This window comes from Apteryx rowi, unplaced genomic scaffold (assembly GCF_003343035.1).
Source record: "Apteryx rowi isolate R43461 unplaced genomic scaffold, aptRow1 scaffold_258, whole genome shotgun sequence".
In the NCBI taxonomy this organism is placed as follows: domain Eukaryota; kingdom Metazoa; phylum Chordata; class Aves; order Apterygiformes; family Apterygidae; genus Apteryx; species Apteryx rowi.
In genome coordinates this window covers 132,888-204,976 of record NW_020448952.1, presented here as the reverse complement: position 1 = coordinate 204,976, position 72,089 = coordinate 132,888, and the positions used below count along the sequence as shown (strand labels likewise).

General features: G+C 37.2%; 3 protein-coding genes across 3 annotated transcripts in view; 2 read left to right on the top strand and 1 right to left on the bottom strand.

Annotated features, from left to right (window-relative positions):
• The window catches only part of GPR88 (G protein-coupled receptor 88), a 6,490-nt gene extending 5,456 nt beyond the window's left edge, over positions 1–1,034 (top strand). The window contains exon 2 of the mRNA XM_026067340.1: positions 980–1,034. Coding sequence (XP_025923125.1) covers positions 980–1,034 — 55 coding nt within the window. The remainder of the gene's footprint in view (positions 1–979) is intronic.
• Positions 1,035–31,559: 30,525 nt separating this feature from the next.
• Positions 31,560–39,418, top strand: VCAM1 (vascular cell adhesion molecule 1). The gene is made up of 8 exons (XM_026067339.1): positions 31,560–31,611; positions 32,310–32,585; positions 33,306–33,623; positions 34,392–34,664; positions 35,265–35,531; positions 36,062–36,328; positions 38,251–38,521; positions 39,250–39,418. The coding sequence occupies exons 1-8, from the start codon at positions 31,560–31,562 to the stop codon at positions 39,416–39,418; spliced, it is 1,893 nt and encodes a 630-aa protein (XP_025923124.1).
• A 23,255-nt stretch (positions 39,419–62,673) lies between these two features.
• On the bottom strand, positions 62,674–71,627 carry RTCA (RNA 3'-terminal phosphate cyclase). The gene is made up of 9 exons (XM_026067337.1): positions 71,195–71,627; positions 69,551–69,674; positions 68,914–68,972; positions 67,397–67,538; positions 66,033–66,157; positions 65,326–65,384; positions 64,609–64,703; positions 63,415–63,519; positions 62,674–63,006 (listed from the first exon to the last, which is right to left on the bottom strand). Exons 1-9 carry the CDS (start codon positions 71,311–71,313, stop codon positions 62,908–62,910), a joined length of 927 nt encoding a protein of 308 aa, XP_025923122.1. The 5' UTR covers positions 71,314–71,627; the 3' UTR covers positions 62,674–62,907.
• Positions 71,628–72,089: the final 462 nt, after the last annotated feature.

The following is a 72,089-nucleotide window of genomic DNA, read 5'->3' as shown; positions in this document are numbered from 1 at the left end:
CCAAAGCAAAGGCACAGTAAAAATGTACTAGCAGCAAAATGAGGCTGGGAATGTGTGACGAGAGGAGACAAAGGTGTCGGGACAGGGGCACTAACCGTGGTGCTGAGAAGCAGCACAGAGAAAGAAGTCTGAAAGCCACAAGTCACCTGGGATAATGATGAAATAAACCATCTCAAGTTATTTGACTCCATCTATGTGCTAGGAAGCAGGATTCTGTGCTTTTCTTAATAAGTAAGGCTACATAACTTTATTCTCAATTTCTTTTAACAAAGCATTCCACACACCAGCAACTTTTTATTAACCTCTTGAGTCAAAAAGGCTAACGGTGTGAATTGCATCAGCATACTTATGGAGACTACATTCAGCAGCATTACTGGCATTACAAGCTGGAATAAGATCTTAGTTAACCTCCAGATTCAGTCAGCCATAAGCACATTGTGAACCTTTTTTTCTAACCACCAAATTGATGCTATTTTTAAAAAACCCACATACAGATTATTTTCAAATGAAGACATTTAAGTGTAGCATTTCATTAAAGAAAAAGTGACAACATATACTTTACCCTTCTATTTCATCTTAAATCACATAACTAGATTATTGCAGTATTCTTTAAATTCAGAAGTCCCTTTTCTAAATGGGAGCAAAAATAGCTTTTCTCGTGACTCTAACTTCTAAGAAAGCTACTTTTTTTTTGGTCTCTTATGCCAATCCTTCCCATGCACTGTCATCATTTTACCAGAGTAATAGTTTCTTTGCTCTCTTTCTTTTTCCCTAACTTCAGTATTTACTGTAACCCCCTTCACTGAGGGACAAATGCTTGATCCTGCTGATCAGGGAATGACTCCTTGAGCAGTGTGAGTTTTGGGAGACAAATGTAAACTAAAACTAAAGAGTTGAGGGATGGATCCCAGATACTTAGATGTCTATCTAAGACTGAGTAGGAGTTAAAGGTGTTTTTTTTTTTTTTTTTTCTGTGTAGAGCAGTGGTGAGACTTATTGCAAATATTCTCTGTATTGCTGATATTCCCATCTGATTAAGGCTGTTGAGAAACTGGAGGTAATGTAGAAAAAAGCCACTCATAGTTTGTCAACTGGAGATAAAACACTTTGTAGTTAAAGAGCTCATTATGATTAACTTATAAAAAGTGACCTCACCTTTATGCAAGTATTCAAACCAATATGTTTGGTCTTTTCTGGCTTTTCTGGCATGAACTTGGAGGAAAATAACTCTGCTTTATGGGTGTGGACCACCTCTCTTATATATCAGCTATGAGTTCACTGTGGAAGATTTCCTGTGCAGTTTCTGCCCTATACCTAGTCCAGACAAGTATTCAGCTTATTCATGAAATTTAAGAGCTAGAAACAAAATAACCCTGAAAAAAAACACTTGTGGCTGCTTTCTGGCCTGAAGTTTTGAGTTTCTGAAGAAAAATAGTAACTGCTCCAGGAAGATTAACTGTTTGGCATTTAGGGCAAGCTATAGGATATCTAACCTGCAACCCCACATAAAGCTTACCGTAAGTATAGAGCCAAGCTTTTGAGACTCGTTCTGCGGGAGAGCAAACTGCCTGTCAGAAGGGGAGCTCAGCCCCAGCAAGGGAGCTGTGCAGCACCGCAGGCCTCACCATGCTGAGCTGTGCCTCTGTGCGACAGTGGATTGAAATAACGAATAACAAAAATGTTTCTGCCAAAACTTACAGCATTCTTTAAATGACTTTTTTTTTCCCCTGTACTTCTGAGATCAACCTCTGCTTCAAAGCTTTTCCTGCTGCTTTAGAAGTGACAGCAGATGAAACCCATGTTAATTAAAAAGGAAACACCATGGCAGAAAGAAATCCCCTTCCCACAGGACAGTACCAGCTCCTATGATTCAAGGACCAAGGTGCAAAGAACAAAGGCAGGAGCTGTTACTATTGGAAAGGTTCGGGCAAGAGCAAGGTTGCCTTGGTTCAGGAGCAGGCCTACAGTGAGCCATCTTGGAGCCCTACTGCAGGCGGTTGTGGCGTTTGCCTTCTTTTCTGAATGGACACACTGGTCGTGTTTGTCTCTGACACTGCAGCTAGGGAAGGTATTAACTTTTGTGAAAAATGGCTGTGTGAGTTGTGCTTCTCAGTGAGGCCAAATGTCCATCACTGCACCTTGGCCACTCTGTTCCCTGTCTCCCCGGGGATTCAGAGAGCAGTTGAGTGAGGAAAGTGGAGGTGTAGCCCTGGGGGAGAAACAGCAGAGACTGCCATGCCTGGAAGAGAGATCTTTGATATCTTGTTATGTTTTTCGTAGCTTCATGAAGCTAGCATTTTGGATGGAAATTTCTTATAGCTGTCTTAAGGCTGTCTGGAGTCTTCACCCATCCTGTTACGTTCTGAGTGCAGAGTTATAAATGCAAATATGCTTCAGGCAAGAGCTGTATCCATCCTGATCTTTGCTGAAACTGATGATGTGGTGGAGGTGCAATGCCGCTCTCAAAGTAACAAAGTGAACATTAACAACCGAAGCAAGCTATAAAAGAGGCTTGAGAGACAAAGTTGGTAAGTCAAACAATAAGCCAGAGTTTTGCAGAGCGTTTCACAAGCTTTGCTTCTTGTATGCTCCAGTGAGGTGTCAGTGAAATATCCTCTTTTTTTTGTCCCCTTCATCTGTTTTACTTCACTGTACCTTACTGCTAAAACAACCTCTTTCTTTAGCACTGACCTTTATATTTTTCTGTAGAACACTGTTTCTGTGATTCCTTGTAAACTTTATATATCATTCTAAGACATAGTGAAACGACTTTGATTTCTGTAGCAACTTTGTAGCTGTACAGACAGGAGCAGTAAGGTTTGAACAGAGGTAATATCTAGAAATATTGTTGAGATATTTGAGTAATACTTCCTCATCTTTATGTTTGGATACTGTTTCTCTGTACAGGTTTCCATCTTTTGTCTTCTATTGTATTTTGTCCCTCGCTACCTACACATATTGGAATAGTCTCATGGAAGGAGTCTCCTCTTCCATAAAAATTTCTCATTCAGTTAATAGTTTTCTACAAAGGTAGTGGTAAAATCTTGCAGGATTTGAAATATGCAACTCTGTTAATTCTTCTAGTCAGCATAACTGCCCCTCTTTCATTTAAGAGGACACCTTGCTTTATTCCAGGTTAAGTTTGTTTAATTTGTGGCATTATCTCTTTTAGGATCATTAAATCATAGAGTTGGTAGACTGCAACACAGGAAAACATAAGGACAGCCTCATTACTGCTTTCAACTGACTTCAAGGCAAAGAGGTTTTTCATAGTTCTTGCTGCAACAATCAGATTTTTTTGTACGGTGTTAAGAGTGGAATTATTTATCATGTCAAAAAAAACCCTAACAGTATAATAGGAGCACAAAAAAAATTATTCATTGTATATGAGGGGTGAATGTAAGCTCTCTGGATTCTGCAGTAGATATCTTGCTTGGCTCTTTGCTGTTTATTGTAACTGTTATGTACATATTAACAGAATCAGGAAAGTCACACTCACATAACAAACGATGAATCTGAGCTGAATTAAAGGCATGAATTAATTTTCTTCCATCTCATGCATCATTAAATATTGCTATTGTACCTTCTACTGATTATCCATATTATACCTGTCACCTGATAGCAACCACGGTCGTTATGGTAATGTCAAAATTATAATTATAGTCCCTTCTGTGATGTAGTCATGCTATGCTAAAAAATGCATTTTTGAGATGGTAACATCCCAAGCTTGGTCTCAGCCCAAACATAAGAATACACTTTGAGATTTTTGAGGAAAAAATATTTTGTTTCTAAGTTATCAACATTCAAGAAAAACTATATATATATATATGTACATATGTGTGCATATATTAAAACAATATATATATATATGGCCTTTTGAACTACATTTTTATTTCATTTAAGATAAACAAAAATTTGTCCAGACTTCTTATCCCTTGCTGAATATCCCTTATCCCTGGCTGAGTTTGGGAATTTAAGAATTAAAAAAAACCTGCAAACAGCTCAGGGATCAAAGAAATCACATAAGGGCATGTTGGGCAGCGTGGGTCAATGTATTAGAGAAGGCGGATGAAGCCAGACCTTCTGTGTTTTTTGTGATACAGCGCACACGCGCCGGGTGTTCGGACCGCAGCCGCTCAGGCCTGTGCCGTGGCGGAGGCTGGGCACCTCTGAAGCCCTGAACCTTGCCAGGGAACCCAGACAGGAGCTCTGGGAGCCGCCTGGGTGGGGGACTGCAGATTCCCGGTCATGATACAGGTAGATGGAAGACTTACTGGAGGATAAAATATACAATTTCAGAGAATGATTTGATTTCTGTAGAGTGCAAGGACAGAACTCTGAGAATAAATTTAAAGTCATTATCTAATAGCTTCTTCAGATTTTCTTACCATTTTCCCTTAGATTTGGCAGACAATCACTCATTCAGTTCTGAGGAAAAAAATTTCTCTCATATGTATATGAATATATAAAACAATTCTCTTCCCAAATGTAGAAAGCCTCTGGGGAAACCATATTCAGGAATCTGTGTGCATGCAACTCTGGGGGCAAATAGTTGAAGAGCAAAAAGCCACTGAAAGTAAAAACTAAAGGTCTTGTAATCACTTTCTTATTTAGTGAAATCTAACACTAAGTATTATGTTAGGCTAATGAATAAAATAGCTGATTATAATAAGTTATTTTTATCCTTAATTTGAAAATTATTGTGATCCCTATGATCAGGTTAGAATGGCACGTACAAATTTTTGTCTTTAAATAAGAGATCTATAGAAATACTGGGACATAGTTCTGTTTCCTGTTCCCATCACTTACACAGTACTATATTGAAATACTACTTATTAATTGATTTTGAAAACAAAGCTGATGTGTTGTTTTAATGATTTTGGTAATATTTTGACATCAAAATTTGGATTCAAGCATGAATGCATAAAGCTATTTATGTGCCAGTTACTCCTAGGCTGGCAGAGATACCTATTACGTAAATACTTCCATATGAATAGTTTATGAACAAACATTTGAGAAGAATATCTGTTAAAACTTTCAGTGATCCTGAGGTTGTCTGCAAGTGTTAAGCAAGGGTGTCTGATGCCAGTGGGTGCTCTCAGCAGTGAGGATAGCTGTCCCCGTATGCTCTTGAGGGACAGAAGGATGCTAGCCTGAGACCTTCCCTTTTACAGTGGCCAGCCAACCAGTATGAAAAAGCAAAGTGACCAAGTCATTCTTCCTCATGCAAGCCAGCTGCAAAAGGCTACCACCAGTTCATCCCTTTAAAATCTGCATATATATGCCACCTTGACATGCTGAGTAGCAAATTTTCCTCATATATCTTCACGGATTTCAAGTGGATTGTGTGAAAAGGAATAAGGACAATGGAGTCTCAACGAGTTTGTTAATTATTTAGGTATTTATTTGTAATTATTTAGGCCTTTCTTTACCCTAATCATTTAAGAAGTTATGTTGATTCATGGAATTCATGGCAAACCTTTGTTTTCAGTGGGTCAGAAGTGAGAGTTTGAAGACTTGGCTGTTTCACTGCTATCTGTTGCTGTGCATTAGCAGTGAGAGGTTTGTTTAATGGTGCCTGTGTGTATGGAAATGAACTTTGTTGATGAGACAGAGCAGGAAGTACCCCTTCCCAGCTGTAAAGAGCACATCAGTGAATTGGGAAGACACGATGAAGAAAATTAGAATGGATACTGTATATTCTTGGCTCACCAGAAACTGCCAGTGGCATGAACCAGACCCAGACATGAGGAGACTTTGCCTGCTGTTCTGCTGCAGTCTCTCTGATGAGAAGACAGCTGGAAGAGGACTGGATTTGTTGTTACAGGCTTGCATATAGGCAGGTCCTGTGTATATTGCAGAGACAGATGAAAGCCAGACACCAGTGAGTACGTCTCAGACTCCAGATGAATACAGGGAGTGATGAATACATCCATTACCCCCGAAGGGTTCCCGTTTGAAGCGGCCTCTTTCGAGGAGATGTGGTGGATCATTTCGTGTCTGCTCTGCACTTCTCCAAAAAAAAAAAAAAAAAAAAGTCTTTGTAACTAAAGGAAGAGTAAACAAACAAGTAAACAAAAAACCCTCATGTGTATCAAAGGTGTCTTCCTCTATCCTTCTCCTTTCTTGGCACATCAGTGAATCTGCCTAATCTTTTCAACGTTGCTCCTTTGGGAGCAGGGATTCTTCTTTAAGATACAACTGCCTTTAGCAACGTGAGAGGATTTAGCCATTTTTCCCTTGATGCCCTCTGAAGTGTGTAGTAGTAGTATTGGTATGGTGCCGGAGCTTCTGCAAAGGCACAGGTAGCTTGCCTAGAGCATCAGGATGGATCTTGATTTTCCATTTTGAAGGGAGGCAGTAAGACCTATTTCAAAGGAAAACATATACTTTTGTTTGCTGTTTTGGATGATCAAAGAGGCGTTTCATGGGAGGCTCAGGGAGTAAATTCTTCCCCCTGTTCAGCTGTATGTCCAGATAAATGTTCAAGGCTACCATGACAATATATATTACAATAGCTCCTTGGGACTATTTCTTTTGTCATGTCACACAGTTATGTTCAACACAGAGTACCTGAAGTCACAAAAAGAGAAGCTAGATGGCACTGTGCTCTAGAGAGATCATGTGCTGCTGTAAGTGAACAAGGTGAAAGCTATAAAAGTTATCCGGTCTAAAAAGCCTCTAGAATTGAATAGATATCAGAAAAACATGGGCAAAATTCTTGAAGTGGGATTAAGGGGAGAGCAGGGTTTTCACTGGTGCAATCATTTAACTTTTGTTTTTTAAAATTAATGACAAATTGAATTCTTTAGGAAACAAGCTTAAACTTAAGCATACAGACATGAAAGAAGAGAGCAGATGTAAAATGGCTCTAAGACTGCCTATGCAGATAACTGAGAAATAGATTGTGCATCATTACTTCAACATAACTTACACATATTTGTGTTTTTAAACATATAATCAGATGCTTGTACTCAAATATGTTTATATATGAAAGTAGATAAGCTATACAGCACATCTGTGCAGTTAAAGGAAACTGGCAGATTCATCTTAAAATGCTATTTGGTGCAGAAAGCTAGAGGGGAAAAAATCCACACTGATCCTCTCTTGAAACTTTTCTTTGATCATCCTTTAAGGATAGAGATAGAGGGTCCTTCTTTCCTTGCTAGAGTATAAATTTTGTACCATTAAATATCTGGGGTTTTTACTGCAAGACACTCATTGAATCATCTTTATATAGATATATTTTAACTTTCATCTGCTGATTTTCCTAATCTCTATTTTTAGAACAAAATGATTTTTTTACTAAGTTATACTAGTTTTTAACTTCACTAATATGTATAATTCATCTATTTGTATTTTTATTCAAAATAAAAGCAGACAAAAATATATTAATATAATTTTCACTAAAATTGTAAGGCCAAGTAAAGCTTTTGCCTGACCTACAATTGGTATTAAGAGTACCAGTAGGTAATATAAGGTTAAGAATTCTTTATAAGAATGTCAGAGTTATTAAAAAAGCAAAACAAATAAACAAAAATATCCCTAAGCTTTACAAATCTGAGGAGGTCTTATTTAATACTGAATTTAAAGAAAGTCTCAACATTTGAAAGCAAATAAATTCCTGACAGGCAGACAACTTTGTCTTTGTAGTGAAGCCAGCCTCTAGGCTTCTTCATGAGCGTATTTTGCTTGTGCAGTGAAGGGGCCTGCACTGTGACATGCTATGTTTGAATGAAGGTCCTTTTCCAAAGGAAGTCCTTCTTTTTAAAGGAGTTCAGTAGTTGTTCGTTTGGAGGTAAGGTATTGTTATACAATCTGGGTAAGTGTCAGAAAACAGATGTAATAAATGATTGGTTTTGCAGTATTTTATTGTGGCAGAAGGTAGCTATGGAATATCGTACTGGTCCTTCAGGATTTCAATATTTCATTAAGGTCCCAGTAAAGGGTAAGGACAACGATGTAACAAACTTGGAAATGCTAAAAAAGTTTGGAAATTAGTCACAGCTAGGGAGATCTTTGAGGAACTTCAGGGCAACCTACAAAGAAGGACTAGCAAAATGAAATAAAAAGCTTAAAATAATTATGGAATTGTAATGCCTAACTCACTTGGGAAATTAGAACTGCAGTACTACAAGGACAATATTAAGGGACAAGCGGCTGGAAGAGAAACAGAGAGCTGAGTAGGAAGAGGAGAAAATGGGGTCATAAGGAACAGGAGAAGAACTCGCCTCCTTGAAAGTGAAAACGAGGTAATAGACGTAGCCAAGAATGAAATGCTGGCAGGGAACTGGGAAGATTATCAAAAATTCTGCAAAAGAGGAGAGAAGAGAGCGAATCACTGTAATCAGAAGGCACAGTGGAAGGAAAAGACCACAGATTCATACCAAGTCGGCAGAGAAGTAGGTCTATGGTATTGGCCGCAGGATTGGAAATATGAAGAACCAGCTGTCAGAACAACCATGTGCTGGGAGAGCTTTCCCTGCGCATAGCACAGAGCAAAAAGTCAATTGCTTTGAATATTGTACTTTGTTAAAAAGAAAAATAATTATATTAATTTCACAGCAATTATTTTTTAGATCTTCCTACGATTTTAAGATGCAGTGAATTTATCGGCTCCTGCTTTATTGTGGATTTGATGGTTCATGTGTCCTTTTCAGCTTGCTGTGCTTAGTATCACTACATTAGGATGACATATTTCAGGTCTAAATGGAAAAAATAATGCTTTCCAAGAAATGGAAAACCTAAGAGTCCTAGCCATGACCAAAATTGCTAACTGAAGGGAGTTAGGAAGAAAATTCAGAATAAATTACAACAAATTACAAAATCTTTTTCTCCTATCAACAGCATGTGAAAAACTCTAGTTCCCATTAACATCTTCTAGAAACACCACCTACTTGCTGATCTGCCCCGCACATGTGCACTGAATACACACCTGCCACGGACTACACAGCAAAGCAAGCATCAGCCAGTGAGTTGTATTATTCCTCCAATTTCTGGTAACACATCAGAGATCATAAGCCTCATGCTCCATTAAGCAGGGATCTCTGGTGCTTTATTAAATACCAGCGTTTAACTTTAGATTTCATTTTAAAGATGCACAAGTATTTCCTTTATGGTGACTGTACAGTGCAGTTTCTCATTCAGCTCCTGACTTCTGAGAATTGACTGCAGGATTCAGCCTTCAAAAGCCCTAAGAAATATGATAGTGCTGATACAGTACTTACATAACTGTAACTTTTATTTTGTGCTGCCTCAGCAGCAAGGAGAAGGACTGTCTACAGAATACTGTCTGACCTAACGATGTTTCTGGTCTGTTCTGTTCTTTTTTTGTCATTCAAGTACTTTCCCCCTAGAATTCAAGGAAACTCAAATTTTCTTTTTTCTGATGATGTGTCAAATCCATTTAAAGTAGTTTGGATGTTGGCTGAACCTTCTACAGATTCAGTCTATAATGGCTTAACTGAATGAGAGCCAAAAAGTTCTCTAATGTCCCTTGTAAGTCAAGGGTCATGTTGTATATGGAGCAAAATACACATATAGTGACAGGAAGCAGACTTTTCCCTATGTTTTAAATAAACAATAGCAGGTCCAATTTCTAGCTATTGGTGATAGGAAAAATTGCTTGTTACATCTGATTTCTATTTCCTGTAACACTGTCTGTATAAGGTATCTCACCTTCATATTTGCAGGCATTATTTGTATTTTTTAAATGTGTGATGCAGCAAGTTCTTAAAAATAACTGTCAACTTTGTATTTGTTTTCAAGAAAGTGCTGATGCTAAATAAGGTACTAATTTTGGATTGCAGCAACTGTCCTAAAATGAGCACACTCAGCAAGAAATCCAGCATGATTATTTTTTGGGTTTAGTCTTACAGGTGAACTGAATAAAGCAGGAGCTGATAAGTTCAATACCCTTTAAATCTGGGATAATGTTTAAAAATAATTGTTGTAAAAATTCATTTCAAATTTTGTAGAAGTTGCTTACCGTGCACTGGAACTGCTCATTTCACTTCATAGATTGTCATTCCCTGCATAGATTAATTTATCTGCAAGATGGTTCATGAAAACAGTATTTTTAAAGGGGAAACTGCAACATATTTGTAAAATACAGAAAGTAGTAGGATAATTAAATTTTGGTTGGTGACTGTTCACAGCAAGTCCAATGACCTATGAAAATCATTTGAAGACTTTGTGAGTTTTGCATAAGACCGAGAGAGTACATGAAAGTACTGACATTTCTTAAAGGTGTTAATTACTGTAAATTAATGAACAATTATTTCTTTCAAAAATTAAGGAATTAATTTCTGAGCAGCCCTGTGCAAGTATTTGCCATTAGAAATATATTAGAAATATGACACTATAATATATGGATCTTTGAATAGACTCTTCAGTAAGGTAGCATTCTACCACTTACTGATTTGAGGAAGAAAACATTCGAATTTCAGAAATTATTATAAATGCATCTATACTGCAATATTCACTTAAAAATCACTCTTTTGCTCAAAAAGTTTTTCTGATAAATTCATTAGTTTGATGTTCTTGGAAGGTGCCAAGTGAATTAAGATTTCTTATTTTAATCCTCTGAATATTCACCACATTTTTTATTTTATTGTGTTGCAAATTACATGATAAATTGCCAACCCTGCCCCACAATTTCAGAGATAACCTGAATCAGTTGCAATAGCTGAGCTACAACTTTTTTCTGGCAGGCCAGAAAAAAGTAAGAGCTGAGACTGAAGGACTGGTTTTCTGCTTCTCCCATTTTAAATGCAAACTTCAAGCCTGCTACTGTGTTTGCAGATAAAGAGACGGTTTGTGGAAAGCCACACGCCCTTCTTTTCGTCTCCTGTTTAAACTCTTAATTTTGTTGGCTACGGTAATAGCTTATATGCAACTGGCTCCAGTCTGTCTGCCCAAGCGTCTTTCCAAACCTGAAATCGGCTGCAGCCTCAGCAGTTCCTCCCGGTCAGGGAGGCACATTCCCGTGAGCAGCAGCCTTCCTTGGAGGGCCCGACGTGTGGGGCAAGGGTGCGCATTCCCCCTTGCGTCTCACTTGTGGGTCCGCTCTCCTTTGCTTCTGTTCTTTCCCTGTTTTCTGTTTAAGCCTTGAGCAGTTCCAGAGATTTAAACTACACTATTTCTGTTACAAGCAGGAATATTTAAAAGCAGCTTTGCTCCAGCGCAGATGAGGTCTGAAGAAAAAAGACTAGAACATCCAAATCAGTGGAACAAGCCCGAGTAAAGAGCCTTAGCTCCCTGTGTCTGCTCTGCTCCCTGTGTCTGCTCTACTCTCTGCGGGATTTGGATGAAGCAGGTGATAGTTTGACCATGTCTGTTCCTTTTCCTTTTCTTTCTATCCTATTGTAATCTGTTTGTTATATTGGGGTAAATACAAGAGTGGTTCCAACAAAAAATAAAGACAGGACCAACATCTAACAGAGGTTAGATTTTCCCTGGTAAAGAACAGGAGCAGGAGATTTTTGGAACAATACAGTTGCCTGTGGAACTCCACAAAATATCAGAAATGCGGGAAGGTGTCTCCATACTCCTAAACATTCAACTCTTCAGTATGCATGACTCTGATATTAATTTTTATATAGTTAAATTTATAAAGTAATAATTGGAGGGGCAGGATTTCCATTTCCTCTCTTTTCCTAGGGTATTTCCACAGCTTTCAGACCCACGTACAGCTGTTGTCTTAGTGCACACATTCAAAATGTATGTTCAGAACTACTAAGATGTGGTTGCTATAATAAGTTTGTTAAAATTCTTTTATACAACATCTATGAGCCACCGTTCATTGTTTAATGTTGTAACAACTGTGGGGAGCATCTAGCGTTTTTACACCTTCACATACACTTCACATTTTATGCTAGTAAGGGCTCTTTTAGCAAAGCTCTTAAGCATATATGAAGCTTTAATTGTATAATTAACTGAAACTAATCCCATTGCTAATGTTATGCATGTATTTCAGTATTTTGAAGAATCAATAACCAAAAATACTTACCTAAAGTGTAACATCTAAATACTATTTTTTTTCAGTTGAGAGCCTATACTGCTTAGTCTGAAAATATGTTAAAAGAATTAATTTAAAAAATCCTCTTGTGTTTTATTTCACAGATGAGAAGAATTTTTATCCATTTTTCTTTTTTTTATTTCTTTTTTGTTTTATTCTTCTATAAACTTTTTTCGTTTCAGTATCTCACAGAAATATTTTTTCAGGTTTCTGTCTATGTAGGTGGGGCATTTCCAACAAGATAACTAAAAAAAAAGAATAGTAGGAAATCTTAATCAATTTAATCCTACTATTTTTGTGCTAGAGAACTAGCTGGAATGTGAGATCAGGAACTAGGCAAGAAAAGAACAATAGCATGTTTACGCAGTGCTAGTGAGTAATATGGGGCTAGATATGGGAAGGATTTGGAAGTAAGGAGTTTGACAATTCAGCTAATGCTGAAAGATATAAGAACTGTTAAAAGGTTAAACATCTGCAAATACTATGCAATAATGCATCTTACAGTTGTTTAATAGTATAAGCTATCAGAGCAATTGCAGGCTACCTTTAATGGTAACTTGAACCATTAAAAGCCTGTGAAAAAGTAGTCAGTTGAATGGTCTTGCTAACTCTTCTGAGGTAGAAGTGAGGAAATGTTTGCAAAGGGGTGAGAGAGATGTTCAGCATGCTGAATAAGAGATTAGTTGTAATTCAAAATACTAGAAACTGACTTTTGGTAAACCATATTGGAAAAGAAACAAGAGAGTTTGACCAGTGATCCTGAGAGGACTGGCACAAGGCACAAGAGCAGTGTGTTATGGTGGTAGAAAATAGGAGAACTGTCACTGCAGAACACGATCTTTGAAGAAAAGAGCAACAGGTCTCTGAAGTTAACTTCTGCAGACTTGAGAAGAGAGAATAAATATGTAAGGGGAAACTGGATGGTTGAAGCTAGTGTATAAAGTTGCAGATGTTTTGATAATTAAGGAGAAAAATAGTCAAACTGAAGAGCTATAAAAATGAGATGAGAAAATAATTACTAGCAAGAAGAGGTTTAAAATAACTCTTAATTTTTTGATAGCTGAAAGGAAATGTAAAGAGGAGAGCCTGGGTACTTAAAGAAACATTTCTGCAAGAAATGTTCAGAAGTTTCATATACCTGGTGTGAATTTAAATGCTAGTACTTGCAAATGTTCCATCAAAACAGAATAGCCAAGGTTTGGTATCGTACAGACTTGTGGGACAGAATGACAGAATAAGTCACCTCTGTCAGCAGGTTGTCATCATCATTTTAGGTTATTGCTGCTTGCTTTGACAGAAGTGAACAGCTGCTAAGGCATGTGATAATCAAGAAGGAAGTATAGGCACGTGATAGTGGAAAAGGAAATATTTTAAGTTCCTTTGGGTCTGAGAACAATTTTGTATACATGGAGAACTATGATTATGAGAAGTAAGTCTTCCAGTCACTTTTCGAACAGTAATGTTTAAACTGTTTCAATGCTTTTCATGGTGGGAATTCCCCGATACTAAACTCTCCAAATTAACTTGGGGCATTTGCCATTGCATTATTGCAGAAGTACTTGGCAGAAGGGCAGTTTTCTTTCCAAGGGCCATTTTCTCTTTGTAGCTTCCTTTTCATAAGATTATTGGTTTCTTTATATGTTTGTGCTCATTAGATATTTATGCCATGACTTCTTATTCTCCACTGCATGAGGCCATCGGCATGCTTGGAAGGAGTTTGCATCGCTTCTAACCATCCAAAAGCAAAACAAGAAAGAGGAAATTACTATCAGAGCATGCCCTGCAGCTGTCTCTAAATAAGCAAAACTGTGTAGCTATTCACTTAATTACATCATCAGGGGAAGGAGCTCTATTAACATACACCAATCTATCAACAGGTTGTTAGTAAATGTACTGCTTCGGGCAGTTTTAGTTATCCCGAATGTAGTTAGAGCACTTAGGAAATTAGAAAAGATTATGTTGGGCTTCTGTAGACTATTGACAAAGAATGTTATTATGCAGATAATTTTAGTAAGAGCAGCAAATTATGTAAGTTGTGGATGTGTTAAAAGGCATACAATTATTTTCACCATGGTGTAATGTGGGATATTGTATATGGAACATCTGGCTGGGAATGATTTATACCTTTGCTAGTTTAAATGTAGGACTTCAACCTGAGCAAAGGCTTCCCTCTGTGGGCCCCATCTGCATTTGAAAATGAAGATGATAATGGTAACATTCTGAAGCTTTTCAGACATCAAGAGTGTGTACTTGTCATAAATACTCTTTTTAAGATTACAAGCAATATAAGATTATATGCTATTAAACAATCTCAATGCCAATTCTTTTTTCCATTGTAGCTCCCTACTGTAAGTGTAATATCATATTAAATTCCCCAGAACTGACCCTAACATTAGGAATCACTGTTGAATCTAAATTCTACATGAGATCTTTTTTTTTTTCTGGAGTACAAATGTTGTTCTTTCATTGATAAATTCTCTGAATAGATTCTTCATGGGTCAACTTTAAGACGTTCTTGTAAGAAGCAGCTAGAATCTCTGGTGTGGAGAGGCTCTGGGTATACACTGCTGATTGCCTGGTGTCTGACTTCGTGGTTCTGGGTAAGTGCTGAAGAACTGTATTCCACTATTTGTGAGTTACTCTTTATCCGACTTTCACTGATCTCAGATTTATTAATGTATTTTATAAGATAAACCATAACACAGCAAGTTGTTAAGCAGGTCCTTTTCTAAAAAGGAAGCAAAGTATTTTCAGTACTTTCCTGCTGTAAGTGAAAGACTCTGCATGTGTCCTGTTCTACGGATTCTAAAAGCTCAGTATCTGCTCCGGGGTGTTACTTTCCGTGAATTTCCTGGAATTTAGCCATACTGAGCACAGGAAAAAAATGTGAATTTCTGGCAGGAGAAATTGTTATGAGGATCTGGGTCTTGTTTTGTGTTCTTTTTTTATAGAAGTGGATATGTTTGTAGGAAATGGGACAAATGGGTGTCACTTTCCATGTAAAAAGAGTGGCTAGAAGCTGGATGAAGCCTAAGGCTGTTTTTTCAGTTGTCCGGTTATGATGCCTTTTCTTTTTTCTCTGTAATCTCAAAGCATTTCCTCATAATTGTGAGGATATTACTGTTTTTCCGATTAATATCAGGATTTAAAAGCTTTCCCTTCCCTTGCAGCACATTCAGAAGGCAGTAGACCTACTCATTTGAACACGTTTTTTCTGTACCTACACCCACATATATGATGTTAGTTAACAAAAATGGAAGATACCGCCACTGATTAATTCATTGCTTCCACCCCCCCCCCCCACACACACACACTCACACTTTCCTGGAGCACCTCAGCTCCACTAACTTTGATTGCCTAATTTGAGCACCTGAATTGTGCCCAAACAAGGCAGGGTATGGGTACAAAGAGCCTCCCTTGTCATCCAACTCTTATTCATTTCCACAGTCAATCTAACTGTAGTGTAAACGAAGGTTTCTTGAAACAAAAGTATGTGAGCACGTAAAGAAACTTTAATTCTCTTCTTTCCCAGTTTAGAGCATGCGGATTTGCAAACTTAATAACATTTTTTTAATGTAGTATCTTTAAATGTAATTTTCAGGATTGCAGAAATTCCATCATGTTGTGTTGTACTGACATGGAGTACGGGAAAGTCTTAAACTCGCAGCTCCACCGGATACAGCTCTGCTGTTGAGCTATGAGGTATTGCATTTAGTCCTATCCTGAGTACATGCAAGCAAGAACTGAAACATGGGTTTTTTGCTCTGAAGGTATGGCCTATGTATGATGTGATCATACTCAATAGTTACAAGGGGATAATGTCTCCATGAGGAAATAGCTGAACTGTTTTGGTCAAAACAAAGAAATCAGGTTAAAATTTTGCAAACTTCTAAGTGTTCAAATAGGGTCTTTTAAGGACCGTATAAAAATAAGTAGTGTGAACAACTATATGTTTTTGGGTGCAGGATATTAAAAATTATATTTTAAGAGCAATGTATGTACTATGAAATCCACTAGGGACTTTGCTCTTACCAGTCTGTTTTATATGGAAGTTGCTAAAACATTGGTGGTGTGTTCTGGATTTTATTTTTAAACTTCTGCTGATGTCATCAACTAACTGCCTCCTACCATCTATCAATAGGCTACTTCACACCAAAATGAAACAAAAGCTTGGAAATTACATTTAGAAAAAAATATTTGAAAAACAAAGAAAGTAGCCATAGCAGATGGAGGAAGTTCAGCACGCTCCCATCAGAGTCGATTCTCAGTACAACCAATACAGGGCAAGACTGATTTAAAAAAGGAAATCAAAAAATCTTTCATCCTAAAAGCTGTACTGAAATCCAAGACTTAAAATTACTCTGCATCTGGGAACTAAGTGTACAATGGTTTTGTGGGTATTCAGACCCAATGATAGCAAAGTAATGAAAAAACAACCTGATTCTGAAAGTGGCATTACAGCAAGTTGACTTGCCCCTAAATGTAACATTGTCTTTTATCCTAATTAAAAAATACTTAGAAACTGCTCCATTCCACATGGCAGGCATGGCATGGCATGACTAATGCTGGAAGCTCTATGATCTTGCAACACACATAAATTTTACTGTATATTTTGTTAAAATGTGTCATACATGTTACCATGTGCTATTTATTTTACCAAAACCTCTTTTCCTTTTTGTATTTCATATGGAATAGCTCATCCTGAATTCTGTACATGTTATCCAGGGCTATGACACAAGTCACAGTGCAAGCATGTAGAACTACCCCAAATGCTGCCCTCCATAATAAAGAAAAAGTCATTCAGCACTCCCTGTTACTCCCATTGCATTAGACCTGGAAGATTTTCATTTGATCAGAGACATACTATAGGGCTGTCTAGAGTAACAATTCTTGTGAATTAACAGAACAGAAATGTAGCAGCCCCGTGCTACGTAGTAGTAGTTAGTTTCCAACAGTCCTAGCAATATTTTTCCTTTGCGAAGAACCTTATTTTGAACTTTATTTAGTTGGGTTTTTTAAAATTGATTCAAATGAAAGGCCCTACATCGCCTTGCTGTCCAAAAGGTCCCTGTATAAAAAAATTCATTAGGAAACTTCCAGTGACCTATTGCATTGTTTTAACATTATTTTTCCCAGCAAGGGCTGCTTGTCTTGGCAGTCATTTGTAATTTTGAAGTCCTTCCAAAGGAAGACAAGGCTTCATCCTCTTTAATTTAGTCCAAAAGAATAAAAATTCAATGGCTAATACTAATCCTTGCCAATAACTTTCTGAAGTTATTAAAGAACTTGCCACACCTGGTTAGTGGCAAGATTTACAGGGCTCCCATGAAGAAAATTTCATGAATGCTTGTGTGACCAAATCACTTTGGCCACATATTTCTTTCTGTAGAGATGCAAATACATAAAATAGAGCAGTGTTTCTCATTTGCCTTGATTTTTTTCCAAATGAGAAATATCTTCAGTGTTATTATTACTGTTACTATTATTATTAATATTATGTTAATAACTGATCTTTTGTTACATAACAGTGGTGGATGGACATTTATAAAAATATGAGTAGCATCTGGACTCACACAAGCTATAATAACATGATAGGGAATAGAATGTATTACACAGAATAAAATCAGTCAAGATATTGAGGGCAATTATGTAGCTGCCCCAGAGAGTGAGGTCTCCTGCAGGTAAGCACACATGATGATTATGTCACAATCAAAACCAGATATGGGTGAATTATTATTTTTGTAACAAAATTTTCAACCATTTTTAAAGAAAACTAAAATTAAAATTGAGTTACCTATTTCCTTGCATATAGAACCTATGTGTCTGGTAGAGAATAAGGTGCTTCTGAAGACTGATGTGATTCTTTAGAGATACATTGGTTCAGTATTTTAATTGTCTAGAAGGATGCACTTGGAATGTTGTATTATTTTCTCTCCCTTTGATATTTCAGCTTTGTATTTAACTTTCCTGTATAGTTCATTCACAATGAGTATTTTCCATCCCAGCTTGAATAGTGGCACAGATTTCCGCTGAGCTTATTAGAAGTAGTCAAATAGTATCCATCAGAAAAGGAGTCCATGGCCTCCACTTGTACACCTACATAAAACTGAGCAATAATGGCATTCTTCAGCAAAGTGAGAAAAATGTTTATAAAGGGGATTAAGTGCCAATAAATTTGAGCTTATTTAGTCTATAGATTTCTAATCTTTTGAAGGATGGCCCTGATAGTTCATTGATGAAGTGAGCTGAGTTTCTCTTTTTGCTATATGGTTTCTTAGTACTGAAAACATAAATACAAATACAGTGTGGCACTAAGAAACAAATTATAAATATTTTAATATAGTTTTACTAAAAATAGTTTGTAGGAGGCATTTTCAGAAGAAATTTGCGATACATACGTAAATCACTAAGAAAAAGAAATGATAATATATAGAGATACAGGTGTATATTCTTTTCTCTTTTGTATATCATTCTTTAGTATGTAGGTCACCTAGGGCTGCAGTGCATGTGTCTACGTGTAGGAGCTCATATGTGAGCTAGGTGTCTTAGTGCTCACTATAGTCAATGGAGATCTAGTTAGTGGGATAAGAATTAGCTATTTAAATATAGGTGTTTAGTGCTCTTTGAGGTGGCCTGGGATATCCAAAACATTCACACAAGGCTGATAGATATCACACAAGATTTACAGGAGACCTCTACCCTTCTGGACTAGCATCTGAAGGCCAAGCACGATGCTCCATAGCAGGTATGCCTGTGTACACCACCCTCATTTAAGAGATCAATGTGTCTAACTAAATGTAGGTATCTGCTGTAGGATGAGAGGAAGCTCTCCAGACTCCACTGAGTCTCCAAGACTCTCTAGACCCATTGACTAAATGAAGAGCTTGGACACCTAGCTCACGTATAGAAATCTACATGCTAGACACCCAAACTTGGGTGTGTGAATCTGGAGCAGAAAGCCACTGGTAAGGTTTGAATCCATATTTTAAACATAGGCACCCAGTGCCACGTAGGCATCTGGGCTGTCCCTCCTAGCCTTTAGCTGCTGCTTCAGAAGAGCATAGCTCCTTTGTAGGTCCTGGGTCATATCTGCCCAGTCCCTGTGGGTGCTTTCCATACCTGAAGGTATCTCAGATGGCACAAAACACGCCGATGTAAGCAACTGAGTTGAACCCATAAGATCTAATGACAAAAATGCTACTAAGTGAAAAAGCACGTGTGTTGGTAATATGAAAGCTATGTTTTTCAAGTTCTTTGTGATTTCTTTTCAGAGTTCTTTAGAGTGGGTATTTTAAATTGCCAATATGAAACTCTAAATGGAAATTTAAAATCAAACCACAAGACAATCATTTCTATAAACATTTTCAGTTAATTCTGTGTTTGAATGCATAGATGACTAAACTGCTGTCATCTTTTCTGATGTTTTTCCATACCTTACCCTAATTTTAATGTGTTTAATTTATGTTCTAACTGTAGATGGTTAATACTATTGTTTTCTCTTAATGTGTTGTCATTTTATTCCTTCATTTGATGACAAAAGGCACTTTAGTTATTCAAGTTTGGTAAGACTGGTCTAAATCCTACAGCTAAATTGAACATATTTTTAGAACATAATAAAAAATCATTAGTTTTTGCATGGTATTTATTTTAACTTCTACACCAGCATAAACCTTAGGTTCTGTTTTTATATTTTTCCTTCCTTCTTTCTATAAATTATTTTGTCAAATACTGAGCTCACAATCTAAGCACAGGCAATTCCAACACAGCACAAATGAAGTGAGAAAGGTTGCTTTTCTTGTTGGAAGAGTAGCATGCACTATGCTTTTATAAGTGGACGTTCCTCTCATTTCCAGTCAAATGTTTCACATTTCCTTGAATTAAATAGGTTTTGATTTCAGATAATGATATTGGCTGATTATATGATACTTTTTAGCTGGGAAACTTTCAGGAAGTTCCTTGCTGCTTCCAGAGATAAAATGGTGGAATTTGTACACAAACTTACATGCACCAGTATACACCACTCTTTATATGTATTTTTCATTCTGCATGGGTTTTGCCTTTTTTTTCCCACTGCTAAAGTAGTAATATTTGCAGTAAAATAAACTAAGCTGAAAAAGGAAGTCATACCTCAAGTGAGGGTACATAAAATTCTGTGCAAATAAGGAAATTATTTGAAGCACTGCATGATAAACTTGGCCTGTTATGTGCAGTCTTCATCTTCCGCTGAAGCACCCGCTGTTGACTATGCTAGAAGCTAGACAGTGGATCAGTGGTAAATGTTGCTGATGTGGCAAATGATCTGTTCCTCAGGCAAATTTTGCCCAAGTACAATGTAGTCTTGCACTTCTGGCCTGAGAGCTATGGGTCTCTCTGACCAGGTGGCCAACTTTGTCAGGACAATAAATTGATGTTCTTTCTTCTCTGCCCTGGAGGAAGTGTGGCAGAGGGAAGATGGTCTTCCTTCCAAAGGATATTTGCCTTTGCCATAGTGATAGAAAAAGCTGATGAATAAATCAACCAGAAAAACAAAACAGCAGGGTCAGAAAACTTATGGCAAAGGAAAAAACAATGAGAATATTCTGTAAGTCAGGACTCTGGTTGGTGTTTCATAAACAAACTTCTTCCTATTTTTGTATATTTTACTTGGATATCCTGTTTCTTTCTTTATCCCCTGTTTAACGGTGGGATTTTGAAAAAGACTGAAGCCATACAAAGGTTTTCCCATATAATATATCTGGAGAAGGTGGAGATTTTTCTGTTAAAATTGAGGAATGTTTAAAAAGTGATAATAGATCCTACTGAAACAATAAATGCCATTTTCCCCCAAGAACAGAATGAGAAGAGACATCACAAAAAAGAGTGTTTCTGACTATATGCCTTAGAGATTTACTATCCTATATATTCCTTTTGAAACATCCTTGTATTTTGAAATCAGTTTTAACATGCATTTCCAAGTTGTCTTGCAAAGCCAGCTTTCACTATTTTGAGATAAAGACGTTTATTCTCTTGCGATAACATCCGCAAACTTGTGCTATGGCAAGGACAGCCTCCTGAACAGCAGCCATGCTTCATGCTCAAGCCATGGCTGACTAGCCAATTGTACCAGCAGGTACCCTATAAAGTACTTAAAAATTTTGTTCCTCGTGACTTCAGTTATACAGATCCTTAGGAACAAAGTTGCTATTGATTTTTTAGTCTTTCCAGTTTCCAGTGGTAGTAAATATGATGGTTTCAATTAGTAAGTCGTAACACAGATAAACGGGACAATACAAAGTCTGGTGGTATCTCTAAGAGATTCTCTCTTTGAGTCAATTGAGTTTTATATTAGGCCCGAGTGAAGATTCAAGCAGCAGGTGACAAGCTTAATTTGGGGAAAACTTATTTTCAGAGGTGAAAGCCAACAGGCAGCTTTGTAACAGTACGTAGTGCGAAGTCAGCAGATGGTGAAGCTGCGACACAGAAGCAGCCAAAACATGTTAACAGAGGACTGGGTGAGGTGGCATGGGAGTACTGCATTAGCAGGAGCTGGCAGACAGCTAAAATTTTGGCAGCGTCTCTGTGCAAAATTGAAATGCTCAGAAGAGGTCATTTGATGTAGTTCGGTGGCATCCTAGTTTCAGGAGTAACTCAGATTGTTTTGCAACTACATAGAGGAAAAAAAAGATTTTGCAGTACTAGTGCAGAGAGGAGTTGTGGAAAGCAGATGAGTTGATTTTACAGCAGCAGAACAGAACAGGTGATTCCTGAGTTCTAAATAAACAGGTGTTAATTGCTATTATTAATTTCTATTTTTATAAACTGTTTAGGATGAGATTTTCAAAGCCACAGTGTTTAGGAATACGTGCCAATAGACTTGAATTTCTAAAACTTTCAGTCATTTCTCAAATTTCTTTCCACTTCCACATAGGATTTTCCTTATTTTGAATTATGCTCTTAAAAGCACATCCTAAAGGCATAGAAGCCATCTCTCTGAGTCCTTGTGTCATCTATTGTATCACTTGTACTTCCCCTATTCTTAAGCTTTTCTCTTAGCATTTGCTTTTGGCCACTGTCAGAGATGGGATTCTGGCTAAATAAAATTCTGACTGATTCAGTGCAAGTGTTTGTATATTTGCATAAAAATCTAAGTTTGCTGAAACAAAACCTCAGTGGTGTGTCAAACTCTGGATAATGCCATCTTACAAATCTTGCACTCACCCTCTCTCAGAAGTCAGATCTTGAGTACAAGCTGTCTTCCGGCCCACTTTTCACAATTATTAAAAGGTATAGAGGAATTACTCTATCCAGTTAACTAGAAAAATTGTCTTTCTCTTACATAAGTATATCTTTATTTCAAAAGTTTTGGGGTAACATCGTATTTCTTCCAGTGCATTAATTACTAAGGAGAAGATCACAGCAGATGGTTCTGAATATAAGGGATAAAAGAAAAGAGAAACAGCAGCAGCTGAATTTATAGATGGAAAAGGTTCCTTTTCATGTAAGAAAATAAAAGGAGATGAAAGAGTATAAACTCCAACCCAAAACACATCACATGATATATAAGAAGAGTAGTCTCCATAATGTATTCTGTTATCTGAAATGAATATGGCAGCAGCATTTGTCCTTTGATTTGAACTCCTTTAGAAGACAAAACACTTTTCCTAAACTGTATGAGATACTGAAGAATTCAGATTATTTAATAATGTTTCAGCAACAGCCTTTTCCTGAACATTCATTTCCTATTATCTATTTTTTCTCCTTTTTTTTGTTCTTTTATCTATTCGCATTATTTATTGTTTTGTGGAGCAACTATAAATGAGCTTTCCTGAGCTGAAAGCTGGTATTTGTCAGAAAAGATTTTAATTTGTAGAGTAAGAAGATCTCATGGTGTTTGTAAGAAATTGTTTTACTACTCTTTCAAATAGCTTCCCACTGTGTGGATCCTAGAAATTTTACTAAGAAGTTAGTGACAGTCTGACATTCATGTTTACACTGAGTATTACATTTCTCGGAGAAGAGCCACTGAAATTTATCTCCGTGTGAGGCATTATTGCACATTGCCAAGGATGGTAGATTTCTTTCCTCATTAAGTGTAAGATTTTTAAAGGTACCTAGAGGTTTCGGACACTTATTCCATATTCATTTGGGAGGTTCAAACAAAGGCATTGGTCACTTTTACTGAACACTTCCGTGTGTTGTAAACCCAGATGTGCCAATACAAGCTATACTCTCTCTCATTCCAGGCTCTTGAAATGCCATGTACTTGACAGAGCTCTCTGAATATTCTAGACACTTTTCTTTTGAGAGACAGTGAGCAATTCAAGCCAAGATAAAACTGGAAGTTCTCTATCACATGTCAAGTCAGGCTCCCATAGTGTTTCACCTTTAGTGACCTTAAATAGCAACTATGGAATTGTTACAGCTGATACAACAACTATTATGAGATTACCAAGAAATTTCAGATGACTTCTTGCTTGTTTTTATGCCTTATTTCTTCCAATTAGATCCTGCCAGGATTTCCAGTTATTCACAATGGTTTGCTTTAAAGTTATGTGCCAGAATAGTGCTATTCCCAGTCATGTCCAATAGATAATTGTGTCAGTCAAAGCACTGAGCTTTGTTGTCTGCATTTTTGTCATCTAAAAAAGGATCAGAAGTATAAAGTGAATCTTAAATGACTGATTGTACAATACAAATCCTGATGAAAACAGTCAAATGCCTTAGTGTGAAAATCATTCATTAATACATTTAATAATGAAGAATAAGAAAATCAAATAGCAAGGTAAGTTTGTAGATAATTGACAAAAATGTTACTAGCTTTGCAATGACTATTATGCAAAATTAATAATTCAGTCATCTTTATAATAATCTGCAGCTCTAATCTAAATTAATGATCTTTTTCAAATGCCTTGTCCACTCTTTCTGATGACTTAGAAAACATTGGCACCCATATTAAAATATTAATTATGATGACCTAGTCGGTACTAGTAAATAATTCAGATTAATTAAACAAGATTAGAAGGTTTTCACATGTAACATAAAGGAGGACAAATTTTCAGCTGGAATATATAGCACAGAATGATTACAGGAATAAACAGAAATGTATCACAAGGCTGAAAAACAGGTAGTTTATTTTAAAATATATAGCCACTCAGGGGAAGTAGTATCTGAATTAATCTTATGAATTCTGATTTCCAACATAAAGGGAAACAATTTTTTCTTGTTTAAGACCCTAAATTATTAATGGGATATATTTGCTATGCAGAAACAGGTTTTCTGAACTTGGAAGTTACAACAGAAGCCATATGCTGACTTTACAGGTAGAATAAGTATCTCTTCATGCCACATAATAAAATACAGTTATAGGACAAGACACCTGAGCAATGTGCAAGCAAAGTTGTCATCTGCATCTTGGTATCATAGTAGATGAATGAGCATAATTAAATGTAATCTTAAACAACAAATCATCTAAAAGCTGATAGTTTTATATCAAATACTTTACCTCAATAATACAGAATTACTAGACAGTATTTCTTTTCAGTATGAGATAATTGTGTTGCATTCATTCAAGTAATCTAGGAAACTGAGCGCAATATAATATGGACAAAATCTTAATGAATTCACCCTTGAACACTCCCTTGGAATTCCTGTGCCCTGATACTCTTGCAGAGTCCAAGTCACTCTACTACTTGATATCCTGAATACAGAAAGGTATTACAGAAGTAAGACTAATCTCAATCTCATTAGCCTACCAGAATTTAACTGAATTTGGTTTTTGATCCACAAAGGGACTCAGCACTGTGTATATCATATTTAGATATCTTATCTTTAAGAAACTGGGAGCTGCACAGAAATGTTTCTTATTAGGATATCCATGTGTCTCAGCTTCCAACTGAATGCCCTAGCACTAGTCTGCATGGTCCTCTGTGACGCAGTGAATAGTGGTTTCATTCATCAGGGAGAGGGAACCTTGGCCAGAAAACCATATTGGTAGAGCATTTGTCTGGAGCTCAGCTATTGGAAGAGACATACTGATATCTCCTCCTCATTATGCTGCAGAGCTAATTATAGCAAGAAATGAAGTCAATAGAGGCAAAATTTATCCAACTAAAAGGATCATTAAACTGTCTGTTCCTTATGAATCAGTATTTACATATAAATCTGGGAAATTTCAGGAAGGAGCCTTGGTTAAGAAGCATGGGAACGGTGAAAGTCAGAAATTTCTTGAGTTAATTCAGCACAAAGCTTTATCCTGCCTGCCAACAATTTCAAACATGCCTTGCATTTCTCAAGTTGCCTCTCTTATCACTACAGAGTAACATGGTCTATGATAGCGGGTGACACAACTATGAAAGTCATTCTGGCTCAGTTGTCTATCTCAAACAACAAGGATTTGGGCTTTGATGCCTGGCCAAGTAATTCTCTTGAAAGGGGAAATAAATCCCAGCAACTCACATCTTTCTTACCCTTGCCTGTCTAGAAAAACTCAGCTGCCAGTGGTTCTTATCACTGAGCTATTAGTTACTCCTACATTAACATATTCCTTCCCTGGAAGAGTTAACAAGTCAACTAGCTAAGATGATACTTATCAGGCAGGGGGGAGGAGGGAGAAAGAGAAAGAAATAATAAAAGAAATAGTAGTCTAGGTAACAAAACAGCATTTTCTTGATTTAAGGTAGAGCACATTCAAAAGCAAAAAGAAAAAGGTCCTGGTTTAACAGACTAGTATCTGGCTTAAAATCTCTCTCTGTGTATTAATGTATGTACACATATACATGCACAAATGCATCTTGCAACAGCAGAATGCTTTCTCATGGGTATTTGACATTTTGGCTTGACAGAAGTAAAAATTGGTTGGTTCATTCCTATTTCTTTTTAGAGGATCATTTCCTTTACAATTGGCAGTTCATTTGCGGAGAGAAAAAGTAACAATATTTAGATCAGAAAAGATTCCCATATATGTCATTAAAAAATAGCACAATCCCCATAATCCTCTCTCATAAAGATTTTAAAATGATAGTTCTTGAATCATGCACTGTTAAGTCATTTGTTTCTCCTTGGATATCCACATAATATTTCTGCCTGTTGGTGAGCCAGTCCACTGTGGGACTATAAAGAATAATATTTATACAACTCAGTGCAGCAAAAATAACATCCATAAAGCTAAACACAGCTCTCCAGAAAAAGAATCATTATAAGAGAATGAAGAACATGGTCTGTGATGCACAAGTTACAAGATAATCAGTTAGCAGCTCTACAATTATCAACAGCATGTCTAAAAGTGTCAAAGTTCTGCATTTTTTTCTGTTGTTTGATATTTGGCTTGTGATGCAGCTGGCATGGTCGATTACAGGACTTGTTCTCATCATTCCCCTTTTTATTTCTGGGTCTGTAGAGATATGCATATATGTAATGGCTGAAGAGCAGGAAGGCGATGAGAAACGAGGGAAGTGACATGTTTTCCATAGTCAAGAATATACAAGTTCCCTGGAAAGCAGCTGCTGGTGAGCAATACCACAGTTTGGTCAAAAACTTCTCCTCCACCCTCTTTTTGAATGACTTCACCTCTGATGATGTGAAATGCTGGCCTTCATGAGGTACATAAGAAAATTTACTAGTATTGGGCTTTCATATGGAGTGTTGTCACCCTGTTGAGGGAACTAAGTAACTTGTTCATATTCCTTTTTATGTGTTTTCAGTTTATTTTATCTTGCAATATTCCAGGTCCCAGTCTGCACTTTAACCCAAATCCCACTTTATTTTTATACTTTTGGGGTTTTGAATGGATTTTGTCTAAAAAGTTCTAGTAAGAAGAAATGACTTCAATGTATCTCAATTTATTTGGCTCAAAATGAATTCTTTTAAGGAGATCTGTGCTCTCACTTCAAAATTCTCACTGAGATTTTGAATACCCCAAAACTTATATTTCAATTTGGGTCTTGATATATACTGGAGAGTATTTCAAAAGGGAATTTTTTGTATATTTCACCATGAAGACACTGGAAGCAGAGCTACTCAAACTGATAAAGTTTGACTTCCAGTACTTAACTCTCTAAGAAGTATGTGGATTTAAAGGACAAGTGAGTTTCACTTTTGGATCCCACATCATTAAAATCATACTTTCTTTTTTTCAGAAATAAGACTTGGAATTTCCACAGCTTGTTTTTTGCCAACAACAACAGACTAAGATAAAAAGTAGGGACTTTTTTCTCTAGTGGCTTCTATTTGTTTGATAGATGAACTTTTTGTTCCTTCGGTTAAGTGAAATAGACAGTGCCTCACAATAGAAGAAAATAAGAAATGAGCTATTTTGTAGTCTGTGCAAGTTACCATACTTCTGTATTGTTTTACCTGGCATCTTTTGTGGACTCTAGATGCCTTCAGAGACTGTGCAGTTAAACTAACCAAGCAGGAAATGTAATAGCTGATGAACTGGTGCCTGAGAAAGATAATAAAGAAAGTAGATACATTTATTTTTGTATAAAGTATTTCAGAAATTCCAGAAAAGGAAAAGCAGATAAAACTTTTAAAAGTTATTATTTTTTTCTTTTTTTCAACAGATGACAAGTTAGATGTGGAGTACAATTGTAAAGTGAGAAGTGGGTTACATGGTAATGCGTTGGTGTTCTTTTTGTAATGAGGAACAAAGTTAAAATTTCTGAAACAGACACAATCCTTTAAATAGATTTGTATGTAGATCTCATCCCTCCCATCCAGAGGTGAAAATTATAGGGATTCAGTGATGCTCTCCTCCCTCTCTTGGGGGCTATACGGAGGTTGTACTATTGTCAGGTGATGAGAAAGAAGGTGGTGGGAGTTAGGGAAAGCAAAGGGTCAGGGAAGCACTGGGAACCAAGAAAAGCCAGTAGGCATTGAGAAAAGAAAGACAGTATATAACTCATATAGCGGGTTATTGAGGTTGCCCAGAAGAACTGAAAAGCTGAGGCTGGCATGTCAAATATCTGCAGTATAGGCCATATAGGCAGCAGTATTAATAAGTTTTCGGGGTTTTTCAGTATTTTTTCAGTTACTTGGTCAAGACATGACTATATTGAAGTTGTTGCCTAGGATGTAGTGCCTGTTCTTTCTTTGTTGACAAAAGTATGTTTTCCCTGCAAACATAGTTCTCGTTCAGGCTACAGGATGCTTCTCTTGCTCATATTCTTTAGGCAAGATCATACTGTGGATATATCAGATGCTTTTGTAGGGTGAAAGCTCTTCATCCCAGTGGCTTTCAGTGCACATCTCAAGAAAAAGATCTTTCATGAGATGAGTGAGGGCTGCAGTTAGGATGGGAGACCTAAGTATGAACTTGGTAAAATAGCTCTATGGCCTGAGGCCAAAGAAATATTGAGTGAAACCTAGCTATATCTTATTTCTCATCTGAATGCCATTCCTTACGCTGAAAGACTGTCATCTCAAGCTGATGGGACACAAAGATGCTCAGTAATATATATGTTTAAATATGTTTCTGGGTTTAGGTCCTATATAGAAGTAATTACTTCAACACTAGTTTTTTTTAGCAGAAATCCCAAGTGGAGGCTGTAGATGCAGATATTGGAGTGAAGTGCTGCTAAGCATTTTATTGCTGGCACAGGAAGCAGAAGGTCAAATTAGGCCAATTTACTTCTAGCATTTTTTAAATCTCCTCTGCCAAAAGAAGAGAAGGATTAGCCCTCTTCTCAACAGGTCCTGGCCCCTAAATTGTAAAAAACATGGTGGAGGTTTTAAGGGACCAAATTCTGAATGAAGTTTAGCCTTTCTGCTTTCCCCTAATAGCCTCCATGAGACAATGCAGCACACTGACATTTCTAACCCTCTTACTGCATATTTAGATAACTAACACATTGCATAATGCACATTTTATTCAAATAATTCATAAAGGTATCAAGAACTTGTGATCTCTTTTGTCTAGAGGAAATCTTGAACTTCATCATATAGATATTTAGCAGGGCTGTAGAAGTATGAATTAAAGGCAACGCTTAGCACAGTTCTGAAATAGTTTTATTCTCTTCTTACGTGCCAGAAAAGTCTAAAGTAAGTTTCGGTTTCCTGAAAGACATCTATTTTCTGATGCCAAGCCAAAAATGATGTGTTGAGTATTTCTGAACCTCTCCTAAGACACACAATTGTTTTAGCTCAGTTTGTCCACCAAAGCCTTAAAAAAGTCTCTTTTGATTCTTAAATATATTGGAAAACATATATTTACATTCCAGCACTTAATTCTTTTAGTCTTTTGGGCCTTAGGTAATATTTTTGTAATACTTGTTACATTGCAGTGCTGGTTGTCCTCTGCACGGGTCAGTTTCTTGCAGCTGAGGATGCCTAATCTTGCTGTCTGCCCCCTTTCTTTTTATCCCCAGCATCCTCCTCAGTGCCATCTGAATGAAAAGCTAGATTATCTGAACTCTTGAGGCCAACTTCTAAAACTTGTCAGCTGTTCTCTATCTTCTTTTCAGAGAGAACAGCCAGTTCTGCAAATAAGCACATTTGTTACCTGTTTTCCTATTTGCAAGTTGAATGCTGAGGATAGTAGGGGCAACAATAAAGTGCGTGTTCTTTTTAAAACACTTGGGGTGCTCACATTTAAGGTTGGGGAAAGAGCAAGTTTGAAGAAATTTATCAGTGCTCTTGGTAAGTCTGTACTTCCTTTAATAGTGTGTGTTGGCTAGCCCAGCTCTTACCTGTACTGTCTGAGTTAAATTTGTCTGATCACTCAGCATAATAATCCCTCTGGTAAGGATCCAACTCCAGTAAAGCTAATGGCAGCTGTCCAGTTTAATTTACTGGGATCTGGATCAGGATTGTTTCCTATTCCATGGTATCTGATGAAGGATTTAATTACAATTTTTCCAGCATGCGGATATTTCCTTCCTTGTTTATACTTGTATCTAGAAGCTGACTTCCCAGAAATAGGGAAATTATGCCTTTTTTCTTCAGCTTAAAGTATGAGTATCTAAGTAGTCAAAACAGAGGAATTTCATCTGCTGCTTCTCTTTGTGATTAAAAAGTATTTATTTGCAACTTAACTAAGAGGGTGTGCTTTACTTGAGAAAAACACTTTCTGTGGAGTCAAATCACATTCTGTAAATGCTGTTTACCTAGTTCCGTAGATTTTGGTTTTCTGGATTTGATTAAAAAGAAAAAGAAAGAAGACATGATGACAGCAGGAGCCTTACCACCTCTAGTACTACTCTCATCCGAATATGCTATATTGGAGCCAGCATTAGTGTCTTAATCATAAAATCTACTTGGCTCAAAAAGTATTAGGTTGATGTAGTGCCAGCTTTTCAGCAGTGAAATTTGTTTAGCATTCATAGATCTGTTTTTATTTTTAGCATTTATTTTTCCAAGTTACTACTCAGTTAACAGGTAGTTAGATCTGTGCTCTTTATAAAATGCACAATGCAATGACAATCACAGTTCACAGACATCAAATGACTGATTAAGTTATTACATACTAAATGATCTGGTAGAGACATTTTTAAGACGTATGTTTTGTTTTGAATTTCTTGCTGCTTTTATTTAGCAATTCATGTTTAACCAGTTGCAATTAGTGGTTGAGTAACTAAACAATTGAGATTTGTAAACCTTTATCTATTTTTTGCTCTCACAGCATTTCCCAATTTAAAATTAAAAACTGGCAATATATTACTTTTTTCCTAACATTGTCTCTTTACCAGACAGTACCTAGTAGTACCGGTGGTACTTGTCTTTGTTCCAAACTGCATTTGTATATCCACTGGAAACCAAGCACTGACCTGGAGTTATATTTTCATCTCTCTGCTTTAATTATATTTAAATAGGACAGTGTGTGATCTCAGAGGAGTATTGGTAATGTAATACATGCCAATAGCATTTCACCAGAAGGGCCATTTGAGGGACATTTTTAAAGTAAAATCAGGAAAATCTGTTCGTTCCATTCATCTGAACATGACTAGCCTAGTACAAGCGGATGAAGTCTGATCTCCACGCTTCTCATCTGACTAATATTTCTTGATTTTTAGGGATCAAAAGCACTAAGGAATGTGAATAACATCACCTCATAGAGTGGTGGCACAGTTTTCAAAGGGAATTCACAGAAGTGAGTATTGTTAGGACTTTTCACAAAAGACCCAGTCCTATGAAGATATTTGTGCTGAAGGTAAACTTGAATAACTTTTCCATCTGATATGTAGTTCTATTGAATTACTTGGAATTACCCACACTCATTCATTTTATCAGACATTTGCAGAACCAGATCTTGACTTGCTCTTTGCAAGTACAATAGGCCCTGTATTTATTGTTTTCCTGGGCTTCAAATTCTGTATAAGAAAGCAGCAGAGGGCGCTGAAACCACCTACACAACCCTATATGCATGCCTTCCTCTCTACACTGGATTTCCCCGTCCAGGGATTTCCCATCAGCCTCATCAGATCCTTTATAAAAGCGCGCTGGAGCTATTAGAATAAACAGTTGCAGAGCGGCAGACTCTCACTGAACTTCTTCACAGGAAATCGAAAGCAAGACTTTTGAATTTACTTTCTTTACCTAATTACAGCAATTACAAATGATAAAACAGATGGAAAGAACAAGCCAAGCTGTGATAATAATTTTGTATGCATGCATGAGTGGTAAGTTGGAAGGGTTTGTTTCCTTCACTTTGCTTAAATTTTGGTTAATGTCAACTGAGCTGCAATTTGCTGTTTGATCTTTATTTCATTTTGTTCCAGTTGCTTTTACATTTCAGTGAATACAATTGTCAATTAAGTAGTTCTGTCAGAATCTTAAGAAACTTTTTTTCAACATTTACTTTGAGCTTTTTTATGCTCTGCAGTAACATGGTCCTTTTCTCATTCAGTTTGCTAGATAGTCTAGGAGACAACTGCTGTACATCACTGCGTGTTTGATTTTACTATCATCCCTGACAGTATCAGCCAAGTTTGGTACTAAACATTCGGTTGAAAGTGATCCTGTATTTGCCCTTTTTAACTTCTTTACTACCCCTCCTCTCAAATCTTACAAAGTTTTAGAAACAGATCCAGTTGGCAAAAAGTTTTAAAGCCTTGGTTTTATGCCATTTTGCACATCAGAAATGGGTGTTAGGATCATCTGAGTCCAAATGATCTTTACTCCATAAACATTGCTTTTTTTTTTTTTTTTTTTTTTTTTTTTTTTTTTTGGACAAGTAAACCACTATTTGAACTTTATTAGTTTAACTGTTTTAAACTTGTAAAGTAATGAGCTCTTGTGTCACAACAGACCACGAGAAGAAGAAGGAAAATAAATGTTGAGAATGTTACTGAGTTTATGTATATTCTCCCTATTGTAGTTAAAGCTTTTGAAATGGAGATTACACCTGCCAACAGAATTGTTGAGCAGATTGGAGAAACACTCGTGCTTACATGCAATACTACTGGCTGTGCATCACCAAGTTTTTCCTGGAGAATCCAAACGGACAACCCCCTTGGAGGAACAGTGAGCAACCATGGGACATACTCTACCTTGACTATGAGTCCAGTTAGCATTGAGAATGCTCATGATTATCTGTGTACTGTCTTCTGTGGGCTTGAGAAGAAAGAGAAGAGTGTCAAAGTTGAACTTTACTGTAAGTGAAAATGTAAAGTTTTCTTTTACTTTAAGTAGTACTCATTCATAAAAATTCTATGAATTGTTCTTAGATGATGCAATTGATGGTAAACTGATAACCCTAGGATAATGAGTCTGCTATAGCTCAGCATATATTTCCTTGTAAGATTCATGTTTCTGTTCAGGCGTCTTACTCAGCCTCTTTCTGCTAGCTTGTCTACACTGAAGACAGCACACACTGGTCTTATTTTTTCTTATTCTTGGTGATACTTGAAAGGCAAAAAATAGGCTCCCCAAAGCATTCACAGAACTGGAAAAAATATGGTTGAGATGGAAATATTTGCAAAACCTGCAGGTGAAAAGCACATAATCAAATCCCTTTGCAATTTGTAGGGAAATGATTAAGGTGCCCAAACCTACTAGTACGGATGACAGTATACTCCCAGTGTATTGATGGCATTAGTTGCGTATGTTTAGGCAGCTGAATCACTGCCTAGGTGCCTTGCTGGATCTTATTAGATCACTTGTGGTCGTATTCTAACAAATGTACAAATGTAATTCCTGCTAGTGCGTGAATTGCTTATAAAAGATGTATACCTCTTCATATCAAGATATGCCTTGTAACACAGTTAATACACAGTCATGTTCTGAACACCTCTAAGCTTAAGATGTTTCAAATCTGGATCTTGCTCTTGTGTTTTCTCTAGGCAGACTAAATAAATTGGTTTTGCTCTTTCAGCTTTCCCCAGTGATCCTGTCATTGAGATCAGCACATCCTTAGTTGCTGGGGAACAAACCACTGTCATCTGTAAAATTCCTGATGTGTATCCTTCTGATCACCTGGAAGTACTCCTAAAGAAAGAAGAACATATTCTTCTTGAGAAAAATTTTTTTGAAGATGACAGCACAAATACAGAGACCAAAATTGTGACATATTCATTTTACCCCACTACTGAAGATATTGGGAAAGAGATTACTTGTGTGGCCAAGTTACCAATTGCTAATATGGATTTTGAACCCAAAGAAAGAGTAACTTCTCAGAAACTGAATGCAAACTGTAAGTCTTTTTATACTAGGGTTTTCAAATCAAATACCATTTTACGTTAAGGTTCATGGAGTGGGCTTACAAAGTATGTGCTGTAAATCATTTATAATCCACACTTTTTATCTATATTATTTGTATAGATAATCTGCTATCTAATATCTGTATTAGGCCTCACACCATTGCTAGCAACTGTATTGCAAAAAGATCAGAGCTAGTCCATGGCTCTTTAGTTATTAAATATCATCTCTGAATACAGTCTCATAACTTCTTTGGGGAACAGGTGACTGATGGCTTCAGGTTTAAAGACGAGGGCATAGAATTGAATGGGGCTGTATTCAGTAACATTCGGTGAGAAACGTGTCCATGCAGCCTTAAACACCCACTCTTGTTCATGATGGAAATGAGGCAGTCCTGCAGTAACTTCTCTCTCACTTTCTTTCCTTGGATACTGGTAAGGACCAGAATAAAAATAACAGCACACAGATAGACAATTATTTTTAAAATTGCCTTTGCAATTCTTAGTTTATAGTCCCAGTCAATAGGGTGACAACAAATGTAAGAGTTTAAAAAAAAAATTGTACACATTTTGCCTAGTTTAGCTTTTAAAGTTGCAAGCGTGAACACCTTACCAAGTTTGGAAAAATTGTTCCACCGGTGCACCCAGATTGTTAATTTTTCTCTGTATTGTGTGAAGTGTTTCTCTAGAGAAGCTAGCCTTAGAGATGTGCATATCATTCTTCATCAACATATTGATCATATTTTTCTTTTGTTCACTTCAAGTTGGTCCTAAAAATACTGTCATTACTGCATCTCCAAGCAACTCAGCAATGGAAGGAGACTCTCTAAAACTCACTTGTGTGACTGAAAGTAATCCACCACCACAGATAGTTTGGAGAAGGCAGGTGGCTGACAAAAGCGTTCAGTATCTGGTGGAAAACAATGTCCTTTCTATTCCTCATGCCCATTTCACTGATTCAGGACTGTACATCTGTGAAGTAATTAATCTGGTGACTAATAAAACAGAGAAAGCAACTGTGGACATTGTTATACAAGGTACAAGTCTGCATGAATTTTACTTATATTGTTCAGTACCCAATCTACAGTTGTCTGTTGGGTTCAGGACTCTGGAACACTGAAAATTAGAAAATTATGGGGCCTTCCTTACTATGTATTCAGGAGTCAGATTTCAATTTACTGTTACTCTTTGTGGGCTATGTTTTACATTTCAATGCTTAATTTTCAGCTAATTGTTTTTCTACTGGTGTACATGCAGACTTAAAAATATTTCCTGCAGTGCAACACTCAGAGTCTTAAAGGAATCTGAGAAAGTGGTATTGTGGGGATCACTGTTATTTCCTTGAAATAGTAATGCACGTAGCAATTTCACAGGAACATCTCAATCTCCTACTTCGGACTTTTAAACAATAGTAGTAAATTTAACAGGCATTTAGTAGTAAAACTATATCAGACTATAATTTATTATCATTATTAATACTACTATTTCAATAGGGGCAAAAGTCTCGGCTGGAATCTGGGACCAAAACCAAAATGAAGAGATCCTTGGGCAAACAATTCCTGCTTTCTTAAAACGCTATTCATCTTTAGTACTTCTTTTGCTTTAGTATAACGTTAGTATTTCCTCTTGTCATGCAGGTGCTCCAAATATTGCAGAGTTCTCCATTAAGCCTTCTACAACAGTTCGGGAAGGAGAAAATGTTTCCATACGATGTTCCGCTGAGAGTAACCCTCCTCCTAAGATTGTTTTAAGGAGAAAATCTGATGGTGCAGACATGGGGCTTTACAGTGAGGGAGGAATTCTCCTCCTGCCATCTGTGACATTTCTTAGTGGAGGAGACTATGAATGTGTAGCAGAAAATAAGTTTGGGAAAAATAAAAGTGCAGTAGCTCTTAATGTGGAATGTAAGTGTCCATATTTTATTACCAGTCATTTAAAAATAATTAGTTATGTCAGTTCTCCACTTACTTCAGTGACAGATATAACAATCAAACTAAACAAAAAGCTGTGAGTACAAAACCAGAGTCATAGCTCTGCCTGTTCCCTAACCCTTCCAATACTCTTTTGAGTGCATTTTTCTCTTTGTAGAAAAAAACCAGCCTAATCCTCTGCACTTCCCAAAGAAAGGAGCAGTGCTGAGGAGCAAAACAGAGGCATGAAATCTTTAATGTAAAGGTTAGACCTGGCATTTTGTCAGTCTCAAATCAAGATCTGAATGAGGGAGACTGACCTACCTTCTTAACATTCTTGGTTTATAGGTAGGATATTTAGCCTATGGAGAGTTTGCATTGAGGCTCTGAAACTGTGTGCTTTACTTATTCTGAGGATAAAAGAGAAATTAACTTCAGGAGGCTGACAACCTGCATCCAGCAGGAAATGTTTATCCTTCTCTAAAAATTCTATTGATAATTAACTACAGGATTCTTCCTTTTAGATGGACCAAAGAATATAATCATCTCAGTAATCCCTGCTGCTACTGTTAAAGAAGGAGAAACTGTGACAATGAAATGTACTAGTTCTGGTAATCCAGCTCCAGTGATCTCTTGGAAGAAAAAGACAGTCACTGGGGAATCTGAGAAAATTTTTAAAGATGCGACTTTAACTATAAAGAATATCGAAAGTCAAGATTTGGGGCTTTATGAATGTGAAGCATATAACCAATTTGGCAAAGAGGAAAAAGCTGTGAAATTACTTGTTCAAGGTTAGTAGAAGAAGATGGAACACATTTTTTTAAAAATATATTTTAGGTCCAAATCTCATTCTGTGCAGGCCAGTGGGAATTCTGCCTTTGTCAATGGAGTTAAAAGGTGGCCCTATTCCGTTAAATCATTTAGGTAGCTCTAAATAATGAAGGGTGAAATCTGCCTTAGTACAGATAGATAGCTCATGCAAAGTCCTTCCATGTCAGTTTAGCTTCCATTACTCCTTTGCATTGGCAAATGTACACACGAGGCAAAGAAGCTATGAAGGGAAACATCTATATTTTCAACCAAATAAGTCTCAGTGTAGGATCCAGATACTTGCATAGAAAAGATTCAAAGAGAAAGTATACGCTGAAAATTCTCTGTGGAGGGACTGTTTTCCAGCCACTTGGCCCTCCTTTAAGTATCGACAGTGTGTCCTGTTCTCATAAGCTCCATTTAAACTTATGTCAAATATTGACTCCTCAAGCTGTGTGCAAGGATAGCAGAGTTTCATTTTCAGGGAATATTTTTGTAGTTGTTACTCAGATTGCCCTTAGAAAACAAGATCTGCTCTAGTTTTCATCCAGTACTCAGAGCAAGCTAAACATAAATGTTTCTGAAGTTGAAAAAAGACTGAGTAACAATATATAGTCATAACAGCACATACACACGTGCATTTTAGTAAATTAAGTAATCCTAAAAGCAGTCTAACTGACAACACTACTATACAGATATATAGTATCATTATCTATAACTAATTAAGAAAACAAGGATTAGAATATTATTATTGGACTATTAATTTATTTTTTAAAGTGTAACTTCATTAATAAGTGCATTTCTCTTCTTTAGCCAGTCTGGTTGTGTTTATTGCATAGCAATAATGTGTTGTTTAAAGGTTGCTTCTGCCACTAATCAGTCTGTCTTCTTTATTCTTTACTTTTTTGTAGCTCCTCCAAAAAATACAACACTTTCAGTTTTCCCTTCAAATGCAGTGAAACAAGGAGAAAGTGTTGCCATCTCTTGCACATCTACAGGTGTTCCAGCTGTTCAGATTACTCTGAGAAAGAAAATAGGTGATGTGATCACAGCCCTTGAAACGCAAGGTGGCAAATACACCATAGGCAGGGTTCAGCTAAAGGATGCGGGAACATATGAATGTGTATCCATTAATGAACTGGGAGAGGAGTCTCAGCACATAGTACTTGATGTCAAAGGTCAGTTAAAATAACTACTGTATAAACTTAATATGATGATTTGTTTTAGAAGGATGAAATTACATCTTCACTTCATTTCCTTCAAATTGCAGTGTTCTGTCTCGTCTTTTGTTGTCCATTAAGAATGAAATGTCTTTAAAAAAATTGTCTTGAGATGAATTGCACAGAGTCTTGTCATAAATAAGTGATAGGATCTTAGTGGTAATGAAAACTGCTGTCCAAAATGACAGATGCACAGAACAACTGCTTCTTCAAAATTTTCATAGTTCCACTTCCCCCAGACTGTAAAAACAGGATTTAAAATTGTGGAACCTAATGACAAAAATGCTATTTTAGGACTCCTTTCTTTGCCTTTTCTATTTCTCATCTGTTGAAAGAGGACATCAACCTCAGGGGCTGTAAACTCATGTCCTTTCATGGACTCACTGAATAAATGAAATAAGAAAAGAAGAAAAGGCTCTATATAACGTAAAATATATGCAAAATAGTCCATCAGGTGATAAAATGTTCTTTCTGTCAATTGCTGTTGAGTGCACTGTGTTAAGAAGAGCTTATCAGCTAGTGACCAAGTAGCATCTAATGCTACATGCTCAAAAATTGTGGTGAATCCATTAACTGAATTAATACTTTGTGTCTACAAGCTGCTGATATCTTGTGATTTTTTTTTTTTTTTTACTTCTGTTTGTTGCTAAATCTTACCCTGTTTCTTTTCTTTTCTTTTTCAGTTCCTCCCCAAAATATTACTGTTTTAGTACATCCATCAGAAAATGTTAAAGAAGGCGAAAATGTCACTATTACATGTAGCACATACAGTAACCCACCATCACAGATGGTCCTGAAAAAAGTCCATCCAGAGAAAGAAATTATTCTGTCATCAGTGAATGGAACCTTTACACTCTACAATGTCACCAAAAATGACACAGGCAGATATTTGCTTGATGTTTTCAATGAGGTTGGAAACAACATTAAAGTGATTGAGATAGCCGTTGTAGGTAGGTAATTCTGTTGCCTTAAACTGATTTTGTTCTTACCTTCTAATGAATTTTGTGTCAAGGTGAGCACATCTAGTTCACTGCTGATCCTTGCACAGAAATAGTGTGATTAACTTTAAAAAACAAAAAGATCAAGGCAAATAATAAAACAGCTGGTGAGAATCACCTGTATATAACCTCCTTTCAAAATGAATGTTATTATTTTTCTTACCTGACATGGTGCAACAGCTCTAAGAAGGGAGTTAGAAAAAGGAGGATCCTGGCTATGTTTCTGTGCACCTGCATGAACAGTGGGCCTAATCCATTGCATGGAGCAAGATCCATTTCACAAAAAATTGTGAAGACTGGGCTCCTTAAACATGGTCTTCTCCTGAAGTGCTATGGTTCCAGGAAGCAGAAATGTCCCAAGTATTCCTTGGGGAAAATGCAGGATATTCTTCTTGTATTCTTCATGAACTCCATGGTACTCTTCATTGTAGATGATACCAGATGGGTTTGAACTTGCATAACAAATTCAAGACCAAGATTCTGACTAAGAAATAAAGTGAGTAGTATGAAGTTGCTAAAGAAGCAAACATAAGGAAGAGGGTTTGAAATGTGCTTTGTACATGAAAACAGAAAAAGTGACCCAAATGAAGGTGATTAATAGCATAGCTTTTACAGTAATATACATATATTTGTTTGAATCACTTTTTACACAACTTTTTTTCTTCTTTTGTCTCCCTTTTGCAGGAAGAGTGGAAAAACCAGATCAAATGATGCCTGTGATTATTGCATTCTCTTGTGTAACAGCAATAGCAATACCTGTAGTCGCGATTTTGATCTACGTGTCAAGAAAAGCAAAGATAAATGGATCCTACAGTCTTGTAAAAGCACTGAGGCTGAAAGTGTGATCACGTGAATATAACAGTCTAAGTGGTTCATAATAAGCAATGTTATTTATTGTTGTGTTGGCTCTGCCAACACAATTGTTGGCTTTGCTCCTCTTCCATGATGTGCTGTAACAAGCAAGTGACTTAAGAATGCTATCATGTGATAGCAAATGGAAAATGTTTTGTGTTTCAATGAGTATTTCAGTATTTAAATGAAAGGCAAAGCTAACATCCTGTCTTAGAAACAGGGAAACCACTTCTCTGTTGAAGCATGCTCAACAATGAGTTCCTGGGAGAACTAGGTTTGTATATAGTGTATAATCTGTATTATAAATATGTTCAACTGAATATCAGTTTGTAAAAATGCAGAGCCTTACTGCAACTGTACATAGAAATGTTGTTAATTCAGAGATATAAATCAGCATTATTTGAGCTGATCAGATGGTAATATTTTATTTTGTATTATTCTACAGAGTGAACGTTTTTAATATAAATTGTCTGCTTGTGGAAATGTTTCAAAAATGTTCTCTTTTCACTTACATTGCCATAAACCTACTTCCAATGAAGTTGCACAGTCACTGGGCCATACATTTCTAATTAACTTAAATGCAATTAAGATCTCAAGACTCCTTTTTGAAACACTTTATTTTAGTTACTATGTTATTATAAATGCTATTCAGAATGTGTCTGGGATTAAAGTCTAGTTAGTTTTAGAAAAGCTAAGATATTTTTGCAGGGTTTAATCATTCTCAAATCAATGGCAGAATTCTGCTATTTCATGATGAGCAAAATCAGACCCTTTATTTAGAATGTAAGCTGCCAATAAGTATGCTTTACAGATTTCCACTGCAAAATAAAACTGCTAGTGGGTTTCTGTCACTAAAGTCCCCTGCTTACCAAATCACCATTGCTAATGCTAATGCATGTTTCTTTGGAGAGCAAGATAGTCCACACTCAGAAGTTAGATGATGTAAATTCATTGGTTGCAAATATGATTGCTTTCTATCTATGAACTTGGTCTGATATATGTAAACTTAAACAGATCTTGGGCATAGACTGCCCTGTTGAGGGGAAAGCTTGGGTAATTCTTGTGCACATTCCTATAGAAGGTGCCAGTGAAAACTATTCTTAACAGTAGATTCATGTGTTGTGGGAAGCCTTAACTTTAAAGGCACAGGCAAAGCAGGCACTTGCCTAAGGCCATAGGCAAATGGAGGAAGCAAAATCTAGGCAGTCTCAGCAATGGTAGCTGAGTTGTTTCCTGAAACAGTGCCCTCCCAAGCTGCCCAGAGTGTGGAAAACCAAACCACTCGCCTGACAACTTGTTTTCTAATAGGCAACCAGTGCCTGTGTGTTTTACCCTGTTGAGCACTTACTTCCACCGCCCACCCCCTCCAGTGATGGGGAAAAGGCTATGAAGATAGTGGGCTTTCTGCGCAGAGGCAAAGATGGGAAGGGATGAGAGGCGGAACTGAAGAGCATTCTCCCTTGCATCCCTTCTCCTGCCTGGCAGCGCTGCTTTAACTCCGCTGGTCAACGAGGCTCAGCACTGATTGAAGGCACGGTCGGTCATGGGAGGTGCAAAGCAAGACTAGGTGTGCTGGGCTGTTTGCTGGGGCTGGAGTTCGTTTCATCCCAGCAGCCTTGAGCCACTGTGTTAGGCACAAGAAACTGGGCCTGGCTCCTCCAAACTCCCCCCCCTCCCCTCACCCCCAACAAGCTCAAACAGATATGTGAAAGGAATTTCTTTATATTATACCACATGGTAACAGCCACCTCCAGGAGCAATACAAAAGCAGCTGACTCTCAGTAGCTAGTTGCAGAATGAGGCAGGGATGCATATCTCGCACATCACAGCATGTTCAGCAGTATTTTGTGCACAGCGAATGAGGTCGTGTGGGGTCCTATTCCTACCTGCATTTGGAATGGGAGGCTTGGGAAGTGGGGGTGTAGCAGAAAAATGCGAGAGTAGTGTGGACTTGGCTTGGAGGAATGCAAGCATGCAGTAGGAGGGTGAAGAAAAGACTGAAGACAGAGGAGGAGGAGAGCTTTGACAGGCCCATGATACAAATTTCTTGGAGGTGGTGCCAGGCAAATTAATTCAGAATACTGTCAGGCCTGTCTCTGAGCAGTCTTGTGAACAAACCAGAAAGCATAATTTTTCCATTATGCAAAACATTTTGCATACTGTATATAGTTCTGGTCTTTGTATTGCAAGGACATAGTGTAATTAGAAAAGATACAGAGAGGGAACTAAAATGATTAAGTGGTTGGAGGAGCTGGAGAAAGAAATTAGAAAGGCTGGGACTTCTGAGTTTGGAGAGACCATTTTGAAGGAGAGATATGACTGAGGTTTTCAAAACTGGAGGTAGCTGATAGCAAACAACAGATGCAGAACTGTTTGCTAAATCATGCAATGCTAGAACTACAGGACACTCAAAGTAACTAGGAGGAGACCAGCTTAAAACAGATAATAGAAAGTAGTTTTACATAGTTGGTGGTAAACTACTGGCAGCTGCTGCTGTAGGAGGTTGTGGAGGCAAACAGTATCATTTGGCACGAAAAGGGAATGAACAAATTAATGGATGAGAGGTCCATAAACAAATACTAAAGGAAATGGGCAGAGATGTACTCTATAACATCCCTGATCCAATGACCATGGATGCCAGGCGATGCTCAGGGAATAGACTGCAGAAAGTGGCCAGGCTCACATGCTCTCCCTAAATAGCCTCCCCTTGCTGGAGACATACTGGGATAGCCAGATCATTGGTTGGACCCAGTAAGGTATTTCTTGTATTCTTATGTCTTCTCTGAATGGTCTAGGGCAAGGCCTGCTTGGAGAAGGGGCTTAGTATTTCCCGTGTGTTGTTTTTCTTTCCTCTTCTGTTCCTTAGTAAAAAATGAGTGGGAGAGGAATACAAGTCATCCTGCAACAGCACTTTGGTGCCTGTGAAAGTTTTTCTTGGAAATTCCTCCTCAGGCTCCTGGTATCTTCGCTGCACTGTTGGTTTCACCAGTATTTGCAGTGTAGATACAGACCTTAATGTCTACATGACTTGTCTGTCCTCTCAGACGCTTCAGGGTTGCCATTTTAGGAAATGCTGTTCTTGTGTGGGCAGCAAACTTCCTCTTGATGAAATCAGGAGGAGAACCTTGCCAGGGGATCTCCTCCCCTATGGCCTCATTCTTGGGATTTTCCAAGACATTTGATGATTCGGGCAGCAGCTGTGGTATGGAGGTTAAAAGTTCATAATCAAATAACTTCTCTCCTCATTGAAAATTCTGGAAGGAATATAATTTCCCTTTGCACTGTTGCTCATAAAGCGAAGTGCAGAGCCCCTACCCTGGCAAAAAGACATTAACAGCAGCTCCAGCCCAGCAAATGCTTTCAGAAGGGGTCACAGTTGCCTGAAGGCTTAGACACGAGGCCCTGCTGGGGGCTTGTCTTCATGACCAACAGAGAAAGGGGGCTGTGGAGCAAAGGCTTGTGATGGGTTGGCTCGACTTTTCTCTGTAAAGTTACTTCCCAAGTTACATAATTGCATTTTATCCTCTCTGCCATTGAAGGACTGTGCTCAAGCACACGTGTTGTCCGTGTCCTCAGAGCAGGGGTTTATCCCCATAGTAACCCTGGGGCAATGCTAATGCTAATATGAGGTTGAATTTTAAAGGGTGATTACAAAACCTTACTCTCCATAGCTAGTGAAGGATGTGCTCTTCCTTGAAAACATAGAGCTCAAATGGAAGAAGATATATTTTTCAAACTTTCTTGGAAATGTTTGGGAAAATTTCTTGAGAATAAGGTCAAAGAGTGACCTGGTGAGTCTGGCTACTGCAGGCTGTTCAGCTCCATCCACCTCCCACTACACTGAACCAAGTAACATCTCTGAGCAGAGCATATTGCCGTGTAAGGAATCCAATTTGGAGCAGAGTATCCTCACAAAATGGGGAAGGCATCGTTGTCTGTGTTCATTAGTTCTGCCTTTGCTGTTGGAAATACGTGGCCTGTTTCTTAGCTCCACTTGTCTGGCCTCAGCTTCTAGCCATTTGTTTGTTTTATGCCTTTCTCCCCACAAGATAATTATGTCCCGTAGTCAAGCTGTCTCTTAATCTTCTTTTCAACAAACTACACAGATTGAGCTGTTGTAAGCCTACCTTTCTTTATAAGGCATTTTCTACAGTCCGTAAATAGCTCTTGTGGCCCTTTTCTAAATCCTCTCCAGTACTTCAACATATCATTTAACATGTAGGCACAAGACTGCACACAATATTCCAGTGCTGGTTCTGCCAATGCCAGAATGGATTTTACTTCTTTACTCCTACTGTGTACAGCTCTTTTTTACATAAATCCTTTTGTGTCAGAGAATCACTGTAGAAGCTATTGTTCAGTTCCTTGTCCCCATCATGGTTACACAACCCTTTGGAGGATACAATCCTTCAGAGGTGTTGTTAGCATTTTTTTGTGAAACAGAAAGCTGTGTGATACACAGTCAGATACCTCATAAGTCCGAATAACTTAAACCTAATTTGTCTGATGAAGCCTACATTCCATAAAACCATGCTGAATGACACTAATTATATTTTCTGTTCTTTTACTTTAATCCCTGTATCAGCTTTTCCCATTATTTAAACCTTTGTCATGCCAACCAATCCAAATTTTACCCTGAACATTCAGTTTACCATTAAAAAAACTGACAAGAGTTTTTGACTCCATATTCAGTTTCAAAGCTACTTCACAAATTTGAAAAAGGAATGAGAGAAGTGGTGAAATCAGGGAAAATATTTTTGTTTCTTATTTAAGTGCTCAGATACTTACACTGATGGAAGCTTTAACAGTTTTAACAGTGATGTTATTTCAAGACTTTTCAGCCAGCCGAGCCACAGAGTCTTTCCTCTGTGGGTAGTCAAACCTAGTAAATTAAACTAGCTTTTTGCATTTCTGTGCATTTTGGCATGTGTGAAAAAAACAGTGCGAGATCCTTTAGCACTCCTTCTAACATGCAGCTGAAGAGAGAACTACAGAAAATGGGCTTGGGTATATCCTGCCATCGTATCTTGTTCTGCAACTAATGGGCTTAAGCCACAAAATCATACTACAAATGATGGCTTCGTTTGCCTGTTTCAATATCAGAAATACTGATAAAATACAGTTAAAACGCAATTGCCCACATTTTTTAGAATGACATTGATCATTTATCTGCTGTTGTTACTTACAATTCACTGTTCAGCTAAAATTCAGGGATATTTTGTCCATATATATCCAAGCATCAAAACAATAGGAGAAGGCAAGAAGGCACAATTCTTCCCTGTTGAATAATTCATCTAGGCACTCTTATCTGAGAAGCATACAGAAATAAACAATTTATTGAGATAATCTAAGTTTTATAGATAAGCTCTGGGAGAAAGGAATAGTAAAATCCCTTCTCATATACAAAATGCAATTCCAGCACCACACTGTTATTGAGTCTTTTGTTTTCATTCATAGTCAAAATGGCCTTGGTGCTGATTACAGAGCAGGATGGAGCAGATAGCAAGATTTTTTGTGTATTTATTAAGGAACCTCACTTCTTTCGAGAAATTGTGACAATGCTGGCATACAGCACTTTTCCCAAGTATTCTGAGTTGAAGTGACAAGCACAAACAGGGCAGAATAGTGCCCTACTTGCTTTCTTCAACAGCCAGAAGAGCAATGTGTCTATAGAAGCAGCTAAAGAAATGTATAGGGAACATGATAATTTGTTTCCTCATCTAAAGTTACATTCAGAGGCTGAAAGTTCTGTGTTCAAAACATAAATGTCCTGAAGCGTCCTGTTTGTTAAAGCTAGAAACTTATTTAGAGAACTTAGTTCTTTGCCTTGTTGCTTGTTTAGTAGCAGATGTCTGTAGTAACAAGTAGCTGAAGAGCACTGTTGCAAGTAATCTGCATATATGATTAGGGATGAACACAACTATTCCTTTTTCTTCCCTATCTCTATAGAGCTCACTGTTAATTGAATATAATGGGGCTGTAAGAATCTCTGAGATCTGCGCTTCTTTGGATGTGAAAATCCCCCTCCTAGAAGCTGTTGTGTTTTTTCTTAGCAAAGCCCTCTTGTAGTGATGAGAAACAGGTGAGTAGATATGGGTTTGGATCCAGGCATCTGTTGAGCCTTGGGCATGATTAAATAGAGAAGCGAAGGCAAATATTGGCTAAAATTAATGCTGGCTCATTCCCAAGGTTTCTGCAGTCTTTTGTGAGTGCACACACATAATTTTGGAACAAGACCCAGGTAATGAGGTAAAAAAACAATTTTAGAAAAAGCCACAGCAACAAGGGAAATGAGGTTCACCACAGTGTGGAACATAAGAATGACTAAGTCAGACCAGCAGTTTTTTTAACTAGCACTAGTTGAAAGTTAATGCCCAAGAAAGGCTGTACAAACAAAACCCATATAGTAATACCTTCTCCAAATGCACTCTCAGCCTCCAGCAGTTTTGCAGCTCGGGAACTTCCTGACTCAGACATTGCTTCTCTGTATTTAGTAATTTGTAATGGATTTGTTTTCTGTTCACTTGTTTTGTCACTTGAAATTATGTAAATACATAGTAAAGTATTAAAAATACATATTGTATTAATGCATTAAATAATGTATTAAAAGTACATATACACATATGTATTAAATACATAGTACATCTTTGTTTGCAGGGAAGTTCCACTTTATTGAGTTTGACAGGTAGTTTGACCTCTGGGAGCTTTTGGAGGTTTTTTTACCCTTCAGGTTTTTCTAGCAAAGCTTAACTTACCTATATCAAAGTTTTGTTGGCTTGTTATGGTTTTTGTTTATACTGTTTTGTTTTGTGTTCTTTTCAAAATAGAAGAAAGCAGGAGTAAGTTTGAGCAATCTTTCAACACTGAACTATCTAGATTTCTAGATAATGTCTCGGACTGAAGAATGTGGTGTGAAGAACTCTGCACAGTATTGCTGCAAGCTGTCAGCAGCAGGAGGAAGGGGTTTGGCAGTGATCCCATAAAATAGAGCTAGGGGGCTGAAAGTGCAAAGTCTATTAAGGAATAGTTCAACATACAGTCTGTAGATTGCCAATGACTGTATTTTACGTGGTATAAGTGGGCAATAAACATTACTTTCACATTTTAAGAGCTCTCACTTAGATATTTGATATTCAAGTTACTATGTTTTTTAAACAAACAAGCAGAATGGATATAACTAAAAAATGAAGGTCAAGTGTTTTATATAAAACAAAAATTGGAAGAAAATCTGAGGACAATTCTGAGGTGGGGTAGATTTTTTTTCTTGACTGATTGAAGGACTGAAGAAGACAGTAAATTTTGGGGTTGTTGCAAGGAGGGTGTTTGATTTTTATTTTGTTTGTTGGATCGAGCTGTCCTCTTCCTTTTGTTGAGTTTAAAATGAAGCATGGAGTAGCTGCGACACTCATGTTTTGGGTGGGCAGGAGCAAGACCACACTTTCTCTTGTTCATTTCAAACAAAATGAAAGTCTTCTTAATGCTTTTGACAAACTTGGTAAGGAATTTTGATGTAGATTATTTGGATTCTAAGAGAGTCTAATGCATGTATGATTTTGGATCAGAGATTGTTAAATTAAGAAAAGCTAATGCATTGTTAAATGTCCCAACCTATAAAATAAGAGTAATAATAAAACAGGATAGACAGTAATAATAAAACGAACCTGAGAAATACTGGGGAGCTTACTGACTTTGTAGATTTCTAAATCTCATTGAATTTTGTAAAAGATTGTTTACATAGATATTGTTTCCACTCTTAATGGCAAAATCTTATTGACAAAAACTTAATTTCAGGGTAGTGTCCTGTATTATTTATCAAAATGAATACTTGAAAAAATAGATCAGCAGCACAAAGTAAAGGGGAAACAGGAGCTTCTTTTTTTGTGAAGAGTGTGTAATCAGAGCTCAAGTCTATGACACTTGAAAAGAAAGACTGTCGGTTCAGAATGGCAAGATTAACATCCCTGATTGTACTTAAAAGATGAATACTTCTTTTTAGTTGTATCTTTCTGCAGTTGAGCTCTCAAGTGTAGACATCTTGAAAGCATGCAGTGTAAATGTCTTTTTAAAAAAGCCATCCTCAGACTCCTGGTTTTTATAGGAAGAGACGAAAGTCTGCAATTTAGATAAAGGGATGTAATACAGTGCATCTTCTGGGTCACACTGAAATTATTTTGCATGCACAGGTCACATAAGGAAGCACCTTAAATTTCATATTATATGCATGATCAATACATTCCTTGATAGTTCTATTCAAATTATGCAATAGGATTCCTACCTTTAAAGAGGTCGCAGAATTAAATTGAAATTAAAGCAAAGACTTTTTGGAAAATATACTGTGAATGACTACAGTTTTAAAAGCCAAAGTATAAGAAACTTTGTGGCTAATACAAGCCTCCTTTTCATTCCGTTTAATCTGTTTTGCAACTTGTAGTTTGTAGTCTGGTGATATGTCTAAATACTCTTGCCAGATAAAAAATGCATGTTAGAAGGGCAAAATGTATTTGTGGTCTGACTGCAGTCTTTCCATATCCCTCCACTAAACAGGGCTTAGAGAGACCACAGATCCAGCCTCTTCTCAGAGGAGCATAATAAAAGGACAAGAGGTTGTGGTCAAAATATGTGACAAGGGCAATTCCAATTGGACAAGAACGAAAAATCTCATCACAGCGAGAGTGGTTAAGCACTCGAGCACGTTGCTCAATGGCTGTGCAACCTCTGCCCTGGAAGATTTTCACCACTCAGCTGGGTAAGACCCTGAGCAACCCTTAACTGGGTAACCTACCTTTGAGCAGGAGGTTGGAGCTGATGACCTCCTGCGGTCATCCCAAACTAAATTTTTCTGTGGTTCTGTATGACAAGGTACCGTTGCTCATTTTGTAAGAAACAATGGAATTCCCATACAAGAGCAAATAAAAAAATATTCAGACAGGTCAGGATACTGTTCTTTGGCAATAAGCAGCACCCAGTATTTCACAGGAAGATGGAAGAAACTCCCTAGAGACAGATTTAGGAACAGTTGTTTCTGTAATATGGCGGGGGGGATTGATATCGGATACAGATTGCTTAAGTTTAAGCCTGCAGGTATAAGACTTAGTCTCTTTTCCAAATAGCTGGCAATAGTTGCAAGTCCAATCCTTTCATGACTCATGTTAAAGTACTGGCTCAAATTACTTCTGGTGGAAAAGAGCTGCATAGTTTAATTGCATACTTTTTAAAAAGTGTTTCCTTTGATTGGTTTGAAATACTTCAGTACTTTTTGTCCCCTTGTTTTTGAGCTATGACACAGGAAGAACAAAAGTTTGTCATCTAGCTTTTTTTACTACACTATTGATTAATGTGTGTAATTTCGTCTTACTCATATCCTTTCTAAATTAAAAAAAAAAATCAAAGCATCACTCTTTTTGTAATAGTTGTAAGGCTTTTCACATTTCAGTAATTTCTGTCACCCTCTCCAAAATTTCTAGTGCAGCATCACCTTTCATAGGTGGTGATCAATCCAGTACTTACTATTCCAAATGAAGCTCCATCATTTTGTTACCTTAAAGGAATTATAAGGTTTCTTGTATTATTTTGCTTCTCATTCCTTGCAGATCCTAGTATTGTGGGATGTGTTTGCTTTAAGCTGACAAAGTCTGAGCTGAGAGGATATTCCATGCTTTCTATCCCCATTTGCCCATGGTAAGCCAAAATGAGAGCCTGCTGTTTAATGAAAACTATTTTCTCCTCCACTCCCATCCTCTTTTTTTTTTTTTTTCCCTACTGAGTTAATTTTTGGATGGATCAGGTACTGAATCCAGATTGCCATAGAGTCTTACTCATATTTAGGCTAGTGCAGCCAAGCTAGCAGCGCTGGCAATCAGTGCAGTGACAGAGCCACCTCTTCCACACTTGCATCGTGGTTGAAAATGACTGTGAAACGAGTTACTTGTGATAGCTGACCTTATTTTAACCCTAGATGCACTCTATGCAGAGGTTTTTACTGAACTCAGAACAATGATTGTTAATTGTCTACTTAGTAAAATGCACACTAGTTTTATAGTGAGTTTAATAACCTTATCTAAATAACCATTACTCAGCATGTTACCCAGCAAAAATTTCCTGTAGGAAATCAGAAGCAGTTAGCTTCTTTCTGGATGTTTTTGATATTTCTAAAGCCTGACCTGGATTTTCCAAGTTGACTGAAGAATATTTTCCATTTCCTTGAACATTTTAAATGCATTTGATTGATAATCACATCAGGACTCCTTGATTAAAGAGTATTTTAAAGTAAATCTTTATTACCAGAAAGAGTTTAAGATTGTCTTAATATTATTTTAAATGTAAGGTCCTGCACCATAGAAATAAATGAGGCTTGTTAGGGATTACACAGGATACAGGATTTAATCCTTGTAAAGGAGGATGTGATGATGGGCTATTTCTCTTCTACCATTGCCCTGCAGTGCTTTTTGCCGACACATCCCTTTCCTTTTTTAAGATATTGTGAATGACATTTAGGATCAACTATCCATAGATCACCGATGTCATTGGAAGCCAGTTAAAATATATATTTTGTCACTGTGGAAGATTATAAGAACTTTTGGGGTGGGGGAATGTCAGCATATTTCGCTTTTAATGAATAAGCATTGAATAAAAGGGAGAAGTTCTCACTTCTTATTAATATTAGTTATAAAAAGCACCTCTTTTGACCCTCTCTTCTTTGAAAGTTCTTTGTATGGTGTGGTGAGTGTATATCTATTTTGGATTACCTGTTTTATAATCACACCAGTCACATCTCAGGAGCCATGAACTCCAGTATGTGCTTCCTTGTGTTACGGAGATACCATTTCTTAACGCCTTCCACTGCAGCAGTGGTGCTCACCTGAGGGACACGTAGAGGGTAACGGCTGGACAGCAGATGCCAAGGGTGAACCTGGGGCTGAGAGCCGCACCGCGACGGTTCAGTGTTTGCTGCTCCTGGGGAAAGCCTGCAGTTCGGGAGCGGGCGCTTTCCCTAGGGAACCTGGTGAGTAGATCCGAAACTGCCTGTGAATGTGCCGGCTGAGTTGCTTTCAGCAGTTCTGCTCTACAAGCGATACATATTGCATATTGGTATGTCAGCAGCTTCCCAGCATTGTTTGGAAAGAGCAAGCTGGTTAAGAACATGTGCTGTTCCTGTCATCCTGTAATATCACCCACTTGCTCAACAAGAAAAAAATTAAAAATACTTTGTGTCAAAACCCAGGACTCAAGAATATAAATCTCGCATGTTAAACTGCTGCTGTTGTTTGCCTTTCTACTGTCTTCTCATAGATAAATTGCTTAGGGAACATTTTTTCAGTTATGTCTAAAGTCGGTTGGCATAGATGCATATCTGTGTAATATCAAAATTTGTAATGTCAGCCAACAGATGCTCTTTTTTAGAGAAGCATGACTGTAGTGTGAACTGACAGCCATCTTCTCAGCTATTTAATCTCCTGACCTAAATTTGGCTAACAATTTTACTATTTGCTTCTAGGATTAATGGGGGAAATAATGTCTCTATTTGCATGCAGTTGTAAAGCTGTGCCAGGGTGGTTTTTAATCTGTTAATTACTAAAATTTGTGAACTGCTTAAGCAAAAGCTGGTGCTATGAAAAGCCTTTTTACTAGTGAATGTTGAGTCTTTTCATTGTGTTATTAATTTTTGGTAGTAGAAGGCAATATTTTAATATTACTAATATCTCTAACTTAATTTACATCTTTAATTTAACTTTGTTAACAAATTTGTCTCCTTTCTGAATGATTGCATTGAAATGGTATAGACAAGGTAAGAACTAATGAAATTAAGTTGACCCATAATCTTTTTGCACCCGGATGTAACTCATCTCAAAGGCTAAGATCTGTTTTGTTAATCTTTAAACATTATCATGTTACTCAGAGAAATTAATTATCTGAGTCTGCAAATCATGTATTAACAGAACATAATGCTTTTTAAATGTGTGAGTAAATTCATTTCACTCCAGTAAGACCATTTACAATTAGATAGCAGTTTTAAGTGTTTTCAGGGCTGTGACCCAACGCTATGCCATGTGCAAGATGTGTTCCTATACAGCTGTATGGCTGTAGTTGTAGAAACATTGTGGAGAGGAGGCCAGGTAGCAGCTTGTGACACAGTGGGAGGGATGATCATGAAAGTGCCAGGAGTCATGGAGCAGTGACTTAGGTTGTCAAGGAGCAGTCCAGATGGAGAACAGTTTCCCTGCAAAGATTTTGCCACTTATCTTTTGGATAAAATCACAAAATTGCCACAAAACTGCAGTTGATCCTAACCTGAGACTCCCAACCTCTCATAACCAGAAGTGGTTTCTGAGTTATTCTGGTCCTGTTCTCATGCTGCATTCATATTTGTACGGAGGCATTACATAAGCCCTGTGTGCTTGTGAGGGTTAATGCTCTGCTGGAACAGCTGTGGTACAGCACACAAGCTGGGTGTGAGTTTTTGTTCCAGAGGAGAAAATTGTGCCAAATGTGAACAGTGTATGAGACACTTTAGGACTTTTCAGAGATCTGGTAGCATGAACATGAAGAGCTAATTATATATTCCTATATTGGAGAGATTTAAAATATCACTATCATCTGTGATGTGTAGAAATCTTTAAAAATAATTATAAATCTCACAATCATTACTAAATTGCAGTCATGCAACCTCATGTCATTGCATTGCAGTCACTGCATTGCAGTCATGCAGTGCAACTAGGCATGGAGAGCCAGGGATCCTGAAACCTACTTTCTGACTCTGTTTTTTTCCAATAAGCCTTTTAGCAATTGATTTCACTTGCCTCTCTGTCCTACATCCCATCTTGTAACACTGTTTTATCTTATGGGCATACAGTGAGGCTTAAATCACATAAATAATTTTGAAACCATTAGGAGAAAGATGCTGGGGCCGAAGAGTGCTCTTCCTCATATGGTGGTAGTTTGAGTGCAGGGTAGATAAAGCATATGTAGGAGTAATATGCTGGGAAAGAGAATTTTTGGAGGTTCAGAAAGCTTGATCAAGTTTTCTTTAATCTGTTTTTTTCTGGTTTTTTTTTGTGGATTTTGTATATCTTTGTTTTAATCGAAGGATAGTTTTACACTTAAGTGAGAAAAGCCAGTCTTGTTCTTTTTCTATATGAAGTTGGGAAACCTCAGGAATCTCACGCAAGTAATTTTGTGAATTTTCCATTCCAGTTTCCCATCTTCAACAGTTTGGATGCAGTTTTAGGCATGCTCTGAACAACACTCTGTCACCTAAACAGGTGGGGAAACAAGGTGAATCCCATATTCTGGTACTCCTTTTATTTCATAAGATATCTTGAACCACCATTTACTGTAGCTCTGTCTGCAGACACAGGCAACTGCTGCATTCCTGGGAATGCCAAAACGTATCTCCGCATAGCACTGAGCCTCCGTCCAGCTAGACTGTAGGAAGGGCTTGCTGAGATGACCTTGAAAGCTTTCTGCATTCCCAGTTGTTGTAGCCTGCAGGAAATAAAATGGTTTTGCAAGGACCAAGGTTAGCTGGAGCCAGACTGTACTTTTAATTCTGTAGTTTAACAATACCATGATATTGTAATGTTTTGTAAGTAGATATGAGAGTAAAGGGAGAGAGGAGAAGGAAAGTAAATGTAAAGTTGGAGGGAAGGTGAAGAAAAGCACAGAGAACAGAAAAGAAATTAACTTGAAAGCAGGCCACAGAAGATCAATGTAGAATCAGAACGGGATGGGGAGAAAAAAGGAGGGTGCTGTTAAATTTGATCTCACTTGTCATAAGTACTCAGTTTCACCGCCGCTGAGTCTGCAAGCGGGAGACGCAGTTAGTCTGATGTTTAGAAAATGGGCTTTGGGTTGTTCACCCATTCGCAGATTCAGTTCCCAGAGCCAGCGATACAGAGAGAGCGAAGAGCGACTGGGAGAGAATGAGAAAGCAGGGGAAAGAAAGGGTGAGCTCAGTAGGGGCAGACTGCAGTTTAAACCTGCCGAGTTCCACCAATTCTGTAATATGTTACAAGATCGTATGGAAAACTGCAATTTTTGCTGAGTTTTCCCTATTCGCTTCTGCTGAATTTTAACTTTATCTTATTTATCTGACTCACACTACCAGCATGTCCAGGGGGTAGCGGCTTCTGGGAAACAGCCTGCCTAAAATTTACTGGAAACTTGCACTTCATGAAGTCACGTGGCAGGAGAAGCGATCTTGGGGGCAAGGTTAGGTTGCAGCAGCAGCTCCCGGCGGTGCAGCCCAGGGGCCCGTGTTTGGCCCCAGGCGCAGGGAAACCCCCCTGAGGATGGAGCAGGAAAGCATCCAAAGTCACGGTGAACGCTGCTGGGACCTAACCTGGAGGGAGCGATACYGGGGTATGCTCGAAACCCAGCTCTTACCTCAGGCCTGCAGGGAGGTCTTTCCATCCATTTGTAATCCCTCCGCAGGGTGAGAGACCTGCAATCTTTTCTTCAGAAAAACAGCAGGAGTCACTTAAAAATCAGGACAAGAGGTGTTAGTGTTTCTTTCTTTTCACAGTGTGTGTGAGTTAAAGCATCGTCCAGAAAGTAGGAGATGTATGTTTAATTTCTTCCTCTGACAGAGAGGATTTAAATAGCTGTCCCTCCAGCCTGCTGCAGCCACGAGCTCCCCAGCGGGCTGCGAGAGAGGCTCTCCTCTGCCCGCATGCTAACCCGAGCGGCTGGGCACTCGCGTGGGAGAGGGCTTCATTGGGTCTGTTTCAGGACCATTAAATAATCACTGGGTAAAATACATACCTAAATTCTATCTAAATCTGGGCTTGGGTCTGACTCTTGATTGAGTGGCAAAGTATTTGAATTGTGCTTATTTTACAGAGCACCTATTAAATAATAAASAGGATACAGAAATCTGGCTTGCAGTCAGAGGATGTAAATCCTGTAGTCCTTGAGGTCACCGTCTTCTAAGAGGGAAGAAAATAAATCTGTCTAAAAGCATGGCTTCAAAATTATTTGTGCTGACTGGCCAAACTATGTTGAAAGGAAGTTAGCTGAAATTTGCATCGACCTTTTCTCGCTATGACAGTGGTTATCATTGTTTCAGTTACCCTAATTCCCTTCCTAAAGTACAAACGGTTAAGTATATTTCTGACAACATAAGGTATTCTTATTTAGTATATGACATTTTGACTACATCATTAGCTCGTTCTAAATATCCTTTTTCATTATTACAAATCACATCTATTTTCAGCTGTGCAGGTTTTACACCTCATAAAAAAAGGAAAGAAAACCTAAATATGCTGTCATAACCAGAGGTAGAACAGTGGTATCAACACTGTCATACTTTGAAGGTGCGAGGCCTCAGATTCAGAGGAGCTGACCACACTGCAACGCTTGTAAACTTCAGTAAGAGTGCAAGTAGTTGCCACCTCTGAAAATGAAAGTTTGTAAAGTATGTAAGTATGCTTTAGGTGACCTGGGAGCAGGCCTTCTCCCATTGAAACATAAATACTTCTAAATCGCTTAGGTGCTTTTGAAATGTCAGGTTTGAAAATTTTGTTCCAGTTGTAATTTAAGGTGAAGCAAATTAACAAATTTAAATGATTTCATCAATCAGTTGCATTGGTCTTAGCCTTCTCGCAAGAGCAGCAGTTTAGATTGGTTTTAGTGGTTTTTTTGAAAATTTTTCTTTTTCCAGCATTAAAAAACAGAAAATGCTAAAAAACAGATTGCAAAGGCTTTTCAGACCAGAGACTTTTACATTTTGGAATGGAAAGAGAAATAAAAAGGAATTACAGTATTAAGAATGTTTAAGTTGAGAAAAGTAGATGGTGTATAGCAAAATCATTGGTAAAGTTGAACAGCTGAAGGTTCAAGTTCAGAGCTATAATGTGGGCGTATTGTAAATATGGGAGGTTTAGACCTGAGATTTGCTGGGCTTCATGAAAAGTAATTAATTTTTAACTCTATTTTGAGCTCATGCAGTCCAGTTTAACTCATATAGTCTTTCTTCCATACAGTTTTACATCTGATAATTTGATTATGAAAATGAACTCTCCCACGTAGAAGAGAATGCTAGCAATCTTGTTCTGATAAGAGATATTTATACAGCGTCACCAAATCACTTAAACATATAAGGGCCATGTGCTTATCCTCATTTCTGATGACTAGCCCACTGTACCTATCTAAGGTCTGTCAGCACGTGTTGATATTCCCCGTTCAGCATGGGGCCATTGCTCTCCAGTATTACTTCAGAGTAACTTCTTTGACTTTTTTGGAAATTTTGTGAAATTACATTGCTATAAATTGAGCATCTTTTTTTACATTCCCTTCTTAAAATGGTACTGATAGAGGATCTCACTTTTGACTTATTTCTTCATCAGGGAGAAAGGCAAAATCTAGTGAAACTTTGGAAAGGAAGCTGGGAAAGAGAGGGCTAACTTTTATAAATAGCAAAATAATTGGTAAATTTGAATAGCCGAAAGAGAGGTGAGTGTGTATAATTCATTTGCTATGAAGTACTCACTGGGAAGCCATTACAGCAAAGTTTAATTTAAAATCAAAGTAGCCTGTGGCTGCGTTTGGAGCAGGGGTGATGGTAGAATAAATGAGATGGAAATGCTGTTTTGACTTACTGCATACTCTCCTTTGTGTGCCAAATGCTGTAGTCTGACAGTCTTTTCGATTTATGCTTATAGCCCAAATTCTGTCTTCACTTACAGTAATGTAAATCCCCATATTTATGGTTTCATCATATTATAAGTAACAGCAAAATCTTGACCACTGTTTCTAAGATACAATATATTGGAATCTGTCTTAGCTTGCACAGCCTTGGTGTGTAAGGCTCCATTCTGACAAAAAAGGGAATACTTTATTCTTCACCTTTTTTTCCATGGAAGATAATGTAAAGAAAGGATAGCAGTCCAGGACAGCCTGACTTTGTTCTGATGCTACAGACATTAATGGCTGAGAAAATACATGCTCTACCAGTACATTCCAGGATTACAGGAGTTTTATAAACTTCACGTCAGCTGGAGTTGTGTAAACCATAACAGTGCAGTGTGTGTAAAATTTTCTGTTTATACAGAGGCTTCCACGTGGAAAAATCATTAAATGCTTTCACAGATTGTCTCTTTACACAGGAATTATTCATCCAGTAATGGAAGGCTTGAGTGGCTGGATAAATAAATATATCTGGAAGGAGAGAAAAATAAATAATTCTAGATGTTTTCTGAGCTAATAAGCTTTGTTTTCTAACACTTGTATGGTGTGGCAGAAAATTTGTCTAAAGTTTTATCCTAAAATACTCAGATATGAAGAAAAAGATTCAGTTATTACATGAAAGTGGGATTTTCAAATCAGAGTTTCTTGTAGCAGCAGATATCCTATCGTCCTGGGATTACGGTACTGAGTTCAGAAAGGACTCGTGGGCAGAGGAGAGGTTGTGAAAAAGCCAGGAGGCAGCTGGGTGGTACAAAAGCTCAAAATCACACAGCTTCTACTCTGAGCTTCTCCATATGTGTACCTCATAAGAGCTTTTAGCTTTTAAGTGGACTTATCAGTAAGTTTCCTAAACCCTGATCTTTGGTCTTGAATGTACTAGTAAATCCTGGATTAAAGAAAAAAATTTGGTTCTGCCTAGGTTTACATAGGCCTATGTTCCCACTTGCTTTACCTCCGTCTGTGCAGACTTTTCTGCAGTCAAATATTAGGGAGGTAGTGACAATCCTTTCCAGTTGATCTATCTTACTTGATTTTCAGATACTAATTTTACTTCATATTCCCTTTAGTCACCAACAGATAGAATTTCTGTGTTTGCATTGTTTTTTTTTCATTCAGGAAGACATAACTCTAATTCTAAAAAACTTTTTCCATTGTTAAATCTTCAAATAATTTTACTTGGCATTTTTTCTGTATGCACCTTTATTTGGTATGGCGTTTTATTTAACATGTGGCTCCTTTTAACCAATAAAGTCAGCTTTGGTTTTCCAAGAGCAAATAACTTCTGCAGGAATATTGTTGTAGGGAGGTCTTCAGCATGATGTTCAGGTGATCGTTAGTTGCAGATATGACATTCAGGAACATAGGATAATGCAGAATTATTCCCGGCAGGAGGACCCCGATCCAGCCTCCCGCTCCAAGCGGACTTCAGTCCCCACATAACACATTAGCACAATGCCTTTCCTAATCACCACATTCATCTAAACATAATACTCTTTCAGTGGAAGTGTACTGGAGACACCTAGTTTGAGAGGATTAATCTTATTTCCTTGCTATATAGAACTTGTGAGTCATCACCACTACTTGTTTGAGCAGTATTAAATGTAAGCATCTTAGTTGTATCTATGCACCCACATCAAAGTTTTTATATAAGATTCTAATGTGCTCTCATTAGCATAAGAAAACCCGGTGCATATTTGTAGAGCAGGTGCAAGTGATGTCTCATCTCTTCCTGAACAAAAGGTTAATACATTCCTACAAGTAATTTAATCTAAGTCACTTAATATTATCGCTAAAAATGATATGATTGTAAATTGATATAAATGAAAGTTAAAAAGCTTCAGGTAATGCAATGTAATTATTAGTTAATATTCAAAAAGGGCAGGAAGTTTTAAAAAAAGAAAAGTTATACCACTAACTACTAACAATTAATTTGCACACACTGCATTAATTTTAAGACTTAATTATGCTGTAAAGTTTAAGCTGAAGTATGTATGGCACGTGCAGTGTAGGAGTGTGATGTAACAAGAACTGTAGCTCATGTTTTGACTTGTGGATTTAAAATCTAAGTGAATTTAATGTAAATGTAAATCCAGAGGATTTAAGTTTTGTGACATGAAACCCTGTTGTTGAAAAGGGAAAACAGCAACTTGGTAGAGTATGAATGATATTAGTAGCCCTAAATCCAGTTTATAAATTTTATTGCCTCAGTTAAAATGTGTTCAAGTATATATTTAAGGATGAGTAATTAATTATTATATTTTAAAAAAGTACAGAAACTGTGGTAAACATTTCTTGGTAAGAGGTCACCATGAAGAGACAAGATGTGAATTGGGCYTGGGTAATAAAACTCTGCGTGTGTGCATGTGTGTGTGCACATGCACAGCAAGGGGAAAGAATTGTTTGGGGAATTTAACCTTATTGAAGAGTTTGCTGGTTGTGGATGTCTCCTATCTAGAGATGTTCTGTCCTGTGAGGAGAACGGCTTTGCAGTTAAAGCCTGATCGAATCAGCAGTGGATTCCTTCAGCCCACAAAGCAGCGCAGGATGACAAGGGGGACAGACGTAAGGTGACAGAGTAGAGGAAGGGAGGGCCAGCAGGCCAGCCCGGGTGTCCTGCGAGGTCCTCATCTGCTTGGTGGTGGCCCAGATGTTCATGTCTCAACAAGAGCAGGCTGGACACTCGAATGGGACGGGAATGAAGCTGGCCAAGGGCTGCCAACCATCAGTGCCCTGCTGCGCTTTGTAATGGCCTTATGGGAGGCAGGGGAGGGTGGAACAGTGGGGGCTGGTTTTGCTGAGCTTCTAGTTATCATATGTTTACTGAGAGGAGGTTGAAGAAACTCTTCTGGTAACCTGGCTTTTGTTAATCTTTATTCAATAATGTTGGCTGGGCATTTATACTTTTTTTGTAGGCCTGTGTGGAAGACGGATTGCATTTCAATTTTTCAATAGAAGATTTTTTGTTTGTTGTTGATTTTTGTTCCATTCTGTTTTTTACTCTCCTTAGAAACAATCCTGCACACTCTGAAATTCTGTCCAAAAGAAAGATTAGACCTGATTTCACAAAATATCTCTACTTGGATAGAATTACAAATTCTAACAGAAGATAGTTCTATCAGCGTTTCTCTAGCTCTTCTTTTTTGCTACACTTGTTCAGAGACAGACTTAGGCATTTGTGAATGTGGGAAAAATTTTGGTTGTACTGTAGAGATCCTCTCAGGTGTATAAACTGGCATAGTTTTTCAGAAGCAAACAAAACTATGAAAAAGTAATCCAGCCAACCTTTGAGACCAGATAAAAAACATGCTTAAGCTTATCTTACTTTCTGTGCATAAATGCAATATGTTATGTTTATGAATATATAGAAGCCTGCATAGATCTAAAAAATTTGATTGTGCTGTACTTTCAGTCATAAGCTTTTCTTAACATGACAAACGTTAGTTATGTTAGTTTATTTAATCTTTAAACTGTCTAGGCGTTAACATCTCCTAAATATGATTACATTACACAAAAAATCCATTAGGCAAGAAAGTGGAACATGCTTCTTTGATTGCTAAAGTGAAGTCGTGATTACAGGGCAAGAAGGCCAAGTGTGCAAGATACTTGCTGGAGATTTTAAAACCTAAAGGGAAGGCATTAGCTGCTGGAGTGTAATTAATAGAGATATACACGATGTTGGTTTATTTTGAATAACACTACAGAGAATGTGATTGTCATTATTTCTTGGGATGCATAATTTTCACAAAGGTTTGAACTGCACAAGAATTAAATTTAATTATCTGTACTCGTGAAAGTTCTTTTACTGGGTATTGGTTAAAGGCTATTAAATTATACAGAATCCAGCAATTGAACTTCCATGGCAATAAAAAGGAATGTTTGTCAACTATGTTTGTTACAAACTTCATTTAAGATGCTTTTCTGTGTTAATTTTAAGCAATGTTATGTAACTTTCCGAAATTAATTTTTGGTTTGGAGTTTTGAACATGTTAGTTCTAGGGCTTCCTACTGAAGCTTCCTTGTTCCTAGGAATCCCGAGGATTCCCCGCATACCAGAAATCTTCTGAATAGTGTAGAACTGATTATATCATTGTCTTCTGCCATGTTTTCTTTTCAGGAATTAACGAAGAACTGGTATATTACTATGCTCACCTTTCTAATGTTTCTTGTAGCAGGAAGTAACTTTCATTTAACAAACAGTCCTTCAACTTAAAAAAAACCTACAACAAAAACAAACAAATAAACAAACAACCCCCCCTTTTGCCTCTTCACATTGACTGCCGGCTCTGAGAATGGACAAGCTCTGTAACAAGTTGACTGGAAACTTTGTGGGATTTCCATCTTCAAAAATTGTCAAAACTTGGGCTGGACAAGGCCAACATTTGAGCAATATTTGATCAGGATGTTAAACTAAATGACGCCCAGCCATCCCGTCTGACCTAAAGCTTTCTATGACCTAGCCCAAAGAGATTACCTTTTGGGTTATTTTAGCAAGAGTAGAGAGATTTTTCCTTATTAGTTTCTCGTCAATCTGTATTTTTTGAGAAGTGTGAAAATTAGTACTTCATTGTCTGTCTCTTGTTTTTTCAGGTTTTTCTGTACCATGCTATTGCTGTAGCAAAACACTTAATAGTTCAGCAGGAATCTCTCCATTAAGTGGAAAATTAGTCAGGTATGTTAATCTTTTGAATTGTGAAAACAGGTAAAGATCCTTTAAAATCTCTGCTTTAGAAGAGCTTGCTTTCTTAAGCACAGGCAACAACCCTTTGGGAGCTTTCTTTCAAACTTCTTTGAGAAATACATTCTGGTTTTCTCCAAAGGGAATCATGGAAAGTCATGAACAGCACAGACTTGTAATTCAGAGAGAGAGGCGCTCCGTTTATCAGCTGCTGTTAGAATGCCCGTGCTTCAAGCATACTGCAGAAGGTATCTGCTGCCCCCTTCAGGTCATTCTCAGTATTAGAGAAAATAATAATTTTTAATCAGAAATTAATAGCATCTCATTCCTTTGCACTTGTTTTCAGGGAGGAGGGAAAGAACCCTAAGAAGAAACATAGCGATTGTTAAGTAATTGTTAATCAATTGTTATTGTTAAATGTTAAGTTCAATAGTCATAACTGAGAAAAAGATCTTAGAGCCAAGGCTGTGGACTAGGATATGGGAAACCTGGACAGCAATTCAAGCTCCTGGAGTGCATTTATGAAGTTTTGGTTAAGTCACTCCAACTCTGTGACTCAGGCCTTCATATGCAAAATAGAACTGATGCCTCATCTCACCCTTTGTTTTCCTTTTAGTTCAGAATAAGCTTTTGTAGCAAAGCCCAAGGCCAGAACTACAAAAGTACTTCACTGCCTAATCCTCCTTTGGGGGATAATGCAACTAGATTTATATGCCTGAATACACTTGTGTGTATATGCACTGCTCAGTGTATGTATGCATATATACATGTGTATATATGTATATTCAAGAACAGCTCCCTAATCTCAGGTGAAATTAAGTACTGCTTTTAAAAAGAACAAACAGCAGCAGCTTGGTGCAATGTAGATCCATTAGTAAACTAACAAGATCATTGTTTCATTTCAGGTCTGCTAATACAGTACTGCCATAGGCTTGTACCGCACAAAGAAGCATAAACAGCTTCTATAAAAAAAAACTCTCTTCATTGCAGGTCTCTATTACTTTGTATCTGTCAGTATGCTTTCTCTGGAAGATCTCAAAATCCCTTGCAGTAATATATAAAATCTTAATTAATTTGTAAGATGTAGATGTAACTCTCAATTGCACAAGCATCTCATTTACATCTCCATGGTGTAATTTCTTCCAGGTTTTCCCTCTTCCCCTTTCTAAGACAGTAGAACATAGATTCAAATACTTGTTCTCTATTATTCAAATAAATAATCACAATTCCTCCAGGTTACTATCAACTGACTTTTATGTAGTAACATTTTGGTTAATACTCCAAGTCCTATTGCTGCTTATAATACATAACTGAGATGTTAGATACTGACTATATGGAGTTTTCCCTTACAGGGTAAAGCTATCAGAGCATAATGTTAGTATGTCATGTTTGGGATGTAACATGGTACATTTTTAAGCTCATCTTTAGGAGATTTAAAAAAAAAGACAAAAAAAAAAGATTTAAAAGCAGATTGCTTTAAGCATGGACTGTTTTTACTGTATGGAGGGAAAGAAGTGACATTATGAAAAGTTACTTTGTATCAGCCTCCCATTAATATAAACTGCTGAGATGTTAATAGCAAAAATAAATATCAGGTTTTCATATTGTGATAGTGCTTTATTTTTTCTCACAATCAATTTCAGCAAAATGATTACAGAAGAAGAACAGAGATACAGATTTGATGGTGCACTTCATTCCACATACCCCAATACATAAAGGATCCCAAAGAATCAAACTTACATAGTCTTAAGGGGAAAGAACATATCATCTAAGTGTTTTTTGGAAACTGAAGTAGTGATTTTTACTTTGGTGAATCTGAATTCCTAAAGCTTCTAATTGATGTTCTCAGCTGCCCAAACACATGCATTTTATTCTATTTGCTGTCCTGTCTGTACTCATTTTGCTGTTAACAGTAAAAGAAAAAAAAGTTTTCATTTTACACACCACAGATTCTCAGCATGCCAAAGGAAAGCTAGACATCATCCTTGAAGTTAAATCAAATCAATCAGATGTGACAGAAGGATCCTCCTGTTCACCAGCATATTACACATCCACTGAAATGTAGTGCAATACATCACTGAGGTATGTTGAGTTTTGCTTTTGTTAGCGTGTTTGTTTGGTTTTTTTAAACCCTACAAGTTTGAGTTTATCATCCCCATTCCTTGGCACTCAATGATGTAAGCATCTTTACTAGGATCTTCTTCTTCTGATTTTGTTACAGTAAATTTGGCCTAAAATGAACAGGATTAAAAATATATATCACTAAACATGTTATAGTATACATATAATATACACGTTATAATACACATATAATATACATAAATCTTCAATATCTGATGTCTGATAATCTATTTATAGTTTGTGCACGTTGAGAGATTTAACTGATTTCATTAAAAACATTTAAATGAAAGTGGTAAAGGTATCTAACCACTCTAAAGGCATTTAACTATAAAATATGTTCACTTTCTACTGGTAAACTCCCATATAAATATTGTAGCAACTATTTTATCAATTGTCCTCCATGAGGGAAAATTCAGTTCACAAATCCTGCTAAAGTCAGAGTGAGTCTATACAACTCACACTTCCTAGTGTACAGGATGATAACAGATTGGTAAAACTTCCTCAAGTTTTCAACTCACCTTTGTTAGCTGCTCTGCAAAGTGTATAGCAGTTTGAGTATGAAGTGTAATTGGTCCACTTTTCACTCTGGACACCCCCTTTGCTAACGCCATAAAAATGATCAGCTGAAAGGGTAGATAAAGGCAATTATTAAATAACTATTTAGATCCTAGCAACTTACGGAGCAAGATCAAAAAAGAAAAGTGAAGCAAAAACATGCAAAACATCTGTAAATGAAAATATGGTTCCAAACTGCGAGTAGTCCACAACTGATGTAGGTCACTGCATTTGCCTTGCAGCGTTAAAATTTTATAAAAGTACATGGTGCTGAGTATTAAGAGTGATCCAAGATTCAAGAAGCTTGGGAAATTACTACTCTAATACATATCATAGAAGGGCTGCTACTTTTCCACAGTCGAATTTGCTGCTGAATTGCTGTTATTACATTTAACTTTGCCCCCACTCTAAATTTCACCAAACTCACTTCAGATTCCAGACTGGTAGATTACCTTGGGGAGGAGAGAAAACTCAGGAAGGGGGTTTTGCATTAGAACACTTAATGGTCAGGTATTCACCAGGTATTAAAAAATCTGATTTGATTTAAAAACATCACCATGACACACACTCTGTAAAGCTTCATATAACTCAGAGCAGTCCCCACACACACTGAATCTAGCTGTGCGATATTTCTACCAATTGTATTGCACATGCTCCAGAAAAAGCAGGATGGCTTCAACACCTAACTACTTCCTATTATTCTGCGTAATAGGAATGCGTGGCTGGGTGCTTACAAGCTAAGAGGTGAGGTAATGTAACCCTATCTAGGATAGTCCAAACTTTTTCAGGAACTGTCACTCAAAATACGATAGTATGTGGGGGGAAGGGTCTTTATTCTGAAATGTAGTTATGCAAGGAAGTCAAACAGGAACACCTCCTGGATATTTTCTCAACACACTGAAATACAAACCTCTCTCTTAATCTCGTCTTTAATACATGCGAAGAGAATGCTATTCTTCCTCTGCTATATGGCATGGGTTTAGAAATAGCAAGTGCCGAGTGGGAGGGAATTGCTACCTCTTTCTTCCAGACAGAGATACAGTCTAACTTAGAAATCTATATCCTGTTCTTTCACTGCTCAGATTTAAATTCTTTACAAGTAATACATATATCCATGTCCTTGCTATACTTCATCTAAACATATATAGGAGCCTTACTTGGTCTTGCAGAGAGTCATCCACAGCTCCACCATGTTTAAGATTTCTAAGCAGTATCTCCGCTGCTTCAATGCCAACTTTGTCAGAATTCTTTCCTAACAGAGAAATCCGGGAGATTAAGATGTGTCCAATTATTATTTAACACTTAAAAAACACAGAAAACCAAGAAATGACAAACAACTTTTTAAACCTTATTTCCATACTCTTGCCTCCAATGTCCACTTGAAAAAAACTCCTCTCTTATGATGAAGTATAGTTCATACTCCCTAAGCAGAGGGAAGCCTGTAGCCTTGCATACACTTAGAGAAACATTTTATTCAAACCAATTACAGCTAAAATCCCTTCTATACCTTTTAATCTAGATACACAACTAGATTCAGTGCTGAGCAAAAAACTCACAGGTAAACCACAGCAAAGATTGTATGTTCTTAAAATGCAGAATTCTTTTCAACTCAGTGACCTTAACAATCCATTCAGATAAAAGGTGAGTTTAAGAACTTTATAAATTTGACTATGCAGAAGCAGCTTAGAAATCTATCAAAGTGTAAAATTCTATTAACTAAAACCTGTTGATTTCCACTACCCTTTATTACTAAATAACATCCATTAAAAATTAAACTCAAAGCATCAGACCTTTGAACAGATAATACTTGTYTCCTATTCATTAATCGTACATTAAGTTAAACCTGAAAGAGGTGTACTTCACACTACTCTTACCTCTCTTGCCAAGTGATGACCCAGCTAACAAACAACCTGTTGAAGTCTCTGCAACAATGCTAAACAGAAAAATCAGAATCCGTATTAAGTACAGAATTACTCACATTACATCTTATTTATCAGAAAAGTAATCAAGATTATTGTATTTTGTTTTTAAATACAGAATTTTAATGTCACCATCAGTATGGGGTTTGTATTTCAGTGTGTTGAGTGATCACACAGGAAATGTTTTCTCCTTTTGTCTTTTTTTCAGATATGAAGCAGGACTGTACTTATTACCCTCCCCGACAAAAAAGGAAAAAAATATTCCTCCTGCAAATTCCTCCATGCCAGGTCCCACTACTCTCCCCCTTTGTTGCAGCTCAAGAATTCAGTGAATGGCAGTGCTAGTGAGATAATATTAACAAAGCCAAAACCATTGTCTTTCACACCTTCCAAATTTGATCATTCAGATACTTATAAACAAGCGTTAAATGTATTTAACATGTAGTTAATACACATTTGTAGGAGAAAAGCTTCCCTCACCTATATAATATTTTTAAAGGTTTTTAAACATAACAGGGGTTTTGAAATATCCTAATATATATTCTTGCTTTTAAAAAAAGACTATCACTTTTTATGACTACTTGTGTGTCTTGAGAAGATGTAGCTAATCAGTTAGCAAGGTTACAAGACAGGTATTAATAGGAAGTTTTGGTTCATCTCACATTATTCCACTTCCAGTCCCAACAGCTTGATCATCAGGTTCTCGAACCGGCTGAATGTTAATGTAAAGATCCCTGATTTCTTTTCTGATGCATCTCACTGCTGCTGATGACATGTCTTTTGCCAGCTAGCAAGGTAAGAGAAAAAGGAGCAAAACGTTAATTAAATTATACTATTATAATAATACTTTTTCCTCATAAGCCTAATTATTACCGTGGATCCTTAAATAAAGGTCTTCCAAGCTAAAAAGAGACCAGTTTTATTAAGTAAAAAAAGCAAAGGACTGTTATAAACCACTACAAGCACTGAACAAGCACTCTTCTGAGAATTTTCTCACAAAATTAAAGTAATATTAAATACTAAACAACTGATAGATTATAGTGATGTACATAGAAGCTTCAATACCAATAGAAATTCAAGATTTTTTCCCCTACACATATATGGATAGAGATTTATTTTTAGTCTTGATTACTTCAAGATATTAGATTTTAAAAAATTAGTTATTATGTACAGGATATACTCTGTAAATCATAATGTATACAATAACAATTTTAGATCATAGGCAACTGAGGGCAAATTAAGTTTATCCTATCCTTGGGATCCAATAGGAAAAAAAGAAGATCATAGTCCGTATTCATAGGCTTGGAGATTTTAAGACCAAAACCAGCAGTCCGAGGCTCTTCAAAAAGTAACTCTATTTCTTCTCTCCCTTCCTCAAATGCTTCCTACCCTGTATGTGTGAGAAGGAGCCCTGAGGAGATCCTGCCACTCATTCTCTTGTAAACACAAACAGGACAGGAATAATGGAAAGGAGAGGTAAAAGGAAGCAAATTCATCTATGTTTTGTCTTTGCCTAATCTACCCTTAACTTGTTCGACTGATGCCCTTAAAAATGGTTGAAAAGTCTGATTTAGTCTGATATCTATACATTACTAGTGTACTATAGTTTACCCGTAAATCTATGAACAAAGGCCATCACTTCAGATTTAACATAATTCATGCATGTATGAATTATACCTTAAATCAGATTTAAAATTTCCCACAATCTATGCTAAAGTTTTCTGAACAGTCATATCAAGGACATCATTCTCATTTCCTATTTTAGGTGCTACCATATCGCTATGCAATAAATGCATTTTAGAAATAACCAAAATTCTATTTTATGGCCTGAAAATTTGAATCTATTTAATAAGGCTACTTTGGTTTCTATGTGAAAGAGTACATAAAACAGGAGCAACAGAGCTATGTTATACAGATTACATACAATTCAAATATTTGTTTTTTATATATATACACACACACACACACACACACACACACACACAGAGTAAAGTTGGATACTTCCAGAGCCATCACCAACACTCACTTTTATAGGCAGTGCTCCAGCAACAAATGCTCTTCCATATATCTTTGTCACAGTGCCGCGTTCTGTTAAATTTATTGGGCTCAACTCTTTGACTGGTGACATTTGGACTATAACTTCACCACCTCCTTGGGGATAGTAGCCCCTATTTAGAAATAGTAATCAGATGTAAGTAAATGCAAAGACCAGAAAGAACAAGAAGATAGCAAGAATGCTCTTCACACTATTTTATTATGCATCTTTTGTTCTCTGTTACTACACATACAAACTTTGTTGATGTGTGCCTTAGAAATATTTATAACAGAAATATGTTCTCTAACAGTATTAGCTCATAACACGCATTTTATTAACTGCCTAAAAATAGCTTAACACACATTTCTTCTTGTCTGTAACCTTACAGTTTGTTATTTGCGTTGAGACATACCTAAACACAGACAATAACCCCTGAGGCAGGAAATAAGTGTCCTGTATAGCTAGTGTCATAAAGGACATGTTGTGAGTGTGCTTAGTTTCCTAATGATTGGCATCCTATTCCCTATTACAACACCACCAGCCTCACTACCTCCCTCTTTCCCACAACAGACCTCAGTTCCCCATCCAATACTCCCAGCTCCTTCCCATGCCTACCAACTGCCATCTCCACAAGAAGCAGCCCACCTTCTGGCTGGTTCTGAGCTTGGCATGGACTCACTGACTGGTGTATTTGGCCTGCCATAAAGCCAGCTAATGAGACTGTACTTCAGCCTTTCCTTCATGATTGTGCTGCTTTGAATCTTTTGTTATCTTCTCATGTAGTAAAATTATAGAAATTTCAGGTCTTTGAGACTAGAAGCAGTACCCCTCTGTCAGGGTAATGCTGCTTCTAACAGGCTAAACTGGCCAAAAGTTTGGCCTGGAAGAGGTAGAAGGAAGAAAAGGACAGCTGGCTGGACAGAGTTCCATACCCCCAGTTTTACTTTGAAAATAAGATGAATAATGAACATGGTATCTCCTTTAAGATAATAATTAAGATAAAGCCTCCTTTCAAATGGGTAAAGTGCAGCTCAGATGTATCTAACAGACCTGATACAGTCTCTGCTGAAGCTGAAAGACAAATGACTGTCTCTAATAACCATGGCATCTAAAACTTTAGGTTCTGCGATGCTTTTTTTCTGGACTTTGAAAGGGAACCCAAAACACTTTGTTAGGTGCCTGGACTCTCTACAAGTGCAGGAGGATACGCATAACTAGCAACTCAGAACAAGCTCTGTAATGGACCGCTTGCTCACTATGCACTTCCCTCTGAGGTAGCCAATAGTAAATATTAAAACACAAGCTGGAGATGCAGCAATGAAAAAAGACAGGAAAGAACTATATCACATTCATCATGGGGTGACAATACACACAGGACAGCTAATACAGATTAGTTATTGTATTACAAATTCATCCCTTGTCTTGATTCAGGGCACCTTGTACATGTGCCTACGTGCTCGAACACTGGCTCAGTAAGGCTGCTTCTGCCATGTGATTCTACAACTCACCTCTTTCTTATGTCACAATTGAATGTGAAATTGAACTTTTCAACGATTGGCTTGAAAACCTGAAAAATAAGCATATATAAAAACACAGGATGAACGTATTTTGCATTTACCATTTCCCACCATTCTATTCAGTCTTCAAAAAGTAAAAAAAAAAACAAAAGAGATGTTCAACATGAAAATTTCAGTTACATGATAAAAAAAAGACAGCCAGTCTCATGCATACAGCTTATTTGAGGTTCTTCATACTTTATTCTGAATGGCACTTTGTGCTAAAGGATTCTTATATGGAAAGAGGAGGAGAAATCCCTAACAATTTCACAGCATTTCTAGAACAAAGAATCTATTTTAAGTGAAATTATCTTTAATAAATAAAACCAACAGACAAGTTGCTGTTTCAGGGAATTCTATGAAGCACTGGTTGCTCTCTAAATATAATACACTAATAGTGTAATATTCCCATGCCAAACAGGTTGGTGTTCATTTCAGTAGTTTACCAAGTAAACAGAGATATTTTTCCTTCATTTCATTTCACAGTTTAAAGTACAAATAAAATTGCAGTAAGAGCAACAGACGTATAGTAGCTACAGTGCATATATATGCATTAAAGATGCATCAAGTCAAAGAAATTGTTCCCTACCATGACTGTGTAGTCTATCTGAGGAGCCATCTCAGCATTAGTCCCACCTTTTAAATGAAGTTCTGATGGGGAAGCAGCAAACAGCACACAGGGCATTGCTACCTGCATCAGTAGGCACACGCTCCTAAAAATAATCACAAGATACTCAAATGTCATACAGCCATAATCCATGCAGAATCATTAGATATCAAAGGCAAATGGTTTTGCAGAGCATTTACATAAGTATCTAACTTTGAACATTATCTATTAAGTAAACTTATTACTCTTAAAAATACTAATTTAAAACTTTATGCTCTTAGCAAGCCTAAATATAAAATTTTTTTGTTCTACAGTAATTGCATCTTTCATATTCCTGTTTAAAATAAAAGCAATATAGTTTACTTAATATGCTGACAGTACTAAGAGAACTGTATGCTTAGTTAGCAGAGGGGAAAAGTAGAAAAGGCTTAGGCAGCAATTTTAACATTTATTTAAGAATAAAATATTTAGAGAACTATAAAATTGCTTAGAAACTGCTCATTATCCTGCACAAGAAAATTCAGGGCATACAAAAAATGCTTTGATACATGATTCTGTTGTTGAATCCCTGCATATTCCATAGGTAATAAAAACCTCCCCAAAATATTTTTTCCAAAAATGAGTTAGTTCTGCAAACCAACTTGTAAAGTTACCTCACAGTTGTTTTAAGGATTATTTTGAATTGTGAAAATAATTAGTAATCACCACTAAACTGAGGAAAACTTGTTTTTGTTTTCTTAAATAACCTCTGAACATTTGTGAACCATATTGTTTTTCAAATTTTTTGCTTGTGTCCAATTACCAACCCTTCTGCAACGTTGCCTACTCGAACCTTTTTGTGTCATGTTTAGTAGCTTGTTTGTTTATGCTATTGCAGCTTATAAAAATAATTCCCTTAACTTAAAGAAAATTTCAGCTATGTCTAACGTAGCTTATGCTGCCAAGTGACCACTCACACCACTCTTGCAGAGCTAAACTGATTCTACTCAGTTTTGCAACAGATTCAAAGATTGAAGAACCCAACACAGAAATACAGAATGCAAAAACACAGAGACAGAAAATAGTGGATAGACTATGTCCCAAATTCCAAAAGATGAGTACCCCCTATTGCATCATTATGTCCCCAAGTTAAATCTCAAAATTGCCTTTATTATATAAATATGATTAATATTGAATATATTATCAATAAATATATTGGTATGTCAGTTGAACATTTTGTAATGTAGTATAATGTACAGATTTGTGAGACAAAGCTCAACCTAATTAGTTGCATTAGGCCTGATATCTAATGCACTAATGTGAGAAAATAGGGGACAAAATTGTAAATACATGGACAGCTGTCTTTTGCTTGACATTAATCAAAAGTGTTCAATTTATAAATCAATCATAGCTTTAAAACTATTGCACTTGCATGTACTTTATTAACACAGATCTTGCCTACATTAAGGCAAGAGAACTTAAAGTAGTAAGGTTCTTTGGCCAGATGTATCAAGCTCAAGCAGCACGGATTAAGGCTCATTACTCATGAATTAATGTTCTGTTTTTATTTTTTGTCATAATTTTAAAGTTACCAAAAGCAGTTAAGAGCAGTGACTAGCCAGTCATTATCCATGTACAAAGACATACCCTGCTGTTTTTGTATCTGCTACGTGGGTTCCACCTTTGATCTTCCCAGGAGTGAAGGTTATTTCTGTTGAACCGATTTCTCCGCCCTGCAACTTCCCTTCACATAAATCTCGAATCATCTCCAATCCAGACAGATGTTGAGGCCTTCAAGTCATAATACTACATTAAAGATACATGCAAGTAGACTACATATTCTTGTTACATTAAAAAAATTACTAAACATCAACTAATAAATACTATGATTGCAAAATTCAGGCCAAACAAGCATCAGAAATTCAATCTTGTTCCAACAGTATTCCTCCTAAGTTCATGGGAGCCAAAGGAACAGCATCCATTTATTAGGTTTTTTTTATATGTGCAAGGAAACTAAAATGCAGGTGCATCCATGTCACCAGAATGATCTCAGTTTCACTACATTTTGATGATGATGCTATGTAAAGTATAAATTCATCTAGTAGCCTCCAACTTTCTCTGGCTTAAGGGCTATTAGTCAGCTAGTAATATTCTTTGCTCTATTAGGCAAATATTATTTTTTTAAATTTTCTTACATAAGAGCCATTGTGAAATAAGCTGGAAACCATTCCTTGGACTTCTTCCCGGGGGGTGAGGAAGTGCAGCTTAGAAAAGCAGCTCGGTTTCAGGGAGCCTAAACAAACTACCTGGGAGCTTCTGCCTCTCCTGGACATGTTTTAAAGCCCCAGAATAAAAAAGTTGAAAAATTACTATTACGTATAAATGCTGAGGGACCAGTTTCCCTTACTTATAAGTTAATTTTGTCCCGAATTAAGTATAATACACACTTCTGACCTTTATATGTCTTGGTCTAACAAATGTGATGTCAGTAAGGGAGGGTGTCACAAATTAATGGAGTTAATGACGGAGCAGATTTCTACAG

Coding starts and splice junctions, on each gene's coding strand:
- RTCA (XM_026067337.1), bottom strand. CDS start 71,313: ATGATTCGAGATTTATGTGAAGGGAAGTTGCAGGGCGGAGAAATCGGT. Junction 66,158..67,396: donor CTGGAGCACTGCCTATAAAA/GTGAGTGTTGGT, acceptor TTACCTTGCTAG/CTGGCAAAAGACATGTCATC. Junction 63,007..63,414: donor TTGCAGAGCAGCTAACAAAG/GTGAGTTGAAAA, acceptor TGTTCATTTTAG/GCCAAATTTACTGTAACAAA.
- VCAM1 (XM_026067339.1), top strand. CDS start 31,560: ATGGAAAGAACAAGCCAAGCTGTGATAATAATTTTGTATGCATGCATG. Junction 32,586..33,305: donor TGTCAAAGTTGAACTTTACT/GTAAGTGAAAAT, acceptor TTGCTCTTTCAG/CTTTCCCCAGTGATCCTGTC. Junction 36,329..38,250: donor TGTGAAATTACTTGTTCAAG/GTTAGTAGAAGA, acceptor TTTCTTTTTCAG/TTCCTCCCCAAAATATTACT.